Source organism: Callithrix jacchus, chromosome 20 (assembly GCF_049354715.1).
Source record: "Callithrix jacchus isolate 240 chromosome 20, calJac240_pri, whole genome shotgun sequence".
Lineage (NCBI taxonomy): Eukaryota > Metazoa > Chordata > Mammalia > Primates > Cebidae > Callithrix > Callithrix jacchus.
The window spans coordinates 6,652,166-6,724,254 of record NC_133521.1 but is presented as its reverse complement, the minus strand read 5'-3'; the positions used below and the strand labels follow the sequence as shown (position 1 = coordinate 6,724,254).

General features: G+C 45.4%; 1 long non-coding RNA gene across 1 annotated transcript; it reads left to right on the top strand.

Annotated features, from left to right (window-relative positions):
• The first annotated feature begins 26,628 nt into the window (after positions 1 to 26,628).
• Positions 26,629 to 40,181, top strand: LOC118149743 (uncharacterized). Its single transcript, XR_013530227.1, has 2 exons — positions 26,629 to 26,833; positions 39,811 to 40,181. It is a non-coding gene; the product is annotated as an uncharacterized LOC118149743 (long non-coding RNA).
• Positions 40,182 to 72,089: the final 31,908 nt, after the last annotated feature.

Here is a 72,089-nt window from a genome sequence, read left to right as displayed (position 1 = left end):
ACTCCCGGCAGATAGTGCACACTTGGTAAATGCTGTCTGTATCATTTTATCATCATCATCACCATATCAATCGTTAGTACTCTCATTATCACCAATACTACAGTGAGGACTTCAGAATAAGCCATAAAGGAAGCCAGAGTTCTGTGGGAATAAGGAGAAGAGAACATGATTGAGGGGTCCCAAGAGGCATTCTGGAAGAGGTGCCAGGAGCTGGACCTGGAAGTACAGATAGGTGGCAGGGAGGATGCTCTCAGAGCTACAAGGCCAGGAGGCGTTAAGACTAGAGCCAGAGTCATGTCTGCTCTTCTAACCCCCTGGGATTTAGTGTAGACCATCATGTAGAAGCAAGGGAGGTACCCAAACTCCCAAGAACCCAAGGTCTGAACCACATTATTGCATATCGTCTTAGACTTGCTGCTAGGTCTACAACTTGGTCCTCGGTCATGAGAGGATGCATATCTTGTCCCTAAAATCCTGAATTGGTCAGCCTGCCACTGTCTCTCTGGACCAGAACTTCAAGCTTCATGAAGATGTGCTCCTTAAGCCCCTGCTCAGTCCCGTTCTCCAAAAGGCTTCCCTGTCCAGCTTGAATGAGCCCTATCCGGCACAGCCCTCAGCATGGTGCCTGGCATGTGGCAGGCTCTCCACACATGCATGATGAATATATGAAGTTCTCGATCATACTGCAGTCTCACTTAACCCTGAGCTATAGCCTCTGTGAAGTGATAAGACACATGAAATCTTAGCTGGTCCATGCTTCCTCTGACTCATTCCTATCTGTGGGCAGCCAGGTGCCCGAAAATGGACAGCAGGCCCTCTGGGAATGTGATTTCTCCTCTAGATGGTTTCCCTTCTGAGAGCTTCAAGAGTCTCTACTTGGTCACTGACTCTAGAAGTACTTGGAAGGATGTCCTTACCAGAGGAAGTCTTAGGTAATGGCTATCCACCCACACCGTCACCCAAACACACACACAATCTAAGGTAACTCAGTGGATATCTGTTGTTTCTGCCTGCCAAAACTCATTCTTCTCTTGTTCTGGCAATGGCTGCTCAGCTGTCCTCTGAAGAGCATGTTCCTCACTCTTCCTCTGTGTGGTTAGGGTGTGCTGACACCTATCACTACCTATTCCACAGGTGGGCACTTAACCTGGGCTTCCCTAATCTTTATGTTCCATCCCCCTGCCACGGTGATCTGTTCAGGGGTAAATAAGTGATCCCAGCTGGTCCAATGAGGCAAGGACTTGAAACTTTGATGGAACTATTGGGACTAGAAGCTATCTTCACAGACATGGGTCCATGGCTGCCTGTAGCCAATTTGGTACCTCATGAGGACAACCTGTCCCAGGATGAGGCCAACATGGAGGAAAGCAGAACTGGGATATGATCAAGGAGCATTTGAGTGGCTGGAGCTAGCTGTGCCTAAAGCTGACGTAATTTGGTAAGATGATACTCTTTTTTGCTTAACCTAAGTTGGGTTTTCTGTCACTTGTGACTGAACGAGTCCTAATGGCACAAGTAGGGCAGCCAGAAGGCCAGCTCATGTGTCCAAGAAAACCCAGGTTTTGTTCCTGGAAACTTGTGTTTTCTGCTTATTCAACAAATACCTGTTGACCCCCTGTGAAAGACTTGGGAAACTATTTTTTATCTCAAAAATCTCAAGAATGACGGATGCACTGGTTATGGGGTAGTCAGGGATGGAGGAGGAGATGAGTGGTGAGACCTGAGGAAGGAAAGACATGCATAGTGGTTGACTTGGGCAAGAACATGGCATGTGGCTTGGATTTGGCCTTCTGGCACAGTCACTCACCAGCTGAGTGATCTTCTTGAGTAGGTATCTAGAACCCTGAGTTATTCTACTTTTAAAATTGGGATATTAATTGGTCTGGTGCAGTGGCTCACACCTGTAATCATAGCACTTCAGGAGGCCAAGGCAGGCAGATTACTTGAGATCAGGAGTTCAAGACCAGCCTGGCCCACATGGTTAAACCTTATCTCCACTAAAAATGCAAAACTTAGCTTGGCATTATGGCACATGCCTGTAGTCCCAGCTACTCAGGAGGCTGAGGCAGGACAACTATCTGAAGCCAAGAGGCAGAGGTTGCAGCGCATTGACGTTATTCCACCGCACTCCAGCCTGGAACACCGAGTGAGACTCTAACAAAAACAAAAACAAAAAAGTGGATAGTTGACTGCTGTAAAAGCAAGCAAGCAAACAAAAACAAAAAGTGACTTTAACTGTTAAAAGCAATGTATTTTTGAATGAGAGATAATCATTATATAAATTGACATGAGGCACATTAACCTCTGACCAGGATAAAGTAACAGAGACCGGATTCATCTTCCCACCTTAAACAACTAAGAAACAGGACAAATATATGGAACAATGTGTACACCCTTGTTCACAATATCATTATTTACAATAGCTAAAATATGGAAGCAACCCAAGTGTCCATCAGCAGTTGACTAGATAAGCAAAATGTGGTACATATATTCAATGGAATATCACTCATCTCTAAAAAGAAAGGAAATTCTGACGTGCTATAACATGGCTGAAGCTTGAGGACATTATGCTAAGTGAAATAAGCCAGTCACAAAAAGACAAGTACTGTATGAGTCCACTTATACGAGGTAGTTAGAGTAGTCAAATTCATAGAGACAGAAAATAGAACCATGGTTGCCAGGGATTGTGGCAGGGTGGGGGTGAGGGAAATGGTAGAGTAGTTTTCAACAGGTACAGAATTTCAGTTTTCCAAGGTGAAAATCATCATGGACATGGAATGTGGTGATGGTGCACAGCATTATAAATGTATTCAATATCACTGAACTGTATACTGAAGAATGGCTAAGATACTAAATTTTATGCAATTTATGTAAATTTTCTGTATGTGCATATTTGATCACAATAAATAATTTTTAAAATAAGGAACAATAATTTTCAGACATTGGACTACAGGCAATGCATGATTCCTGATAAAGAAACAAATGAAGGGAGCCCTTCAATCGTGTCAGCTTATTGCCTGAAAAGGGTTTCCAGGCTGCAGTGCAGAGGAGGCCATTCCAGGCCGAGCTCAGTGGTCTCTCTGAGTTGAAGAGATAGAAATGGAAGTTTGGAGAAGGCAAGGGAGCTAGAGTTTGCAGGGCAGAGTGACACAGAAGAGAGATCTGCGCAGAAACAGGATCCAGCAATTCTCCCTCCAGTGTTTTGCAGAGTACTGAAGTGCATATGCATGTGAGGGTGCTGTTCAAGGCTGGGGAAAGACCCACTGATAATGAGCAGGCAGAACAATTACTAGAGCCCAAATGGAGTTTGGAATGATTCACATTCCCAACAGCCAGAATGCAGAAGCCTCATACTACATGGTGCATCAGGGAGAGTACTAAGAAAGGTTCTCCTCACTAACAAGACCAAATTAGCTCTAAAGTCTAGTCTGATACAGGCTAACAAAGCTTTGAAGCAAGTCTTAACAGGATCAAACAATTTTCAAGTAACTTAAATAAATTTTAGAACAAAGCTCACAAACACTTAAAAGAATACAAAAAGTTCAGCACTTTTACAACAATGTAAAATTCACAGTGTCATACACTCAGTCAAAAATTACCAGACAAAGAAAGCATCAGAAAAATACAACCCAAAACAAAAAGAAAAATTGACCGTTAGAAACAGACCCAGAAATAACACAGATGAATGTAAATTGTAGACAAGGACATTAATACAATTATTGTAAATGTACTACAGATGTTCAAGAAGGTAGCAAAAGAATACGAATAATAAAAACAAACAGGAAAAATATCAAGACCCAAACTGAACTTCTAGAGATGAAAAGTATAGTGTTTAAGGTGAAAAAACTGCACCTGAAATAATTAAAAATTGACGGGAAGGAGGTAAGAAGCATCCAAGTTGAGGGTACTTTGCAGAGACTGAATGAAAGCAAACTGGATATGAAAGGTGGGATTGTGAGTGAAGCATCAGCAGCATTTCAGTCCCACAGCACATCAACCAGCCGTCTTGTTTCAGGTCATAATCTGCACAGCCATATACAACGGGCCAGTGTAAATCAGTGCAAATGCTGGAGAAGGAATATCACAAGCGTCATGAACCTGTGCTTCCTGAAAGACCCATGGACTGGACCACAATTCCAGCTCTGCCTGAGATTACTTTCACCTGCTTCTAAGAATGAGCAGAAAGCCCAGTGCTAACTGCACCATCTTCCCTCTCTCCCTCCATCAGGATCTCCACTTCCCTCTACCCCTCACTCTGCCACCACTCAGGAGTTAATTTCACATTGGCCAAAGATAATCAAAGGCACCAGGCCTCTGATACACAGAGCTATGAACTGGATCCTACACAGAAGCCACTGCCAAGATTTAAATGCTGAAGAAACATGTCCAGGAATCATATCAATGCAGGTCCCTCCCTAATGAAAAACTGTGGTTAGAAAAAAAAGTAAATAGAAAAAAGCTGTCCTGTTGCTGGGACCTCAGCAACAGCACCAGAAAGTAGCTCAGAATCTACCCAGAGAATCTACTCCACATTTGCCAAGAAGATGCCTTGTTCTAATTCCATTTAGCCTGGAAACCCCAGGGAATACTCAGAACCCTAGAGACAGAAACAATATAAAGACAGTCATTTCTCTCTGAAACAACAATGTGTATTTTCCTGTCTTTGATACACAGTCTAATACTCAAATCAATAGGCCAATGGAGATTCACCTAGTGCAAGTTTAATAAGGAAAATTGCTAAAAAAAAAAATAAGATTTGGAAAGCTAGAAATATTACCTGCAGCTGTGTTAGATTGTGAAGGTGGGGTTAGGTTGGCTCTTTCTTTTTTCCCCGGTGTAATGAAATTGAGAAGCTAAACCTCTGAGTTCATTATAATCATATAGAAATGGAAGCTTCTGGCTGCATTCTGCTCCCTCTTATCCCTCCTACCTTTGCCCCAATCAATACAACAAATTTTATCTTCTCTGATGAAAGCTTAACTTTCTGGCTATTTTTGCAAGTTGGCTTCTTCAAGCCTGGCCCGGCTTCGAGGATCTGCATAGGTAATGGACTGTTAGGGTGGAGGAGTGGCAACAGAGAAGACAATTCGATGGCTATGGCTGTAGTCCAGGTAAAGCAAATTAGAGGCATGCGTTTTGGAAACCCAAAGCAAACGTCCCAGGAGGTGGGTAAGCAGCAGGATGAAAGCAAAATCTGTACGACAGAGAAGCTACAGTGTTGAGAAGAACAAGAGAGCTTGGGCAGCAGGTAGAGGATTGTTCCTGAAGAGCTCTTTCCTTATCCCATCTCTGTGGCTTCCCCTTGAAGGTACCATGACTCCCTGATGCCAAGGTTAAGCTTCGTTCACAAAGACAATGGCCGTGGCTCCTTTAGGAATAAGAAGTGTGGCCATGCAGCCTCCATATTAATGTTTGACTGGAACAACTATATTTTAGGCTCTATCCACTCAATAAGTATTTATTTATTTATGTAGACACAGTAGGTACCCAGTGCCTACTGTGTACCAGGCATTGTTCTAGGCCCCAGGGTTACAACAGTGAACACTGTAGACTAGCTCATGGAGCTTGCATTCTAGTAGGAGGAAATAAAAAGTAAATAGACAAACAAACAAGTGAACAAGAAAATGTCATAGAGTTAGGATGCTATAGGGAAAATTGTAAAAGGGCTACTAAAGCTTGGAATAGCATTTCTGAAAACAAATAAACAAAAAAAGTAGTGGGGAGGAGGTAGTATTTTAGCTGAGACTAAATGAAAGGAAGGAGCCAGTATGTGAGGAGCTGGGGGAAATTCCTTCCAGACAGAGCAAACTGCAAATACAAAGACCCTTAGATGGAAAGAATTTTTGGTTGGAAGAATAAAAATGAATGTTGTCGAGACCATTCTGGTCAACATGGTGAAACCCCGTCTCTACTAAAAATACAAAAGATTAGCTGGGCATGGTGGCTCAGCTCCCAGCTACTCGGGAGGCTGAGGCAGGAGAATTGCCTGAACCCAGGAGGCGGAGGTTGCAGTGAGCCGAGATCGCGCCATTGCACTCCGACCTGGGTAACAAGAGCGAAACTCCATCTCAAAAAAGAAAAAAAAAAAAAAATGAATGTTGGTGTGGCGGGAAAGTGGTGAGTGAAGGGAGTTAAACAGTTAATCAAGATGAGTGTCATGTAGGAATGTGTGGGTTTTTATAGAAAGGAATTGTGTTAGGAAACAATTGTTCTGAGTTAGTTTTTGGAAAGCTTTTTCTGGTTGCTACATGGGGAACAGACTGCTGGAGCGGGATGGCATGGAGGAGTGGAAGCAGGCAGGACAGTTAGAAACCTCTGGCTGGAGAGCTACGGCTATAGTCCAGGCAAAGGGTGATGGACATTTGAATTAGGATGGGAGCAGAGAGAGGGTGAGAAGTGGTTGAATGGGGTATATTCTAGAGGTGGAGGTAATGGATTGGCTGGTGCATGTGGTAGGGGAGAAATTGCAGGAGAGGATTCAGGCATGGCACTTAGGTTTTGGCTTTGAGCAGTTGGTTGATTGGATGTCTTGCCCACTCCTGAGATGAGAAAGACAGAAGAGAAATCAAAAGTCCTGACTTGAATGTCTAAAGCTGAGATCTTTATTTGACAGTCAAGCAGAGATGTCAGGAAGGCACTTGGTTATAGGCATCAAGGGCTGGGTTGTAGGAACCTAAAGTGTCTGGACCAGCCTTCTAACCATCTGGCTCTGAATTCCACTCCCGCTTTCAGCTCGCTGTGCACATACTCAGCAAGCGTACGGTGAGTGTCTGCTGTGCTCTAGGGCCTAGGGGCAGTGCTGACGGAGATACAGTGACGTGAGCAGAGCCTGAGGTCGGAACTGTCCACTCAGCTCTGAATCTATGATGTAATGGGGCTATGTAGATTTTATTTCTCTTGCTGAATGGCCACCCCAGTGAACATCAATGCTCTACTTGTTTATTCCAGGGTTTTTCTTAGTGTGGTGTTATTATGTCACCTTGACATAACTAATTCCATCTCAGAAACAGATTCCATTTTATATGTCATAGAGCACTTTGCCAACAAGGATAAGATGTTTCACTTAAGAAACAAATGAAAAAACAAAAGACTCCATCAACAGGGTAAGGATACACACAAGTGCGTTCTCCACGATCAGTTCTCACCAGAGGACTCCGGGACTGTAAAAGAGCAGGCCTTCTGCAGCTCAAAATGGCCGCCTTCACTGATGCCGTCTGGCAGTCACTTGTGGTAAGAACTCAGCCTCGGCCAGAAGCCTCTGCCACATGCAGGCTCTTCCTCACAGGACAGAGGGACCCACTGACACAGTTCCAGATCAGGACTCCTTTTGTCTACTTCATTCTCCTTGGATTGGCTCATTAACCCTTTCTCCCCTTTTCCCTCTTTGTGTTAAATGTTACTTTGTTTATTGTGAAATGTTCAATCTAGCACATTTGTATATTAAGTATACTGTTTTATGTGGTTTGCAATATTGACTGACTTGAGGAGCAGCTTGACCCTGGGTGCCTGTGGGCTCTGACTCCTGAGTGAACAGGAAGTACTGAAGAGAAGAGACTTGTCTCCCTGGAAACTCCACGGAGCTCATGGCTTTTGTGAGTGCAACAGCGTCAATACAAACCTGACATTGTGGAAAAACACAAACATGCACAGACCTGGTTATCTCCAACCTTGCACCACTCATGACCATGTCCCAGAGGCACCCTTGGGAAAGGATCTCAAAGAGACATTACTCCAGGCTCCTCCAAGTGTTTGCCTAGACCAGCTTGATTACCCCCCAGTGACGGAGCACTTACTATCTGTGTTCTTTAAACAGATTTGAGAGGTCTCTGGAACTGGGATTCTCAGGGGGAAACAGAAGGCCTAGGGTCGAATTGCTAGCATTGGCAGCTAAGTGATAAATCTGGGAATTGTAAGCAGCCAGGTGCCTTTAAGGCCTTCATGGAGGGTGTGCAGAAAGGCTCCTTGCTGCCCCCTGGGGCTTACGTGATGTATCAGCCCTGTGCACCTCTGGCCAGCCTACATCTAGAAACTGTTGGGTTATGACCCCAACTGCAGCGCTTCTTAAAGAGGGTGACAGGGGCAGAATGTATAACTTTATATGGAGATAATTTTTCTCATGTTCTCAGGTGTCTGTAGAGATGGGTCTTGGTTAAGATTTATTACCCTCCTGAGACTGGCAGAGCCACATACAACACCCACAGCTTTATTTATGGACTTTCTTCCCTTTATGGCCAGAAAGAAAACAGTCCAATCCTCCCAGCTCCCTAGATGGAGAGAAGGAAAGCCAATCCTAGGGATGCCCTCATTGGTTCCAGCAGCCCTGCCTAGCCCTGTCGGCATCCCACCCGTGAGGTGTCAGGTGGGCCCTCCTCTCTCCCTCCCTCAGCCCCCTCTGCCATCACGTCTCACCTCTCCTGAGTCACCCAAGCTTTAATTTGGGCTAATCTCCACTCCTGACTCAGGTAGGGGTGGTGGTGAAAAATCAGAATGAGGACACAAGCTGTCAGGAATAAGACAAGAGAGACTTGTCATTCTAATCAACTTTATTAGCAGTGAGTCATAAGAAAGCCTCCAGCAGCCTCCCCCCTTTTCCTTGATGTCTCCCTTTAGTCTCCATGAAGTTGCCAGCAAAGCAGATGCAACCAAGCCCGGGCTCAATTAGCAAGGAGGAGGTGGGAGTCAGGGGAGCTGTATGGCACCCGCAGGGGACAGCACAGACACTGCTGTGACCAGGGCTGGCAGGAGGAAGGCGGTGGCCTGGCTGCTTCAGGTGAGGGGCTGAGGGTCTTCTCCCCCTGGGAAGCGGGAGGTTGTGCTTTAGAGACACGGTTTCTAACCTCTAGAATTCTGGGGCTAGGAAGGACAGAAAAGCCACATCTAAGACAAGCCCTGGCTTTGAGGCAGGGAAGGATCTTTAACAAGCCCTTCCCAGACCAGACGGAGAGCACACATCATAGGATGATGGCCTGGATCCCTGGTAGATTTGCAGTTCCTGGTTCTAAATGTTGCTGAGACCTGACCCTGAGGCCACTTGCCCTGGGGTCTCAGATCTGTGTCCTCATAAGGCATCTTCCCTTTTCTGCTGTACTATGGCTTGAGTGGTTTTGTTTCTTGCAACCAAAGCAGTCTTGATTAAAAGAGCATGATACTATGGCATTTTGCAACATGCACACACTGAATAAGTCTCCAATCTGGATTTTCTCTGAGCCCTAGAATTATATATCTAACTGCCTGGTGGACTTCTCCACTTGGGGTACTATAGGCCCCTCAACTCAATACCAATCATATTGTAAACATCCAGATATTAGAGAGAGTGCTAAAGTCCCCCTGAGTGACATCCCATCCCCAGCCTTTTCCTTGGAGGGAGCCCCATTAGTAATTGGTTTGCGTGACACCAGATCTTTTTAAAGGCATTTCCGTGTGCACACACACAGAGAGATATAGATGCGTGTGTGTCTGTTTTGTTTACTCAAATGACTTTATAGTCTATATATCATTTGACAACTCTTTTCCTATTCAAGTAAATATCAGCCTTTTAAACTGCTGCGTAGTATTTTACAAGCCAAATATACCATCATTAACTTAATTATTCCCTATCACAGGACATTTAGGCTGCATTCCACCTTTATTTTTTTCAGCTACAAAGAGCACTTCAGGGGACTTCCTTGTAAAGACCCTTAAGGACACATGCAGGGCCTCTTGGGGACAGGCATAGATAGCTGAACTTGCAGCTTCCAAGAAATGGAGTCGCTTCTCTCCTCCTCACCCACCAGCCAGCCCGAGAAACCCAGGGGTCTCTCTTCTCCCTTTCAGACAATCACCAGTGCTGGCTGGTGACCTCACCTTGCCTTCTGAATTCACATCTCATCAGTTTCATTGGCCCCGTTCTCCTTCAGACCTCCTCACCCCCTGCCTCAACCATCACCACCGTGGTTTCTCACTGTCCACCCCCCAAGTTCAGCCCTGGCCCTGGCTAATCTGCTTCTACTCTTTGCTAGAGGGACCTGTTGAGAATGTAAACCTTATGGTGTGGTCCACTGCCTACCCACAGGCTCCTCAACATCCCATGGGAAAGCCCAAATTTCTCACTGTGGCATGCAAGGCCTTTTGTTGTCTTGGCCTGTTTTATGCTGCTGTAAGAGAAACCTGAAACTGGCAATTTATAATAAACATAAAGGTATTGACTCATAATTCTGAAGGCTGGGAAGTTCAAGATCAAGGGGCCAGCAACTGGTGAGGGCCCTCGTGTTGTGTTATCCCACAGGAGAAGGGCAAAGGGAAGGCAAGAGAGAGCAGAGATCAAACTTGCATCCCCAAACCCTTTTATAATCAGCATTAATCCATTCATGAGCCTGGAGCCCTCATGACCTAAACACCTCCCAGAGGGCCCGGCTTCCAACACTGTTGCTTTGGGGATTAAGTTTCCAGCACATGCATTCTGGGGTGACCCAAGCCTGGCAGTGGTCCAAGCCTAGCTTCCCAGGCCAGATTGTTTCTCTGTCACTTCTGCTGTAACTCTCTAAAAACAGAGAACAGGTTGTAGTCCTTCACTCACCCCCATTCTGCCATTTCTTGACTCTTGACTTTCGCTCATGCTGTGATTTCTTACACTGATAGACTCAGTTCAGGTGCCATCTCACCCAGAGAGCCATCTCCAAAGTATAATCAGGTGCCTCTCTCATGTCTTCCTGAAGCACACTCTGGCCCCTTTAGCATGACACTCCTCACCCATATGTTAATTATTCATAGATGCATGTATCTGTTCTCCCACCAGACTGTGAGCTCCGTAAGGCTGAGCAATTGGTTTCTGCCATCACAGTGTCTGCAGAGCATGGAGACAGCTCTCTCTCTCTTGATCCATGTGGTTTTGGGAGGTCTGTGGCATGTGACAGGTCCCACTTCCTGTCTCCATGAGATTTCACTGTCCCCCTTGTTTTTTGTTTTTTTTTTTTTTTTCTTTTTTTTTTGAGGCAGAGTCTCTCTCTGTTGCCTTGGCTGGAGCACAATGGTGTGAGCTCAGCTCACTGCTACCTCTACCTCCTGGGTTCAAGCTATTCTCCTGTCTCAGCCTCCTGAGTAGCTGGGATTACAAGTGCCTGCCATCATGCCCAGCTAATTTTTGTATTTTTAGTAGAGGTGGGGTTGCACCATGTTGGCCAGGCTGGTCTTGAGCTCCTGACCTCAAGTGATCCACCCATCTCGGCCTCCCAAAGTGCTAGGATTACAGGTGTGAGCCGCTGCACCCTGCCTCACCCTGGCTTTTAAGTCAGTCGATAGGAATGACCATCAGGCAGGCCTGGGACTTTTTGTTCAAACTCTTGAGAAAGAAAGGCTGTCTTCTCAGCTTGACTTGGCATTGTGAGAATATGAAGCTGGTGAGGCTGCTGCCACCTGGCCATCCTCAGGTATTGGCCCATGTAAGAATGGGAGGCAAGAAAAGAATAAATACTGAGTTCAGATGACACCATTTGAGCTCTGCAAAACAGCCATCTCTCCTCCATTGGACTTCCCTTTTGTGTAAGCCAGTGAATTTCTTTTGATATTAAGCTGGCTTGAACTGTGTTTTCTGTCACTTGCAGCTGAAACAGTTCAGTAGATGTGCAAAGACAGGGCATGGATGCCTCAGGCCCCTGTGTGGTCCCCTCATACATTGAATAGGGCTGACATGTGTGACCAATGGGATATTGCAGGAGTCACTGCGTGTCACTTGCAAGACTAGGCCATAAAGAACCTTGCAGCTTCCACCTTGCTCCCTCTGGGGATGCCAGCCGTCATGTCATAAAGACAATCAGTCCTCCTGGAGGAACTCAGGGAAGACCTGAGCCATCCACCAACTTGCCAGCCATAGGAGAGAAATGCCTTGCAATCAGATTTCCAGTATCCATCAGGCTTTCAGAAGGCTGCAGCCTCATCAGACACTCCGAGCCAGCACCTCAAATCCCTGACCCACAGAAGCCATTAGAGTAATCATTTATTGTGGTTTGAAGTCAGTATGTATTTGGGGTGATTTGTTACACAGCAATAGATAACAAACATACCTCCCAAATCAGCTGCTCCAACATGGAAACCCTACCCTGACCCTTAACGTTCCTCGGTCTTCAAATGGCACCAAAATTCACCCAGCTTTTCAGGCCAAAAAAATAAAAACCTAGGCATCATCCTTGAATTCATTTTTTTTGAACTCCACAGTGAGTTCAAATATTAATCATGTTGGCTTTGCCTCCAAAATATATCCTGAATCCAACCATTTCTTTCCACCTTGACCTCTACAACCAAAGCGCAGCAACCCTAATCTCTCTTGACTGACACAATGGTCTCTGAACTGGTCTCAGCTGTGCTCTTTAAACCCATATAAAAGACTCCTCCTTCAGTGAGAATAATCTTACAAAACTTCACCACAGATCACATCATACCCCTGTTTGAGACCCTCCAATGGCTTCTCAGATCCATTTGAATAAAATCCCAACTCCTTACCTGGGATTAAGGCCCTGCACGCTGGCTCCAGGTCTCTTACCAAACTCCTATCTTCTTATCCGCTATTATCCACTGTGCTGCAAGCTAACTGCCTCTGTCTGCCCTGCAAATATGCAAGGACTGCTGTGGACAGGGTCCCACCTGAACCACTCCTTCAGCAGGGCTTCACATGGCTGCCTCTCATGATTCAGTCCTCGACTCAAATGTCACCATCCCAAAAAGTCACCACTGACCTGCTACAGCAGCCTCAACCTCCTTTCTACCAGTAGCCTTGGTTTACTGTCTAAGCCATTTACCCTTACCTGAAACAATATTATTTTTTCCAAAGGTCTTCCCTTCTCCACCCCCTTACTGAAATATAAGCTTGGTGAGGGCAGAGGCCCTGCCTTGTTATTCATTGTTATATGACCTAGACTGGTGTCTACCATACAGCAGGCATTCAATACATTTTGTTGTCTGAACAGCTGATGAGTATTCCACAGAATAGGCTTTGAGAAATCAGAGCCAAGTCATCTCAAAGGCCTGTTGCAGCTCCTAAAATGATGTTGTTTCTTATTCAACCTGATTCTGCTCTTTCCTTTGCAAAATATGCATCCAATGGAAGGGAGAAAACTCATCTCTTCCCAACTGGAGTTTTCTTATCGTGTAGGCAAGGTGGCTGTGGCTTAGATAGGGCTAGTGGTTTCCTGAAAGCTACACAGCCAGCTTGTGCCAGGGCTGCTAATCAGAATTCCACTCTATCAAACCTGAGAAGATTTGAGGTGGAGGAGAGGAGAACCGAAAGGGTTGGCAGAGCCTGTTTGCTAATGGAAGGGAAGTTACCATGAATCTGATGAAGTCCCAGGGTCCTCACACGCACTGACCCTTTCCAGAGCCCTGGGAGAGGCACTAGCAATGGGCTCATGTGTTCAGATGTTTTTGTACAACTCGCAAAAGCAAGATATTTGAACCATATCAGTTTTCCCCAGCCATGTGCTCCTGCCAGGCAATGTTGGGAAACTGTGGGCATTTGGGAATCTGACTGGGAAGAGGTGGTGTCAGAGTTACATCCAGCATGAACATAAAGGGATATATTTACGCAGTTTCCAAGTGATCTCCTGGAGAGTTTAGCTTTTGCCAGCTGTTCTGGGGTAGGCATGGCTTCCAGGAATATCCCTACTGGCTCCCTTTGTGTCATGACATGAAGATACAAGGCAGAGGTCACATGATGAGATGAACTGGCCCAAATGTGCTCAATGCAGAGAAGAGTGAGAAAGTGTATGTAGGTGCCAGAACCTAATCTGTGGCTTGTGCTCCTAATCCTCAGGTATGTGCAATGGGCAATGAAGAAGCTGGTTATTGCTGATGCCTCATCAAAATGGAAGTCTTCTTCTGCAAAAGGATCTTTCCAATTTCTCTATAGGCACATAATCATTGTCATGAGAAGAGGCAATCGAAGAGTATAAAGGCAAAACATACAGAGAATTTGAAAAATATTTTAGAGGTATGTGAACAGTTAATAAATACAAACTTTATGCTATTTTTCTGGATTTTTGATGTTTGTGGTGCCTGTCTGTGGCGCTATACAGCTTTCAGAAAGCCGCTAGCCCTATCCAAGTCAGCTTTTCAACTGTTCTTATTCATTATTTCTTTTTTTGCTCTAAATCAATATTCACTTTCATAGCTAATTTCATATTCTTTTTTCTTAATGAGGATCCCCCAATTGGACAAGCTTCCCATGGAGCCTATATCTACACCTGATTATCAGCAGAGACTCAGACTATGATGAGTAGCTGGGGTGGTGTCCTGGGCTCAGAGGTCTGTTATGGCCAAAAAGAGAGGAGTCTCTCCCTGCACAGGCCAGAACAGCTGCCATCCCCTCCTCCAGCACTAAAACCCTGGTTCCCTCCAGCCCTCATTTTGGGCTGAAGGCCAAATGATTTCCTGTGTTTTCTGTTTATCAGCTCTCTATTATCATGATGGCAAGAGCCACCCACTCAATAAAGCAAAGCAAACAAACTCCCACAAACCCACAAACAGCTCTGATTTCCTAATTAACAAGCCATTCTCAGCCAATCAGACGATGTGCATGTCATCCTATTTGGATTTGTGGGCAAACCAATCACCCCGGGGTTTCAGGCCATTTCTCTATGGAGGGGAGGGGGTTACTGGGGAGGGACCACTTCATGGCGGTTGCTGCACTCATTCCTGGGCTTCCTCGCCCCTCTGCCCCACCCTCCTCTGTCTGTCTACACAGAGTTCGCGGGCTTGCAGGGTTGTTTCCAGGCTGCTGGGTCTAAGGCACTGGGGTTAAGCCCCAGGGAAGCCCCATCCTCTGTGGTGTCACAGCCCTTGCTTTTCCTCTTGTTCCACCTGCCAGTGCCAAGGCCACTTGCCAGAATGCAGAACTGGTGACAGAAGACAGTTGCGATGGAGAAGAGAGCAAGTAAGTGGTTGGGAGCATCCATGTGCCTTATAGGAAGGTGAGATATCTTTCCTTCGCTTTCAGGGGTCCCTGAATTTTGTCATTCAGCCCCCTTTAAGAAGGCTCTGGAAAGGGGAGCCAGGGCACCAGATCTCACCGCCATGAAGAGGTTGTCCTGCTATCTCATCTCCACTCCTCCCTCCCTCCCTCCTTCCCTTCCTCCCTCTCTTCCTCCCTCCTTCCCTTCCCTCCCTTCCCCTCCCTTCCCTTCCCTTCCCTTCCCTTCCCTTCCCTTCCCTTCCCTTCCCTTCCCCCTCCCTCCCTCCCTCCCTCCCTCCCTCCCTCCTTCCCTCCTTCCCTCCTTCCCTCCTTCCCTCCTTCCCTCCTTCCCTCCTTCCTTCCCTCCCTCCCTCCCTCCCTCCCTCCCTCCCTCCCTCCCTCCCTCCTTCCTTCCTTCCTTCCTTCCTTCCTTCCTTCCTTCCTTCCTTCCCTCCTTTCTTCCTTCCTTTCTCAGTCTTGTTCTGCCAGGCTGGAAAACAGTGGTGTGATCATAGCTCACTGCAGCCTCACACTCCTGGGCTCAAGCGATCCTCTCACTTCAGCCTCTCCAATAGTGGGAACTGCAACTACAGACCCGCAGCACCACACTTGGCCATTTGTTTGTTTGTTTGTTTTTTGTTTTGTAGAGACAAATTCTCCCTTTCTTGCCTAAGCTGGTATCTAGCTCCTGGCTTCAAGCAATCCTCCCGCCTTAGCCTCCCAAAGTGTTGGAATTACAGGTGTGAGCCACTGCCACAGGCCGTGCTTCCCTTCTATCTGCATGCTCCTCACCTCCACTTAGATGCCTGGGATCACCACCACCCCCAAGTGAGCTGCCTTCATCAGCACCCCACACAGCAGATCTTTTCTCTCCATCCCCTCACCCAAACTGATCCATCCTATCTAAGGGACACACATGGACTCATTCCCAGGTGCTAAAACTGAAGCTGACCACAGAGCCTTTAATAACACGAGCCACATGTTTCCAAATTCTTCCTCACCCTTCCGGTATAGTATAGGCCTAGAACTGGCCAGGCTGGGACATTAAAGAGATGGGAAGAGACAAGGTGAGGAAGGGAGGTCTCACCAAGCCAGGGACCACAGTTGGAAATGGAGGATGCTAAGGGCAAAGCAGGTGCCAAGCCCAAGATCTTACCCTGTGTGTGATGCCTGGTAGGTGCTCAATGCATTCTCACTGCATGAACAAATGAATGAATGAATGAATGCCTGAGGCTTAAACTGCAGGAGAAGTTTGGAGGAGACCACCAAATCCAGCAAATGGCACAGTGAGAGCAGGGAGGGCTGAACAATGACAAGCACAGAAAATTAGGGTCAGTGCCCACTTCCATTACTGTCTGGCCTGGAATGTTTAAATTGAATTTATGTCCTTTGGCTCTAAGTCCTTTGGCAATAGGGGTCCCAGAGAGGGAGGGACAGGATGGACCCAGGACAGGTCACGATATGCCACAAAATAAAACTTTGGTCATTGACGGTGCTTCTGGAAGATCTCAGCCAAAAGGGGGAGAATGTAAACTAAAAACAAATACTAAGCCCCTCCACTGATTGAACAGACACCCTCTTGGCCAAGGGGACCCCAGAGAAAACTTGAAAACTGAGTATCAGCCATAATGGGGGGGTTAGGAGATCAGACACACCTCGTTATACCCGCTCCCTCACTAAGATCAGTCTTTCCTCCCTAAGAGCTGAACAGAAACCAGCCCTTTCAAAAGACTCCCCCCTTCACACACAGACACACACACACACACACACACACACACACACACACACTGATATCAACCATCAACCAACTGCCTGATGCTGCCCCACCTTTTTTGCCTAATAGGAGACCATGGAGTGGTTCTGGCCAGTCTACGGAGAACAAGTAGTAAGGGTTTTCTTGTCCTCTGTATCACCTTTTGATGTTAGAGGGCCCAAAACTCCACCCTTGAATTACGCTAACACCGCAATTTATTGTACATGGCGCCCATGAAGGGACATAAAGCTCAACTGTGTGTGCACACATTTCTCCTTCCATAAATATTCAAGACTGCTCCATGGCATATTGAATATGTATATCCGGCCACACCATTCCTGTTTCTCTTGTCCCTCCCTTGAAATATCTATTTCCAGCTTCTGGTTGGAGGCTGTGTTTCGTAGCCTGTCACAATGGCCACCCTGTAGAATGCAACCCTTCATGAGAAATGGAGCTCTCCTTCCCAATTAAAAAAAGGAGAGAGAGAGAAAAGAAAATCAGGATCAGTGTGGAGAGATGATGCCTGTTGCTATCCAGCATCCATGCTCTCTTCCTCTGATAAGACCTTGATTTTCCTTTGGAGAAACCACCCTTCTCCTCATTGTATATAGTTTGGGTGGAAATGCCAGTCAAAGTCATTTCAGCAAAGGGCCAGGCAAGTCACAACCAGCCCCATCAGTCTCTCTTTCATGACAATGTGGATCTTGAGCAGAGGGACACAAGGACCAAAAGCACTGGCTGATGATTCATGCTGCCAGGAGGCCTTAAACAGAGGTTCCATTGCCTCACCCACCAGAACCAACCTGGTCCTGAGGACCCCAGAGAAAACTTGAAAATTGAGTTTCAGCCCTGATGAGGGGTTAGGGGGTCACACATACATCGTTATACCCCCTGCCTCACTAAGATCAGTCTTTCTTCCTTAAGGGCTGAACAAAACCCAGCCCTTTTGAAAGACAACCCCCACCCCCCCCCCCACACACACACACACTGATATCAAACAACTGCCTGATGCTGCCCCTCCTTTTTTGTCTGACAGGAGACCATGCAGTGGTTCTGGCCAGTCTACAGAGAACACGTAGTAAGGGTTTTCTTGTCCTCTGTATCACCTTTTGATGTCAGAGAGGTCTGCCACCAGGCGATGCTTCCATGGAAGCTTGTCCAGGCTAGTTGTAAAGCTCTTCCTATGAGCAATCCCATATTCTTCTTAGAAGTTTTTGTTTTTTTGTTCTTAGCTTACATGAACCAGATTCTTTCCTTTCTTTTTATTTATTTAATTATTTAATTATTTATTTTGAGATGGAGTCTCTCTCTGTTGCCCAGGCTGAAGTGCAGTGACATGATCTTGACTCACTCCAACCTCCACCTCCCGGGATCAAGTGATTTCCAGCTAATTTGTGTATTTTTAGTAGAGACAGGGTTTCACTGTGTTGGCTAAGCTGGTCTCAAACTCCTGACCTCAAGTGATCCGCCCCCCTCAGCCTCCCAAAGTGCTGGGATTACAGAAGTGAGCCACCACAACCCACGGAGCCAGAGTGATTTCTGTCACTGGCAACTAGGTAATCCTAGAGAGTATAAGATCAAAGGTCAAGAAGGTTGGAGGTTACAAGATCTTAGTCAGCTTCCCAGCTATTGCCCTAGAAAGTGTGGCTTGCTGTATGCTCGTTGGTGGCCCAATGTGGATCGGACAGGTTTTTGAGAACTGGAGACTGGACACCATCAGGTCTCTCTGCAGTACTGTTCATAAATGCTGAGTCAGCAGGGTGGGAGCAGTCACTGAGAACTCTGTCCTGGACAGCTGTGCCTCAAGTCTCAGACCTGCTGGGACCTGGTTCTTCTAAAAGGGGGCTTGGGACACACAGGGTGCAGCACTCGTAAAACATAAATTTCTTCAATGAAATGAACACCATTAGACGTTTTCCTTCTGCTCCCACTGAAGACTGACAGCCCATGTCCAGCAGGGCATGCAGATTGGTGTAAGAAGCTACTTGACAGATTTCTCCAGAAACTTCTCTCTCTGGCTCTCACTTTATCAAGTAAAATCCTCCCACACCTTTATCAGATAAGCTTTTTAAAGAGCATCACTATTTCCTTGTCCCACTCCAAGCAGCCCTTAAGTCTCATTTGAGAGAATGAGAAAGACAGGACAGACAGAGAGCAAGGAGGTGGCAGGGATGGAAGAAGTGAGAGAAGCAGGTGACAGGGGAAGGGCTGAGATTCTGAGATCACATCAGATCTCCTTTGATGATGGACAGGGCAGGAAGGGTGCCAGTGAAGTGATTCAGCAGACAGTTCACCTAATGAGCTGAAGTCATTAGCAGAGTCCTGGAGTCACAAGGTGCATTCATTTGGTTTTTTTGGTTTCCAGGCCCAGAGGCATGTTTCAGTCCCTCATCGAGGTTACACTGGATTAGTGTTAGAATACAGGGTATGCTAGGGAAAGCTGGCCAGCCCCTCGCTGGGACCCAAGACAGGCGGGGGCAGGTAGGTGACAACTCCAGCACCTGGACCTCTAATTACCCTCTCCCTGGGACCCTCCCTGACTCCCTAGTCCCAGTGGCTCTCACCTATTGCACCAATTCATCTGCACTCCCTCTTGGCTCCCACCGTTTTCACTGCCACAGCCTCTCACCTTCCATGTGTCCGTTTTCCTCCTGCCTCCACTCTTCTTGATGTGGCTTCTTTATCTCACTCCACCTCCTTCTACTGACTTCTCATTCTCCATAGATCAAGTTCAAAGTACTCAAAAGAGAGGTCATGATGGACTGGCTCATTGCCACGTAATCCAGGAAGCCCTGGGCAGCAGAGCTCACATATCAACTTTGCTGTGGTTTGCTGGCCTGCGTGAGATTGGGCTGCTCTGCTCGGATCCAACCAGCTCCCAGGGGCTGTGCAACTAGATGACAGTTTGTTCTCTAGTTGTTTGTTCCTTCCACTGTTACTGTCGCAGAGAATTCTGAAGGAGGTTCCACCTAGGGAGCATCTGTCAGTGACACCACGGACCAGGAGGGCCACTGTGTGGGAGCAGCAGTCAGTGACTATTCCACAAAAGAGGTTTGAAACCCCAAAGAGAGCTGGTTGTCTGAGACGTCAAAACCTTGAGACCAAGGGGACCAGTCAGGCAAAATCTCTCATGTTAATCCACAGAGCATCTGAGTCCTGTAGGCTAGACAAGAGGGAGTACCTGGCCAGAGCTTCTGCTCTAAGCAGGTCGATGCGGAGAAGAGGCTGAAAACTCAGGCCTCGAGCCAAGGCCTCCCACACCATTGGATTCTGCTTGCTCATCTTTATAATGGGCTAGCGATAGCACAGACTCCCTGGAATTGCAATAAGAGTAGCTAACATCATGCACGGATCCTTCTACTCAGCATCTGACCCACAACAAAGACTCCATGTGACTCGCTTTTTTTAAATGACTTCAGCTATATGAAAATGATTTCATTTAAGATTTGAGATATTTATTATGATGATGATTACTAAGAGACAGTGCCTTCTCCCGGAAGAATTAATCTAAGCAGAATGAGAAGCGGCTGAGAAAGCAACCCTGCCAAGAAAATAAGCCTCACTTTGCCATTCCATCCCTCCTTTTGTTTGCACCAACTAATCCCCCCAGGTTAGGGGCCTATGAAAAACACTATAACAAGACTCACATGGAGGGTTATTAAGCCTTCGATTTCGATTGTTGCCAAGTGGCACTCTCCCTTCTGAGTCGCCTAAAGCCAGGTTGGCTGAGCTCTGGGGTTGGACCTTTTCGCCACAAGGACAACATTCTCCAGAAGAGAAGAAGCTTTGAGCTACAGAAAAGGCTTGGCAGGGGCAGGGGCAGGGGCAGGGGCTTGGGCCCTCCTGCTGGGCGGAGGAGTGACCTCTTCTCTCTTGTGCCCTGGCCAGAACATGACAGCCACTGCTGTGTGCTCGAAGGTGGGACCCGCAGGTGGGCAGGGGGAAGACCAGACGCAAAACTGGAGCTCCTGGGGTGGGGAGCTTCTCAGCAGTCCTGTTGGCAGGACAGACACGGAAGGTGGTCAGCCTGACCCTTTGCCAACACAATCAGAGACACTCATTCAGGAGAATGAGCTTAGATGCTTCATTCCAAATTCGAACCCTCTACAAAGAAAAACATCTTCCTCAAGATGATCTCATAATTCTGATGTTTCTAGAATAACAAAAGACACATATCTAGAGTGGTGGATATCTCAATTACACTGATTTGATCTTTACTAATCATGAATATGTTAAATTTTTACATGTACCTCCAAAATATGTACAGCTAGTATGTGCCAATGTTTAAAAAGCCAACTTTTATTATTTTATTTACTTTTTAGAAAACAACAAACATTGATTTTTTTAAAATTTATTTTATTTCTGTAGGTTTTTGGGAAAGAGGTGGTACTTGGTTACATGAGTAAGTTCTTTAGTGGTGATTTGTGAGATTTTGGTGTACCCATCACCTGAGGAGTATATGCTGAACCCAACTCATAGTCCAAAAAAGCCAATTTCAAACAATGATCTCTTTGTGAAGCCTCCTTAGACCCTTTCTTTCCTCTTTCCTTAAGTCGGTCTCTCCTCTTTCCGTGACCTTTCAGACCCTCTGGCTTTTAACTGAACTGCTGGTCTACAAGCCTGACAGAGTCAGAGAATCTAAGGGAGGACTCCTCTTTGTCCATAAGAGAACTCTGAGGCCCAGAGCAGGCAAGAACTTGCCAAGGTCACACAGTAAGTAGCAGCAGAGAAAGGGAAAACTGGGGTCCCTAGGTAGGTCCCCAAGCCCACATTTTATCTCACTCAGGGGAGTGCCCCAGGTGAATCTCATATAACATGATCTCTGCCCAGTGCTAATCCAGAGAAAATCCAGGAATAGGGGCCTGTGGTCACAGGTAGCACTAGGCTGAACACGGATAAACACGTTTCCTTAATGCAGGACTTCTCAGAGCCTTTGATATGGTATGGTACATAGGAAAACTCCTGGGGCAGGGAGGGGGCACCAGAATAAACAAATAAACAGTATTTTCCACATATTTTAGGTTTTTTTCTTTCCTGGAACCATCTTGCAAGCTAGTGTTCAGCAGAATGCACACTGTAGACACCATTCCACACCATGCTGCTCAGACTCAGACCCAGGAATCATCACGTCTTCCAAAGTGTCTGCCCGGAGAAAGCAGCTCCTTTTCCACGTAAGAGACTGGGCTGTGTGTCTTGGAAACAGGAGCCTTCAGAAGTGAGGCTACAGCATAAAACAAATTGAATCCAACAGAATGCACTTTCTCTCTCCTTCATTTGGCTCCAATGCCCTATGTTTAATGAAATATTTCAGGATGGAAGGAGGTGAGGAAGAGAAGTGTCTGCCCTGATCCTGAGACTCTCCCTGCCACACTCAGCCCAGAGCAAATTAAATCAGGGGCCCCTGCAATGTGCAGCAGAGAGAGCACTAAAGGGCTCCGGCCTGAGCCCCGGCCACTGCAGTCATAAAACACAGCAAGTGGATGTGAAGCTGCAGAACAAAAATACCTTGTAGCCGTTATTTTCATGAGTCTCTGGCCAGACACACACGCCATCTACCACTTTTTTTTACTCTGGAGCTACTGAGAATTGGTATTTCTCACCTTTGTTATATGAGAAACAAGTTAATTAAAATCAATCCCAGCTCCAGTCTCAGAACATCACTGCTTTGGCTGCAGATCTGTCAACAGTGTATTTTGATAGCAGTGCACGAAGGTGGTTATTTGGAGACACTGATAATTGCATTAATTTAGTAGGCATTAGCTAAGCCCAACGATTAATTACACAGACAGCTGACAGAGCTGTAGCCACCAGATAGCTGGAGGAAAAGGTGGATACGCCAGCTCCCTTTTATCGAGATCCAAACATCGAGAACACTCAAGTAACCAGAACTGTGCTCATGGCTCATGGATGTTTACAACAGTGAACACGAAGCACATGTGAACCTTGAAGGTCTTTCTAAATCCTAAAAGAGAGATTAGAGAGCTATTGGTATAATGTTCATTTAAGGGAATTTTGCTGGATTTTAATCCTTGGAAATCTTGTCACTTATAAGGGGTATTTGTATATCTTATGGAATCAGAATATCTACTGATTCTGTTTTGATCCCATTTCCCTATTCATTAACCAGTTTGAAATTAATAGAAATTGTCTCTGCCTCTTTCTTTCTCTTCCTCATTTTTCACAATGCACACACAGATTCATCTATATGCATATATCTTTTCTATGAATATTATGACAACATGCAAGTATATACATGGGTAGTTGTAAAAATTGGCAAACCAAAAAAGAAAAAACCTGAATTTAAAAAATTTAAATACAAAAAAGGCAGAAGACGACCTGAGGAGTTGATAGGGAGGGTTTTCGTTCTTTCTGTCAGAGGCCCACAGCTCCCTGTTCTCACCTGCTGAAATCTTATCCAGTTCTTAAGACTCAACTCAAGAGCCTTGCTTTTTCTTGAGAATTTCACAAATGCCTGATTGGAATATCAGAATCTTGGCCCAGTGCCTGAGAGTGTTTCAGGCAAATTTTAGAAGTACGATCTGGTCCATGCATAAAATGGGAACTAAGATGAATGTGGGTCATGGCTAGGGCATGATTTCAGAAGGGATCCCCTGCAGAGTTAACCCAACTCTGCAGAACTGGAAGCTCAGGGAAGTGAAATAACTTGTGCAGCATTCTCACCTGCCTGATGCCAAAGCCCAGGCCCTTGGCCATTGTGCCACCCACCCTTTGGCACTGAGATTCTTGGTGTCCAGTGGACAACGTATGATTTGGTTCTGTCCAGCCTCCAAGGCCCCCTTCTTCCGTGGACCCCTGGAAACCTTCTAGAGACTGTCTGGTTTGAACTACATTCCTTCAGGTCCAGCCTGACCATTGGGTATGGAAAGAAAACAATCTTTATTTTTTTTTTCAAGTAATATTTTTATTATCCAAGTAATAAAATATGAGTACATTATAAAAGATTAAATTAGTTCAACCATTGTGGAAGACAGTGTGGTGATTCCTCAAGGATCTAGAACCAGAAATATAATATGACCCAGCAATCCCATCACTGGGTATATACCCAAAGGATTATAAATCATTCTACTACAAAGACACATGCACACATATGTTTATTGCAGCACTGTTCACAATAGCAAAGACTTGAAACCAACCCAAATGCTCATCAATCACAGACTGGATAAAGAAAATGTGGCACATATACACCATGAAATACTATGCAGCCACAAAAAATGACGAGTTCATGTCCTTTGCAGGGACATGGATGAAGCTGGAAACGATTATTCTCAGCAAACTAACACAGGAACAGAAAATCAAAAACTGCACGTTCCCACTCATAAGTGGGAGTTGAACAATGAGAACACATGGACACAGGGAAGGGAACATTACACAATGGGGCCTGTTGGAAGGTTGGGGTCTAGGAGAGGGATAGCATTAGGAGAAACACCTAAGTTAGATGATGGCTGCAGCAAACCATCACGGCAGGTGGATACCTGTGTAATAAACTGCACGTTCTGCACGTGTACCCCAGAACTTAAAGTAGAATAATAACAATAAAGATTCAAATCACCGGAATATGGCAGAAAACTTCAAATGGCACTTTTATCGTCTTCTATCCTCTCTCTTCTCTCCAGAACTTCTTGCTGTCAACTCTTCGGTTTGTCTGTTCTTCTGATCATCTCTGTGCACATTTACAAAGGTAGGAGTTTTGTTCTGTTTTAAGATCACATCGACCTTTATGAGATGCTTCTTTATTTAATGATATGCCCTAAAAATGTTTTCGTGGTAGTGCATGTGAATTTACCTTCTTTTTTAATACATAGGCTTCCAATTTTGCTTTTGCCAAATCACCTTATAAAATACCTCTTCGTGAACACATGGAAGTTGATAACCAGGCTAAATTTCTCGGAGTGAAATTCCCAGGTGTTACGGATTAAACTATGTCTACCCAAAGTTAATATGATCAAGTCCTAACCTCTAGTACTTCAGGATATAAATTTATTTGAAAATAGGGTCACTGCAAATGTAATCAGCTAAGATGAAGTCATTAGAGCAGGCCTTATTCTAATATAACTGTTGTCCTTGGAAACAGAGACGACATGTCCACAGAGAGAATGCCATGTGAAAATAAGGGCAGAGATTAGGGTGATAATTTCATAAGCCAAGAAATACCAGCGATGACCAGCAAACCACTGGAAGTCACAGGATAGGCATGGAACAGAGTATCCCCCACACTCTCAGAAAAAATAACCCCACTGACACTTGATCTTGGACTTTTAGCTTCCAGAACTGTGAGACCATTAATTTCTGTTGTTTAAACTACTCATGGCACTTTATTAGGGCAGCCCTAGCACACCAATGTGCCATATATGCACATTTATGCTTGCTGTATAATATCAAATTGTTTCCCCCACCTCCCCAGGAAAGATTTCATCATTTCACAATTCCAGGCATAGTGAGTAAGGAGAGTGGCGGGGTGGGGTCAGGGGTGCTCATGCCCAGCAGGTATCATAGCTTCTCTCCCCAACCAGCAGTAAAAGAAGGCATCTAGATCAATACCTTTGTAATCCCATTTAGGATTGGAACTGAGTCTGTCTTGATTTCATTCCTACCAACATTATCTTCTGAGCAATATTATCACAACCTGTTTGGAGTGAAGATGGGAAGAATTGCCTCTCTGTAAGACAGTATATGCCTTGTAGTGAACCCAAGAAGGGATGCAGACAGGCACAGCTCTGAGGTGCAGAGGACAGAGGATTTCTTCCAAGCCCATGGTAAAGTGAACTTCAGCAGCTGGGGAGGCCCAAATCAATCTTACCCACTGGACACTTAGAGTCTTTCTATGCAGAGAAGTGGGTGGCACAATGGCCTAGGGCCTGGGTTTTGGAGTCAGGCAGCTGTGTATGCGGAACAAGTTATTTCACTTCTTTGAGCTTCAGTTTCTTATCTGTGGAACTGGATTAACACCCATTTAGCCCGTTCGGAAACTTGTTCTGACAAGAAGCCTATGTTAGTTTTAGTTCACACACAAATGTGAACACTTCCCTCCACCTGTCTTTAGGTTCACATTTAGCCATTTAACTGACATGACTTTTGAAAAGAAAGAAGAGCAAAAGATAGACATCAGTGACAATGACTATCACCATCTCTCTATTCTGGTTAAGCATAGAGGGCATTAGGGAGTGGGATGGGGATCTTTCTCATGGGCTTTGAGAGAATAACAAAAATGGTGATTAGCTCTGGAATCATGTAGAATCTGCCGAAGGTAAGAGTTGCCAAGCACATTAAGTTCCGTGATTAATTATTACACAAATGAACAGGATCATTCGATAGACTGGGTTCAGTCAGCCTTTATTTAACCAATAGGATAACTCATCCTTGTAGGACACCTAGGGCCACAGAAAGATCAGTGGAAGCTGATGCATATGATAAATATTGGCCAATATCAAGGGCAAGATGGTATGGGAGTCCATTCAGCAAGTTGTGAGAAGCTGTGTTTTCTGCTAAGCTATTGGAGAGAGAAGCATTGTTAGGAAGCGAATCAGCATTCCCTGGTTCCAAGGGACCAAGATCAACCCACACTGGTCAAGCAATGGAGGGGTTTATAGGCTGTTATCTGGTCTCTGTCCCCTTCTGTCTGTCAGCTCTGCTTTCTGCTCTGTCAACTCTATTCAAGCAGGCTTCTCTTCTATGGTGGGAAAAAGTTCAGTAAATCTTGGTTTATATTCTTCTGAGTTATCCCAGCAGAAATTATAACTTCTTTTCTCAAAATAATACAATAACTCTCAAGGATCGCATCTCACTGAGTCAACCTGGATTGTGTTCCCAAGTATGAACCAATTTCTATAACCAGAGGGATGGAAATCTGCTGATTGGCACGGCCTGGATTATATGACAGACCCAGACTTGTGAAGGTGGGGCCAGCCCCATGTAAATCCTATGGACTGAGAGCTGGGGAGGGAGACAGGGTATGAGGAGCTAAGAAATGGCTTCCTTACTTTCTCTTCCTGAATCGAGAACAATTAAAAGAGGATGGACACAGGATTACGCATAAGGGGTGCAAACTACCACAAGTTTGAAGAATGTAGCTTCATTGTTCAGCTGCAAAGAACTTCTAAGTACTAAAATCTCAGAAACAGACAGCCCATCACAGGCAGAACTGGGTAAGTACAAGTCTCCTCCGTAGGGCCCTGCCCTATAAAATTATAGCTTAGAAGACAAGGGAATGTGTATTCCCCATGAGAGAAGAGGGCGGAGGAAGCAAAGCAGATCATGCCCAGTTCCTTCCCGCAAAAGCACCAAAGAGTTGCATCGTTCCCTCTCCCTGGGGAGGAATGGAGGACAGCAGGTAGGCTGGAGTACTGCTCTGACAGAGGACTAGCCACTGGAAAACAAGAAGAGTAAGAACTGAGAGCCCCACCACTTACCCTGTATGGACATTCCTCAACAGGAAATTCGGGTGATATAGCAAAAGAAGTGAAATGATCTTGAAACTGGTAAAATGGCAGCAGCCCAGTACAAACAGAAAAAATAAAAGATGAAATGCCTGCCGGAAGCGGTGGCTCATGCCTGTAATCCCAACACTTTTGGGAGGCTGAGGGGGGCGGATCACCTGAGATCAGGAGTTTGAGACCAGGCTATCCAACATGGTGAAATCCTGTCTCTACTAAAACTACAAAAATTAGCCAGGTATGGTGGTGGGTGCCTGTAATCCCAGCTACTCTGGGAGGCTAAGACAGCAGAATCACTTGAACCCAGAAGGCAGAGGTTGCAGTGAGCCGAGATTGTGCTGCTGCACTCCTGCCTGAGGGATGGAGCAAGACTCTGTCTCACAAAAAAGAAAAAAAAATGAAATGCTTTTACCTGTCTTTACTCCCAAGGATGCTAAATCACGACTGGTAATACCAAGGTGTATACTTATTTACATATATAAGTGCAGTTACCTATTCCAGGTTGACTTTGAGACTGTCAAAATTTCACACTGTTTATAAAATCCTCTTTTGTAAACAATTAAAAGGGAAAACAATACCAGGCACCAGCATGGTCTGAGGTCAAATGCTAAAAATCACAGGCGCTATAACACAAGAATCCTGGACCTGGAGTCAAAAGAACGTGGCTCCAGCCCAACACAGCCATTCCAGCCTAGCCCTCCCGAACTTGTTTCCTTCTAGAATAAGGGTTCTAACCCTGTAGGGCTAGCTGACCTCATAGTGTTGCGGGGATCAAATAGGACGAGAGAGGAAACACTTGTAATAATAATGGTTAATATTTTCAGCATTTACCGTGCCCCAGGCACTGTTTTGAGAGTTTTACCTGTGTTAACTACCCCAGTCTTTTCTTTTTTTTTTTTTTAAGATGCAATCTCTCTCTATCGCCCAGGCTGGAGTGCAGTGGAGCAATCTCAGCGCACTGCAACCTCTGCCTCCCGGGTTCAAATGATTCTTCTGCTTCAGCCTCCTGAGTAGCTGGAATTATAGGCGTGTGCCACCATGCCCAGCTAATTTTTTGTATTTTTAGTAGAGATGGGGTTTCACTATATTGGCCAGGCTGGTCTCGAACTCCTGGCCTCGTGATCCTCCTGCCTGCTGTGATTGGCCTCCCAAAGTGCTGTGACTACAGGCATGAGCCACTGCACCGGGCCAACTTCTCTAGTCTTTAAAACAACTTTCCAAAGTACGTGCTCTTAGTATAATCACGACTTCTAGATGAAGAAACCGAGCACAGAGAGGTTGAGAAACTTGCCCGAGGTCTAATAGACTATAAAGGACACTCTCTGCAGCTGCCATCATCAACAAGTTTATAACTGTTGACAGGCAGGGCTCAGGGGTTGGCATGGAACAACGACTGTCTGGCCAAGCATGGAGATGGCCTTCTCTGTGGCTTTGCACAGAGAAGAGGTTTCTGAGCAAGAGAACCTTGAGGTTCAAGCATGGGTGCATGGGCCGGGGCAGGGTACAGAGATAAGGCAAGGGCTTAATCTGTGTTTGTTCTAAGTAGCAGAAGAAGGTGGTTATTGAATCTGACATGAGCTCCTGGCTTAGCACAGGCAAGATGCCGAGCAAATGTAATATAAGCAATAATACCTTGCCAAGGACATTTCTAAGCCCTCTCTGTTCATAAGTTAACCCTGACCCAGGTACCTCCTCTTGAAACAAGGAGATAAAGGGGGCTAAGGTGAGGCGGCCTTATTTAGCGCTCTTAGAAGGTGAGCAAGCGTCAGGTCTGGCCTTAGGTCAGTGGATGTCAGCCTTACTGCACGGGCTACACTCACCTTCACGTAGCCTGGCTTCTTTCCTACTGAAAGATCCCTGAATTTTCTCAGCAGATTTACTATTAGGGCTAGAACAATCTTTATGTCGTAGCTTGTGCTTTCTAGAGAGAAGGAAGAACATTCTTCACCAAGGCTGCCCAGCTCCCCAAAGACAGAGGGATATAGATGTTCCCTCTGGCTAGGAGAGAGAGACTAGAAGAAATCATTTTTTAGCACCTGTCCAAATCATGGTATATTGGATTAGACGATTTAACTTTGAATTTCAGCCTGTGTTTGATCTTGTGCTAAGATTTATAGAAAAGCTGTAAAATGATAAGTCACAGTATTTCCTTTGCCCAAATAAGGATGGCAAATGGCTACTACACAGAGCCCTACCTCTCCTCTCATAACGGTGGCAGCCATTCCTAATCAATCATGATGCTCTTTCTCACGGACCCTAGACGTGGTCAGAGAAGCCTCAAAGTAGCCATCTGAGCTGATGCATGAGATGAAAACCATTTGCTCTTCCTGCCAAAGAAGTAGGAGAACCTGGGAAGAACAAAAAACAACAGAGGAGACAGACACAACATCAGATGACGGAGCTGGGAGAAATACAGAGAGAGAGAGAGCGCGCTGAGAGCTTTGCCAAGTGGATGGTTCCCGGAGACAAGTGATAGAAAACAGGCATGGAAAATTTAAGAGAGCTGTTGATAAGCTGTAACTCTGGTAACCAGAAAGCAAGTGTTAATGTGACACTTAAAACGTGGACTGTAACTCTTTCAGAGCTGAAAATAAGTTGGGCAAAGAGAACTCTAAAGGGAGCCAGAGACGGTCTGAAGAGATTTGTTTGATAAACAGTGCAACTGCTTAGCCCTGAGCTTTATAATGTGTCAGTGACTAAAAATAGATAAGGACGATACAGATACAGATACACATATGTGACAACAAACCCTTTCTAAGAATACTGATCAGAGATGACATTCAAGGGTCTATCACGTGTCAGGCACTGTGCCACATGCTTTTTCATGCACTGTGATATAGGAACTACTGTTATCCCATTTTACATATGCAGCAATTGAAGCTCATGCAGATCCAAGAACTTATCAAGATCAAACAGATAGACTATATGGGAATCAGAATTGGACTCCAAGCAGTATTACACTGGCACCTCCCTCAGTAGACAATTACGTATCGATAGCAGAACCCTGCAAAGAATGAGGAAGAGGCTAGCCTGAGTTTTTTCATGTCTGGGGAGTTCCCATTCCTATGCATATATTGTTTGCTCATTCATTCATTTACTCATAACAAGCAAATCTTTGCAGTGTGCTGATATGTGCCAGGCACTGTGTGACTAATGAATAGGGTAAGGGCTCTGACTTCACATGGCTTTCCTGTCCGTTCCCTGACATTAAAGAATTGTACAGCAGCTAGGATAAGTTAGAACAGGTCTTGTACTTTACAGCTAGGGAAATAAAATTGAGGTTTGGGGATGGCAAGGTCTAGGCTGCCTAGGTGAATTCTGACCAGCTTTGAGCTGAAAAGACCCAGTTCAGCCCATCACAAGCCTGGTTCTTGGCTTGGTCAGTGTCAGTAGGAGAAGCGGCCTCTTCTGGGTTGGTTCTGGGAAATGCTTTCATGGTCAGAAGGGTTCTCCTGCTCTCAGATGATTCTGATGCGCTGCAAAATGCAGCTCCCTGGGATGGGGCAAGGTCCAACAAAATGCATGCATCTTAGGTGCAGAAACTGGATTGTCCCACCACCTCTGGCTCTCTACCCATCCCCCCGAATAGAACTCTGACATAAGAAGGAAGATATGACACACGGATGCCCACAGCTCTCTGACCTCTGAAGTTCCCTGGTGAGAACCAGTTTAGGATTGGTGTATGTCAATTTAGCACCTTGCCATACCTCGGGAGGCCTTGCAAAGATGTCCTTTCAAATTTCACAGGATTGCTTCCACAGCAACAGGCCACAGCAGCACCAGTAAACCAGCTTGGATGGCCCAGCAGCAGTGGTTGTTTAGGCTTATTTCAGAGATTATTTTGAGGAGCTGGTTCAAAAGCTGCAGACAATTTTTTAGTTCATTATAAGTTCAAACTGGCTCAGTGGGCATTAGGGTCTTTTGCTGATGTTAGAAAAAAGAAAATTACCTTGGCTTGGTTCATAAATCTATAAAGAGAAAAAAAAATTTGACTTGGTTTGAAAGCAGTTCGGGCTGTTGCAGCTGAATGGATGTTTTTAGTTGATGATTTCACAGGTTCAGGCCCCTGAGGATAGCACTAATAGGCAACATTAGTCCAATTATCCTAACAGGGGTAGGAAGCTACAGCAACTACCTACCTAGATTTCAGAGTGAGGAACATTCTGTGGGAGGTAGTTATGGTTCCCAGGGAAAAGAACACCTCTCCACATGACCGAGCCACTCTCAAGACTCTCCAGATTCCCAGGAATACGAGAGGATAAATGAAATGTCTTACAAACGTATCCTAGCAGAATGTCAATGGAGACAGTTATAAAATGGGGCCTAGAAATGCAAAGGTGAAAACAAGGGAATGGGAAGCCTCGGGTTAACTTGGACAGGTGACAAAAGACAGTTTGAGGCTGACCTTCTGCTCCACTGACAAGTAATCTTGCAGTGACTGAACCACCTCTCCAGGAGCTGGAAAGAACAGCCCCATGGGAAGAGAAGAGTGAACAGACACTCCTTCCAGGGCCTGAACAGGAGTTAAATTCAGTCTTTCCTCCTCTACTAGGTTTTATTAAGTCTGGCTCCTAACTCCCTCCACTCCTAAGAACTCCCAACTGACCTGGAGAAGGAAGAAGTGTCAGCAGGGGAGAGACACCGGAGACCCTACACTAAAGGGTGACAGAGGATTGCTCACCCCCTGCTGGGGTCCCATTGGTGGGTCAATTGGGACCACTTAGCCCACTGGAAGATGCTACCCAGTCATCCCATCTGAGGTCGCCCCTCCCCAGTTCCTCCTCATTTTCTCATACTGAGTATGTCCTTGAAGACACTTGTTACAATCTTGCTTATTTATCTTCTTTATTAATTTGTATTCTTGTCTGTGTCTGTCTCCCAGACTTGAACTTAAGCACCTTGAACTTAAGAAAGCAGGGATCTTCTGTGGTCTATTGGCTGCTATGTCCACAAGACATAGAACACGGCCCCAAATCTATAAAGATACTCAAAATTTATTCAGCTAAATGAATGCATAAGGAAGTGAATGGATGAGTAAAATAAGCCAGAACTCTATGCAGCGGTTATGGAGAAATTGGGAGGGAGAAGTAGAGGAGGGAGAAATGTGGTCAATGATTGGGATAGGAGAGGGCAGATGTGATGAAATAGAGTTGGAGGGTCTGAGCTATCACAACCTGGTCTCTCAACAGGGCATCCTGCAACACAGGGAGTGTGCAGAGACGTGGGAGGCAGGTAGCAGGAAACAGTGAGGATTGCTAGGGGTACAGCCAACAAGGAAGAAGGAAGAAAAGAGCCACAGAGAAAGAGAGATTTGGCAAATGGGGGTGGCTGCGGGGGTGGGGTAGGGTTAGGGGGTGGAAAATGGAGTTGTAAAAACCCCTCCAGAGCAAACACTGGAAGTAGGAGACATCGTGATTAGGTTTCATCTCTCTGAGATCAGACTCCCCACAAGTCCTCGCTCTGTCGCTGGCGCAGTAAACCAGCCTTTCTGAGCTTCAGTTTCCTCCTCCGTCAGATGGGGTAATGACTGTCTATGTCTTTGGCTATAATGAGGAGTTAGAGAGACGATGTGGGTACAAACTTGGCATGGGGCCTGTTTTCTTCCTGTCGGAAGCTGCCATTCCAAGCCAGCCACTTTAGGAGCCTTCCTGAATTCCCCATATCAGTGTACCTTCCTCTCCCTGCATGAGCACCCTCCCTTGAGAAACTCATCTCAGCTACGGGCTGGTGAGAGAAATCGCTCCAGCTCCAGTACTCTTGGGTTGGCTTGGGAAGGCTGAACCTGTTCTAGTCCACTTGAACAGGTCACAGAATTGTCCTTGCAAAAGGTGGCCTCCTGTCTACTTTATTGATCTGTACACTAATAGCCATCTCTGAATGGTACTGAGCATCGCTTAAGCACGTCTCCCGGGTTCCCTGTGTCCTTTTAACCTTGGAAGTAAGAGGGTGATCTTGGAGCCCTTCTGCAAGGGAGTGAGAAATTTGTTTCGTCGGCCTTTCTGTGTCATGGAAGCCATCCTCCTTCCAGCCCCAGAGGATCTTCTGTCACAGGTCAGAGGCTCATGCTGCGAGAGGCTCAGAGCATTTTTTTCTGTTGAACAGAATGTTCTGGAAAGAAGTTGACAGCCATGCTTTCTAACAGCCTGGGATTGGAGAACAGCAGGAACAAACCTGCAGCACCCTAAGGAGGACTTCATGGCTTTCTGGAGAAGGCCTGATCCCCAGAAAACAACCAGGGAGCTTGCTCCATCTGGGTTGAGTGGGGTTCAGCTGGCCATGCTTTTGCTACCAAGAGTGTGGGCTGAAGCAAGCCAAGCTTTGATTTTCTAAAAGCACAATAAGCATGCGTACAATTTCAGCAAGCAAAAATGTCATTCCCAAGCAGGATATTTCAAGAGCTGTTTCAAAGTCAAGAATACTTAAAACGTCCTACAGTCCTCTCCTGAGGAGTGTCCAGGGTTCTGGGGGTGCTGTGCTCCCCACCCTCTGGTTGGGGTGTCTCAACCTTAAGTGGAGAGCAGATTCTGTGAACTGTCCCCAGGAGAAGGTATGCATCACAGAGCAGTCATGGGCAGGAAAACAGAGGTAAAAAGCAGAGGCTCGCTCAAACCAGCCCACATAACAGGGATTTGGAAAAGGTGTGACTGGCCAAGGACAGGAAACCAAGGACACTCAGGCCACATGGTGTCTGGGTCTGGACAGCCAGCATCCAAGACTGCATCTCTGTTTTTTATGGTGCCGCTCATCACTCCTCTCCACTTATTCTGGAACATCTGCTCCATCCCCTGGTTGGAGAAAACGCAATCTGCTGTTTTCTGCTGACACGTGACCTCTCTGCTCTTCCAAAATGTCAGCTATGAGGTGGCTTGACTTGCTTTTTACTTTAGGTCTTGCATCACCATAATCAAGACAATATAAACTTGGAGTTAGAAGAATGAGGTTCAGATTTCCACTTTGTCATTTACTACCTGTGTCACCTTGGACACAGTATACCTCAGTTTCCTTCTTGGTAAAATTGGAATGATAATTGTTTCTGTCTCATAAAGCTAATGTGAGTATCCAATGAGTTGATTCATGAAAAACACTCAAAAGTAGGTCTGGCAAGGAAATTCTTAAAAACACTAGCCATTGTAAACTCCATGAGAGATGCAAACTCAAATGCCCGCAAGGACAAAATGGGTAATATAAATCTCTGAACCAGGCAGTCAGTGATACAATAGGGGTGGGCAGGGACCGTGCCAAACTGGAGAATCCAGCAAATTTATTCAAGTTTAATTTAAAGAGAAATGTCAGCAAGCAAGCACATCCATATACCTATGGGCCACCAGATTGAAATCCTGAATACAGTTTATTTTTCTTCAAATTCGAGAGAAAGAGAAGTTGATTGGCTCAGTGAAGGTGATAGATGGATACCCTGGCTCAGGTCTATCCCAGCCTAATCAGTTGTCACCAAAAGTTGGGCAGGAAAGATCAGGATCCTGACATAATACAAACAGGGCTAGGGAGGGGCCTGTGGCCAAGGACAAACTCACAGACACTCCATGTATGCCCACAAGGCTTTGGTGAGCATCAGAAGTAAAGCAAAACAGAATGCTCTCTGCCTCTTACTATTACTGCCTTTTTAGCATTCATAGACTCCCTGAATCCAAGGGTTTAATAAGACCCTGGAATTCCTCTCTCTCTGCTTCTCCCTTATTCAAGAAATCTCTCCACAGCATCCCAGACAAAATCTCTGCTAGATCTGAGATGTCCGTTTTAGTCACCAGTGTGTTGCCAGCCAGGGAATTCCTGAAGTTGTTTGAAAAGCAAAATGGGGCCCTTATTAGCAAAAGAAGGGGTAAATAAGGGCCATGAAATAAAAATAGCAATTACTCATCCCAGGAATGGCACTGTTTCTAAAGAACACTGCTAGGCTGCTCTATTTAAAAAAAAAAAAAAAAAAAAAAAAAAAAAGTTCTTCATGATGTGAAAAGAAGTCCTTCATGGCTTTTCTACCCATTCTATTCATTTACTCTTAACTCTCTGATTAAGAGTGAACAAGAAAAATGCTGCTCTCAGCATGTGTTTGAGAGTCAAACCAACCTGGGCTTGAACCAGCTTTGCCTCTTGCAGTGTGACCTTGTACAAACTGCTCAATCTTTCTGATTCTCACTTTCCTAATCATTAAAATAGGGATAATAACTCCATCTACCTGACACTGTTGTAAGGAATTAGCAATATATGCAAAGAGCAGCTCTTCAAGAATTTAAAGACCCCGATAGAGGTTTTTACATTTCCAGGCTACAAAGCCTCAACTCCTTTAGCCATTCCTGGGGTGGAACAGTGTCTAGGCTCCTCCCGATTTTAGTGGATTTGTGTTCACCTTTGTCTGCCTGCTTGGATTGTTCTTCCCCTTCTTTGCACAATGGCACTTTGTTTTGTTTAAGGGGGACTACTCTTCCCACTGAACACACACGGTCTGGTGAGATCGTCCATCAAAGTGCCCAGTCTCGTCTACCAGGCTAAGCCAAACGCTGTTCTCCCTTCAAGCTTCCATCCTGGGTTGAGGGATACAGAGAGCAACGATGGTTGGAGTTCATTTGCTTTGACTGGGGAGGTGGTTCAGCTTTCCTGCCACCTTTGTCCCTTCCTTCCTTAGTTTTTTCTGCCTTCCAGTGATTATATGAGCCACTAATCATTTTTTCTGTTTGCTTGACAGAGTGCATTCCCATTGCTCATAACCAAGGAACACCATGGGAGCCCAGTCCAGATGGAAAATTATGGTTTGTGGAGGAGTTGTATTTCTGTCCCAAGTTTAGGATGAATTCTTGGGGTCTCATGGGAGGGGCAGAATTAGGAATAAAAATTAGAATGAGAGCAGCTGGGAGAAAGACCCACTAAAGGGGAAACCCGTGCCTGTGTGGGGTCTGAGGAAGCACCTAGATGGTGGGATTTTAGGGAAGATCTGTACAGAGGAACCAGCTGAGATGCATCGCCAAGGCACCAGCTGACCCTCTCTGCCTGCTACCAACTCAACACCATACCTAGTATTGAGGGCACATGCGAAGGTTTTTCTAACTGGCAGGAGTCCCAGGCTTTGAGGGAGGAATGGAGAAAAAGTGCTAAAATTTGTTTCTTCCAAATGTTCTGGAATGCATCCAGGCACATCCATAAAATAAAGCTGGCACCCACCTAGAAGGGAGGCAATATATTTCTTTAAACTGCAGTCATAATTCCTAATTGAATGTCTCTCTCAAAAATTCATGACACGGAAGACTGAATTGTTAAGTAAATAAAATCATAAATGAGGTTCATAATGGAGCTAATGGCTGCACTAAACAGCTCTCTGTTGTGCAGGAGCTTTCAACCAACTCCCCTTTGGTCCAGTGTAGCCACATTCATGTGTAAACTTCTAGGACTTTCCCTTCACCCAAAGAAAGCATGGTGTGCCCTGCTGTTCAAATCTTACTCTTTGGGGACTGGGTTTTTCTACCAATGAAGATGACTCAATAGTGCAACTTTCTTTTCCACAAGACAAGCAAATTTTGGGGCAGCCCGAGCTTGCCTGTTTCTCACTGAAGTGTCACTCACACTCTCAGGACATCAGCTTCCACGTCCCTGAGTGGAAGCTCTGAGCTTCCGACAGCTCTGAGTCAATGCGCCACTTAGACCCCCAAATCTGATTTTGATTTCCACGTACTTTGATCAATATTTTAGAAAGTTCAGCAGATTTCTTCTGTAACCTTTCTGTTTAAGCCTGAACTTCAAAAACTTGTGGTGGAGATAAAGACTTTTAAGTGAACCTTCTTCTGCTTCTTCTGACTGCCCATTGTTTATTCAACGGACGTCTAGTGAGCCCTGTGCCCAAGGCCGTGCTGGGTCAAGGACATTCTATGGTGAGCAAAGTAGGCACCATCCCACCTCAATGATCTCATAGTCCAACAGAGAAGAGGAGTTATGCAAATAGGCCCGATTAACAAATTGGAACATGTACTATGAAGGAAACAAAATTATGTGGAACAAAAAGGAATAACTGAAGATATCTCATTTGAAGATGAGGTGAGACTTAGAAGAGATTTCTCTGAGCACAAGATATTTAACCTGAAACATGAGGATGAGTAGTGCTGCATTGGCTCAGGGGGACTTCATGGGACACAAGACCATTCCTGAGGGAGAGAACCACACGGGCAAAGGCTCTGAGGAAGAAGACTTGGCCTGTTGGAGGCACTGAAAGCCAGGCAGCACGGCTTGCAGAGGTGGCCAAGCTGAGGCTAAAACGTGCAATGTGCAGCTTCCACTGGTGGCTACAGAACTGGGCTCAGCCAGGCTCCTCTGAGGGGAGAGCGACCCCACGCCCTTGAGCCGTGGCTACTAGGAGACAGAGGTGCCAACTGAATGGTTGTGATCTGGAAGTCAGAACTCCAAGTTCTGTAAAAAAATAACATAGAATAAAATCTCCTAGGGCTGTGGCAGGGGTCAACAGGGATAAAGTAGGCATGGGATGAGGACAGGGCCTTGTATACAGAAAGCACTCAGTACATGTGGGCCCTGGTTCTTTTGGAGTGATACTATGTGCTTTCCTTTTCTTGAGTTACAAGGTCTGTAAAAGACATGGAGCAAATGTCTTGAAAGGCCACTTTCTATGGGATCTTGCAGTTGGCAGGGCTGGGAGGGGTGGGAGGGTCTTGGTTCATCTGGATCCTGGGTAAGGTGAGGATGATACATGCTTTGCCCTCCTCAGCCCCAGATCATAGTCTGTCTGACCCATCTCTGACCCGGGCACTGTAGTCCCAGGTGCCTGGTTGACTTGCTGGCAGAGAGCTGGGCCTTGGCTTGATCCTGGCATTTACTCAACAGCCATCCTGGTATTCGTGAGAGGCCTCTGCAAGCTCAACAAAACTAACCTGGAGCCTTTAACTCTGGTGTCCAAAAAAGTATCCTTAATTGTAGAACAAGTAGCATGGACTTGATTTCTTCTGACCAAGCCCTTTGCTCTCCACCATTGAGTGTCTCCATATTCTTGAGCTATTTGAGGTCTTGACCCCAAATAAGTAAATATGGGGGCTGAGATGGAGTCGGGTTTTGAATCCATCTGTGGTCTTGAGCAAGTTCCCTCTCTGAACCTGTTTCCTCATCTGGAAAATGAAGTTACAATAACATTAGCAGTGTTTCTTCGAGGGTAAATGAGATAGGACATGTAGACTGCTTAGGACAGGGCCTAACTCGGAGCACATCCTCCATAGAGGTTAGTTGCTATGAGCAATGAATTATTCTTTTTAAAATTAGTATTATTATTAGCAAAAGGGTGAATTCCTAATGAAAATAGTGAAGTGTAGAGCACAGCAGGGGTTGAGGTCAGATACACAGCTCATCACAGGTAAGGCCTCGAAGACAGAAGGAAAAGCAGAAAGACCCCTTGAGTCTCAGCTTGGCTGGGCTTGAGGAGGCAGCAAGGCAAAGACTTGTTGAGAGTGACTGAGAAATTTCGCAGATGCTTCCATAGCTCTTGGGGAGTTAAGTCATGCTCCTGCTGGCCTGGGGCATGACTGAATGCTTCAGGGCCCACACTCTGTAAGCCCGGGTTCCAGTAGCCTCCCTCTCTCCACATCTCCAGTCTTCTCCCAAAAAGAAGGACCTTACAGACTCAAGCTGGAGGTTTTCACCAAGCACAAGGAAAAATTTTAAGGCTGTCCAAGAAGTAGAATGCCAAGGATGTCATACATTTCCATAGGATGATTTTGTTCATTAGGATTAATGCTCCTACTGAAGCATTTGTTCTAAATCCTTTCTATGAATTAATTAATTAAATGCTCAACACAACCCTATGAGGTCGGAGTTCTGTTATTACCCCTGTTTTGCAGAGGATCGAGGCTTGGAGACACCTGCCTCAGGTCACTCAGTGGGTCTATGTGAATCCCAACCCCTGCCCAAACAATCACACCAGAGAAACGCCACACCATCAGGCTGCTCCCCTGTCACATTTGGGCTCTGTGCTGCCACTTTCAGACCCAGGACTTAACTTGCAAGTGGTTTGGCCTCAGACCCCACACTTGGTGCCATGCTGCCTCTCAAAGCAGTCCACGTGACTAAAAGCACATCTTCCTCGAGGTTCTTCTAATTCACAGAGTCAGGGAGTCTCAACCAGGACCCAGTTCCCCTATATGCGGTATTTAAGAGCACAGGCTTTGAAGACACACCGCACTGAGTTCCAGTCCTGCCTCTGCCTCCCAAGACAAATCACTCAGCTTGTCTGGCGGAGCTTGAGAACAGTAAGAATGCCTCATACTTCTGGACACAGTGTCTGACACACAGTCAGTTAGGTCCACTCAGCACTGTCCAGCGCCAATAAAGACAGGTCAGAAACAACACGTCTCCACCCAGCACTGGCCACAGACCACTTTACAAACTGATGGCCACACCTGGCTGGACAAATTAAGTGGCTTACACCTGTAATCCCAGCACTTCGGGAGGCCAAGGTGAGAGGATCACTTGAGTCCAGGAGTTCAAAACCAGCCTGGGCAAATTAGCGAGACCCTGTCTCTACAAAAATAAAAATAAAGTGATATCCAACAAGTCCTGGGCAACAAGCCACAGGATTCCAGCTCATTAGCCATCCATGACCTCTTGACTTTCTTGTGGTCATTCTGCTCGCACTTAGGTCCTGAAGACATCCTCTGTTTTGGTTTTGATTGATTTTGCATTTATTGTAGCTACATCCAGCTCCCTCTGTGTGGATCTTGGGACAACCAAAGGAAGCAGAAAGGATTCACTCACAAGCCACATCCCAGGGCAAGCAGCCGGACCTTAATCAAGACACGTGGCCCTCTCCTTCCCTTCTCTCCTCAGCAGGTGATGAAATGGATCAGTAACTGAAAGAAGGTCGGTTCCCTGGCTTCAGGAAGACCAAAGCCTGAGCAAACCCCTGGATTAGCCACACAGCACAGAGCTGCTCACAAAGCTCAGGCTGTGTGTGCCTTTTGTTCCAAGCCCCAAAATATCTGGTGGTGGAGGCAAGCCCTGTCCCTTTATAGCGAATTTACAGCTAGCATTAGCTTAGCCATAAAGACTTCCAAAGTGTTCAGATTGTGAAGTTTTGTCACTCAAGGGAATAGGGGAAGCCTCTTACTGTGGGGATGAAAATGAGAAATTCAGTTCTTAAGATGGTTCCCGCGGAACAGTGTGGGAAGCAGAAGGGAACAGCCATCATGTCCTCTCGGAGCCCCTCAGGCTTTTCTCCCAGACACCAGGGAGGGAAAATGCCTCTGCTGGGGCCAGTTTTAAACAGCTTTGTGAGGGCACAATAGATACACAAAGAACTGCATTCATTTATGTGTAAACCTTGTTAAGTTGCAACATACATATCCAGTACCTCCCAAAGTTTTCTTGTATCTTTTTGTTTTATTTTAGGGTATGTGTATGTGTAGGTGTCTCTGTGTGTAGAACATTTAACATATGCCAGACACAGTGATTCACACCTGTAGCACTCTGGGAGGCCCAGGCAGTCGGGATCACTTGAGGTCAGGAGTTTGAGACCAGCCTGGCCAACATGATGAAACTCCGTCTCTATTAAAAATACAAAGAATTTAGGGGGGCGTGGTGGCGCATGCCTGTAGTCCCAGCTACTCAGGAGGCTGAGGCAGGAAAACCACTTGAACCAGGGAGGCAGAGGTTGCAGTGAGCAGAGATCAAGCCACTGCACTCCAGCCTGGGTGACAGAGTGAGAGTCCGTCTCAAAAAAAAAGAACGTTTAACATGAGACCGCTTAACAAGTTTTAAGGTGCAGAATGCAGCACTGGTAGCTAACCATAGGCACTGTGTCATGCAGCAGATAGCTAGAGTATTTGTTTAGCATAACCGAACCTTAGACCCACTGGACAACTCATTTCCCTCCAGTCTCTGGCAGCCACATTGTATTCTCTGCTTCTGAGTTTAACTCCTACAGATACCTTGCGTAACTGGAATCATGCAGTATTCATCCTTCCGAACTGGTTTATGTTCACAGTCACTTTTGAAAAGTCCAGCAAGATACCAGCAGCCATACCAGTGAAATAATTTGATAGTGTTTTCTGGATGTTTTAGAGTCCTTTACAGAGGAACACTGAGTCTACCTTTTCAGAGTCCTCTCTGGGCTGTTGAAGCGCTCTCTGATCCCCACCAGGCAAACGTCTTGCTTTGTGCTCCCTGGTCCTTTTGTCCAGCAGTTATGGCAGGGATTGCATTGTGTTGTAGCCGGTGCTGTGTCTGTTTTCATCCACTGGAGTGGAATTGAAAGCAGGGACTGTGTTTCCACCCAGGACAGAGCCAGGCTCACAGCAGTTGCTCCATCAATGTTTCTGAGAGGTAAACTGAAACTCTCATTTATATACTGCTTTCATTCTGATGCTCAGAATGAGAACTGGCCTGGCTTTTCTAAAGGAAAACTTGGCGATTTGGCAATTCACGTCAAAGGCCTTGGAAATGTGTGTGCCTTCGACCGTGACTCTCCTCCTAGAAGTGTATCCTGAAGCAGTAATCCATACTGTCACCAGGATTTGTGTTTAAGGACAGTCAAGGTACCATTGTTTACAATAGAAAAGAACTGGACTTACCATGATTGCCCAACAATAGGGGTTTGGGGAGAGCAGTTGTGGTTCATCCCAATAAGGAAATACTATGCCTGCAGCCATCACACACTGTGTGACAGAAGACAAGTTAGGGACATGGGGAAATGCTCATGATGCAAAGTAAAATGTTCTAAGAGTACATAACAGTGCATAATACATACAGTTATTTTAAAAAGCAAATTATATACATGCATATAAAGAAAAAGAGTCAGTTAAAATACACCAACATTTTAGCAATGCTTGTCTCTGCACTGTGGTACTGTGGATGATATGTTTTTTTTCTTTCTGCTTGTTGTATGTTCTAAATTTTCTACAGTAAAATATTTTGGGGTGAGTGGGCAATAACCTTTATTCTACTTTGTTGCCCAACAGGTTTTCCATTGAGAAATTTTCATATGATCATTCTTTTTTTTTTTTTTTGAGACGGAGTTTCGCTCTTGTTAGCCAGGCTGGAGTGCAATGGCGTGATCTCGGCTCACCGCAACCTCCGCCTCCTGGGTTCAGGCAATTCTCCTGCCTCAGCCTCCTGAGTAGCTGGGACTACAGGCACGTGCGACCATGCCCAGCTAATTTTTTGTATTTTAGTAGAGAAGGGGTTTCACCATGTTGACCAGGATGGTCTCGATCTCTTGACCTCATGATCCACCCGCCTCGGCCTCCCAAAGTGCTGGGATTACTATAAAAATATGTAATTGATTCCTTTAACATAATACCAGAAAATACAAAGACAGACACAAAAGTTCCCCTGATCCTCCTGCCCACATAAGCCTTGTTGACTGTAATAAACTTTTATAATAAGAAATCAAAACATTACTTTTAAAGACTCAGTTAAAATTGGAGTTGACTGAAATGACTTGTAAATTTGTGCTAAATAGCCTCAAGTGGACCCCTCAGATATCAGGGCCCCAGAGAGACCATTCTTAGCAAAAATCGTATCCAGTTCCCGGTGTTTCACTGCAGAGCCGCGGAGTTGACTTGTCGAGGAGGATTATGCCTTGGTCCTGTGTTTGCTCAAGGTTTTCTGCCTGGGCTCTGAGTAACTTGAAGCATTTCTCAGATCCAGAAACACTGAGTCTCAATTCCACTCCAGCTGAATGTCAACTTCTTTCCATTGCAGGGTTAGGGTAGGTGAGCCAGGTTCTACATTGACTCTCTTTTCCCAGGGCCACCTGAAAATAACGGCCCCTCCCTCCCTCTTCAAGCAGACTTCTCCTCTAACGCACCCTTGGGAAGATCAGGACAACTGGGGGAAAATAGAACTGAGTGGAAGGAGGCAGCGTGTTGCTGAGGGATTCCTGTGTATGTTGTTCCGTGTCGGTGTGTGGAGATGTGCTCACTATTAAATGCTGCATTCTCCTGCCTGGGTATGCCATAGTTTATTTGGCCACAGTTGTGCTTAGGGCTGCTATGAGTGTCCAGTGCAGGAGACCAAGGTGCATTCACAGGTTATCGCCATTGCGAAGCTTTTCCTTGCATTTAATGTCACCAAGTGCTCAGTCCCCTACACAGGACCAGCCATCCCCATATCTGAAAATCCTGCCTCCAAGTGCTAAGCAGAGCTGGGTAGCAGCTGGTCTGGGTTGCGCTGGAGGTGGTTGGTTACCTATCTGTTAACTCTCCTCCCTGCTTCCTTAGTAACAGACTCCTGTTTTATTCTGGAGTGAATGTGCCCAGCGAAGAGGCCTCAGTTGCTGGCCTTCTTTGAAACTCACAGTGGCCTGTAAGCGGTAAGCAGATAGACATGTTGGGTGGATGCAGAGGCATGCACGTTGAGAAAATGACAGCTGGCATAGCCCTGTGATCACTACCTTCTCTTCTGCTTTTTGGCTGGAACATGGTTGTGATAGCAGGAGTTCCAGATGCTATTCAGGACCTGGAGGCAACTTAGTGATGGAAGCCATGCATCAAAAGGTGGTAGAGCAGGAAGAGTGAAGGAGCCCAGCTCCCTGATGTCTGTACTGGCCCTAGACAGTCACACCCAGACTTCTTCCACATGAGAGAGAAAGAGACTCCTACATTGTTTAAGAAATGTCATTTCTGGCCTCTGTTACACAAATCTCAGTCTCTCTGAGAAGGGCCCCAGGAAACTCCACCTCACAACCTAAACGTTCATGAATGGATGAATGGATAAAGAAAATATGGTATACAGCAGATCTGTGAATAACATCATTTAGTTCAATGTCGTTTTCCTATAAGGTTGATGGGTGAAAAAACAGATTCCCAACCGGGTCCCTGTCTGTGGAGTCTGCACCTTCCCCCATATCTGTGTGTTGTCTCAGGGCACTCTGGTGTCCACCACATCCTCAAGCTGTTCATGTGAGATTCACTGGCATGTGCACACGGCCCCAGGGAGAGTGAGCATGAGTGTGAGAGTGTGTGAGTGTGGGTGTGTGTGAAGGAGCGTGTGTGTGAGTGTGTGTGTGAGTGTAGGAGCATGAAAGTTGGTGTGGGTATGGGTTTGTATGAACAAGTGTGGGAGCATGAGTGTAGGTGTGTGAGAGCAAGTTTGAGTGTGTGTCAGTGTGTGTGGGTGATAGGTATGTGTGCAAGTGTGTGTGTGAGTGTGAGAAAGTATTAGTAAGTTTGGTGTGTGTGCATATGGGTACGTGGGAGCAAGTTCCTGCCTTGCACCCTGAGCTGCGATGACCCTGAACTGGAATAAGCAGGTTAGAAAGTTAATGAATGAGTACAAATTATTGTACAAAATAGTAAAGTCTCTGGTAATCCTACAAATGCATGACAGTAAACGTGTGTGGGTGTGTGAGCCAGTGTAGATGTGTGAGCAAATGTGGCTGTGTGTGTGTGTGTGAGTGGGTGCAAGTATGGGTGGGTGTGGGTGTGTCAGTGTGTGAGCAAGCATAGATGTGTCAGTGAGTGTGAGTGGGGGTGTGTGAGCAAGTATGAGTGTGTGAGTGTGTGGGGATGTGTGAGCGAGTATGGGTGGGTGTAAAAATAGGTGTAAGTGTGGGTGTGTGCCAGTGTGTGAGGGTGAATGAGCTAGTATGGGTATGGGTGTGGGTGTGGGTGCATGTGTGAGTATGGATGAGTGTGGCTGTGTATGGGTGTGTGAATGTGGGTGAGTGTGAGTGTATGGGTGTGTGAGAGCAAGTATAGGTGTGTGAGCGAGTGTGGGTGTGTGTGAGTTTGGGTGTATAAATATGAGTGTGTGTGAGCGAGTGTGGATATGTGTGTGTGAGAAAGTGTGGGTGTATAAATATAGGTGTGTGTGAGCGAGTGTGGATATGTATGTGTGAGAAAGTGTGGGTGTATAAATATGGGTGTGTGTGAGCGAGTGTGGGTGTACAAATATGGATGTGTGAGCGAGTGTGGGTGTGTGAGAGTGTGGGTGTATAAATATGGGTGTGTGTGAGCGAGTGTGGGTGTGTGTGTGAGAAAATGTGGGTGTATAAATATGGGTGTGTGTGAGCGCGTGTGAGTATGTGTGTGAGAGAAAGTGTGGGTGTATAAATATGGGTTGTGTGAGCGAGTGTGGGTATGTGTGTGTGAGAAAGTGTAGGTGTATAAATATGGGTTGTGTGAGCGAGTGGGTGTGTGTGTGAGAAAGTGTGGGTGTATAAATATGGGTGTGTGTGAGCAAGTGTGGGTATGTGTGTGTGAGAAAGTGTGGGTGTATAAATATGGGTGTGTGTGAGTGTGTGTATGTGTGTGTGAGAAAGTGTGGCTGTATAAATATGGGTGTTTGTGAGTTTGGATGTGTACGTAAGAAAGTGGGTGTATAAATATGGGTGTGTGAGCGAGTATGGGTGTGCGTGTGAGAAAGTTTGGTTGTATAATTATGGGTGTGTGAGCGAGTGTAGGTGTGTATGTGAGAAAGTGTGGGTGTATAAATATGGGTGTGTGGGTGTGGGTATGTGTGTGTGAGAAAGTGTGGGTGTATAAATATGGGTGTGTGTGAGCGAGTGTGGGTGTGTGTGTGAGAAAATGTGGGTGTATAAATATGGGTGTGTGTGAGCGCGTGTGAGTATGTGTGTGAGAGAAAGTGTGGGTGTATAAATATGGGTTGTGTGAGCGAGTGTGCGTATGTGTGTGTGAGAAAGTGTAGGTGTATAAATATGGGTTGTGTGAGCGAGTGGGTGTGTGTGTGAGAAAGTGTGGGTGTATAAATATGGGTGTGTGTGAGCAAGTGTGGGTATGTGTGTGTGAGAAAGTGTGGGTGTATAAATATGGGTGTGTGTGAGTGAGTGTATGTGTGTGAGAGAAAGTGTGGGTGTATAAATATGGGTTGTGTGAGCGAGTGTGGGTATGTGTGTGTGAGAAAGTGTGGGTATATAAATATGGGTTGTGTGAGCAAGTGTGGGTGTGTGTGAGAAAGTGTGGGTGTATAAATATGGGTGTGTGTGAGCGAGTGTGGGTGTGTATGTAAGAATGTGGGTGTATAAATATGGGTGTGTTGAGCGAGTGTGGGGGTGTGTGTGAGAAAGTGTGGGTGTATAAATATGGGTTGTGTGAGCAAGTGTGGGTGTGGGTGTGAGAAAGTGTGGGTGTATAAATATGGGTTGTGTGAGCGAGTGTGGGTGTGTTTGTGTGAGAAAGTGTGGGTGTATAAATATGGGTGTGTGTGAGCGAGTGTGGGTGTGTATGTGAGAAAGTGTGGGTGTATAAATATGGGTGTGTGAGTGTGTGTACGTGTGTGTGAGAAAGTGTGGGTGTATAAATATGGGTGTGTTGAGCGAGTGTGGGGGTGTGTGTGAGAAAGTGTGGGTGTATAAATATGGGTTGTGTGAGCAAGTGTGGGTGTGGGTGTGAGAAAGTGTGGGTGTATGAATGAGTATGGGTGTATGTGAGTGAGTGTGGGTGTGAGAGTATGAGCATGTGAGTGAGCAAGAGTGTGTGTGTGAATGTGCCCTGGAATGGATGGCTCCCTAGCCAGGGCAAGTTCCTGCCTTGCACCCTGAACTGGAATAAGCAGGTTAGAAAGTGAATGAATGAGTACAAATTATTGTACAAAATAGTAAAGTCTCCGGTAATCCTATTAATGCATGATAGTAAACAACGGTTCTCAAAAGTGCTGGTGAACATGCTATGCTGGTGATTGTTTTTTAACCATGTGGTGTCAGGAGGTGCGCCTGACAATTTTCACTTTGCCAACATTTATTCCTGATTTAACCCACCACCATGACAAGCACTGTCACTCACTGTTTCAACAGAAGTTAGGCAAATAATGCCCCTACTTGTTTTGATTAATCTTTCTTAAATGTATATATAGCTCACATTTATTTCAGTGTTCAATATTAGAAATGTTTTGGGTCTTTAGAAGTTTGGTGATGTTTTTGTGATCAGAAATATGCCACAGGAACTTAACTTTTGTTTATATCAATTCGCCTGTGGTAAAATTGGTTTTGCTACATGTTGTTTTGCTTAAAGTCAATTTCCAAGAACGTATTGATGACATTAAGTGAAGATTCATTGGATATACACAATGGAATACTAAATGAAGGAAATTCTGTCATTTGTGACAACATGGATGAATCCAGGGGGATTGAGTGAAATAAGCCAGGTGCAGAAGGACAGATGCTGCATGACCTCACTTACATGTGAAATCTGAAAAGTCCAAAAAAGACTCATAGAAGCAGAGTGAGTGGAGGACACCAGAGGCTGGGCCTGGGAAGGGGAGGGGAGAGAAAGGGGAGTGGAAGGAAGAGGGGAGGGGAGGGAAGGGGAGGGAGGAGGGAGAGGGAAGAGGATGGGAGGGGAGGGAAAGGGAAGATACTGGTAAAGGGTACAAAGCTCCACTTAGAAAGAAGGAATACATTTTAGTGATCCGTTAGGCAGCATGGTTAATAATAGTGTTGTATATTTCAAAATTACTAAGATAGTAGATTTTAAATATAACTGTCAAAAATGGTAAGCTTGTGACGTAATGGATACGTTAATTACCTTGATGATCATTCTACAATGTATACATGTACCAGAACATCACACTGCATCCTACAAATATATACAATTATTTGTCAATCAAAAATTTTTCATAAAAGGAAAGAGTTCTGCTTCCAATGCTAACTCAGCTATTAACAACATGAGACTGCACCTTCCTTGTTCCTTGTGTGCATAGCTCTCTTTCTTAGGAACCCCAGAGGGAAGAAGAATGGGCCGTGGGATAAGGGCACCTCCAGGTCTCTTTCAGTATCTACATATCATAGTGATGGCAGGAGAGAGCCTTGTTTAACAGGGGAAAGTGCGTGAGAAGCCAGCCTCAAAGGGGACTCAAAAATACAGACACATCTTCAGGTTCTTTTGTGGTGGTGGTGGTTGCAGTTGTAAAAAAAAAATTCAAATGCTAATTTAGTATGAGTCTTGCTGGCACATGCAGTAAAAATCGTCTTGTCCAGCTCATAGCCACCAACCAATTAATCCAGACAGACAGGAGGCTGAGTACTCAAGAACATGCACAGAGAGAGGACTTGTCAGACCCTATGAGAGCAGCGCCACAGCAACCAGGACGAGCCGGGGCATCCAGCTCCCTCGTCCTGAAAGCCCAGTATAGCTGACAGAGCTGCAATTAGCAGCCCGTGGCCTTTGTAAAGTTCTGCAATGCTGAACAAGGCTGAGAGAGTGGTTTTAGAGAGAAAGGTCCCATGGTGGTGATGAGTGAGTGGCGGGATCATTGCATGGCCTTTCTGAGATGGGACGCCTGGTATGCAGTGACCCAGGGGATTTCAAAACTCCTCTCCCCAAGAGTCCCACCATCCCTTCCAGCTGACTCTGAGTGGATGGGTAAACTGAATCCTGAACACCCAGGGTATGGGAAATGGCCATCCTGTTTGTCTGTGTTTATGAGGTCAGCTGTAACAGAGGACCACAGTATGGAAGCCTTATGTGACACATTTCTGGAGGCTAGAAGTCCCAAATCAAGGAATTGACAGGTTGCTTCCTTCTGAGGCTGAGGTAGGACTTGTTGCATGTCTTTCTCCTTAGTCTGTGGATGGCCACCTTCTCCCTGTGTCTCCTCACATTGTTTTCTCTCTATGCATGTCTGTCTCCAAATTTCCCCGATATGGTTAGGCTGTGTCTCACCCAAATCTCATCTTGGATGGTAGCTCCCATAATCTCTGCATGCTATGAGAGAAACCCTGTGGGAGGTAATTGAATCAAGGAGGCAAGTTTTCCTGTGCTGCTCCTGTGATAACTAGTACCTCTCACGAGATCTGATGGTTTTATAAGGAGCAGTTCCCCTGCTCATGCTCTCTTGCCTGCCATCATGTAAAACATGCCTTTGCTCCTCCTTCACCTTCCGCCATGATTGTGAGTCCATTAAACTGCTTTTTCTTCATTAATTACCCAGTCTCCAGCATTTCTTCCTAGCAGTATGAAAATGGATTAATAAAAGGCACCCTTTTATAAGGACAGGAGTCATACTGAATTACAGACCATCCTAATGACCTCTTATTAACTTGATTGCCTCTGAAACACCCTATCTTCAAATAAGGTCACATTCTGAGACACTAGTTGGTAGGACTTCAGCATATGGATTTGGGAGACACAGTGCAGCCCATAACATTATTCATCAACTGTGAGGGTCCCAACAGGAGCCAGAAAGGTCATATTCATAAGTGACCCTCACCTGGGTGGGAACTGTGGCAAAGCAGCATGTGCTGCATTGTCAGACTCAGCTGCAGCCAGATGTAGCTGTGGGACACCTTTGCTCACCCCTCCAGCCCCACAACTCTGTTCCATGCCTGGGAGGTCAGTTTTTGTGGACTGCATCTAAGGGCGTCGTTAACTTCTGGTTTCAGATAGCTCAGCCTGTGCTGTACAAAATGCAGCCACTAACCACATATAGCTATGTACATTTAATTTTAAATTACTTAAAATTAAATAATATTTATACGTTAATTCCTCTCACACTAACCACATCCCAAGTGCTCAGTAGCCACAATTGGCAAGGCACCGTGGTTTAGATGGTACAGATGTGCACTCCATCATCACAGAAAGTTCTATTGGACAACACTGGCTCAGCTAGGCGAGGCCCTGGCAGGAGATTCAGAGTGTGGGAAGAGAGTGAGTCAAGATGTTTATTCCTCCAGCTTCTTTCCTGCCAGGTTGCCGGGGTTGACTGTGACTCTGTCGAGTGCCCATCTGCTATCAGGGAGCCCTCTCCAAGCACCACTTTCTGGCCTGCTGTAACTGCTCCCTCCTTTGCCCCTTCAGCCCTAGGGTTGGTAATCATTCCCTGCTGTTTCTTTGTAGGGTGCTGCACCATGCCTTGGTCTTAACCCTAAACCCATATCTTTGTAAATATCCAAATCTCCCCATATGACTAATTTGACAAGTTACCTGTTCCTATAACAAGACCCTGCCATGTTGGAGTGCCAGCATACCAGTGCAATGTCACTAAATCTAATTTTGCAATAAAAGATGGAAATCTAAATTTTTATATGAAATCTGCATCCTAAATCATGGCAACTTTCAAACATTGAAAGCAAAGAAAAATTCATCTACAGTGAATGTGTCCTGTAACCAGCTACCTGTGCTCTATCCCAATGACAGGCAACCTGGTAATCATCCACTCTGAACACCTTGCTCAGATCAAAGCCTTCTCCCCAGTGACCATGGGGGTTCTCATCATGTCTTCTGGGTAGCTACCACTTTCCTGTTTCTCCTTTTTCCAGAGATGGAAAGGCTGGAGATCACATTCTGATCTCCAGCTGTGACTTGTTTCCTATGCCTTGACTTGATGCAGCAGTCAGCCAGTGCTGTGTAACAAATTGGCCCAAACATAGTAGCTTTAAACAAAATCATTTCTTATCTCACAGTTTCTGTGGCTTAGGCTTTGATCCTCAAGCAGGCTCATGGTTCTGAGTTGTACAATCCAGCTATATTGCTAAATTATGTGCTGAACACCTTCCAGGTACAGGTGATTATGGGACAGGTTCTCCCAGAGGTGGAAGAGAGAATCAGATGCCTGAGGTTAGGAGTGAAGTCTCAGCACAGCAGGAACACCAATTCTATTCTACCTCAGAATTTCATGCAAGAAAGGTGTCCAGGGGTGGGCGAGGGTGCAGGCAGCAAAGAGTTGAAATGGGCTGGCTGAACTCTGGAAAGGCTGCCTTGGAAGTTGAAGCTGGAGCTGGAGGTGGTGCTAAGTTAAAACAGAAAAGAGGGACCCGATCTTGGGGAGACCTTAGCAGGTCTACAGGGGTCCCTGGAAATGCAGGAGGGCCCTGGGTCCCATGCTGCTGGGTGGTTCACTTCCTTCCATCACTTCTCTCTTTCCTACACCTGAGGACCTCTATAGAGATGAGGGGAGGGCTGGTCCTCTTTAGCAGTTCTTGTTTAAGTAGAGAGCCAGTGCATGACGGGGTCATGCCTCTACCAGCACAGGGCCTGGAATCCCTCAGCTCCCAGCCAAGCACGAGGCTCTGCAGGATCCAACTGGAATCCTTCACTTTCCCACAATTCCATTGCAGGCTCTCCATGGTGCAGACCTATTTTTCCACCCTTTTTCTTTTAGGGACTCTGGTGGGGAGAGGGTGGGAAGCAGGGTCCTGCTGCTTTAGAGTCCAGCATTCGGTGCTGCCCAGGCCTGTGCTGGGTCCTGGAGAGCCTAAGATGATCAAGATCTAGACCCTGATCTCAAGAAGTTCTCAAGATAGTGAAGCCTGGTGGCCCAGAGAAGGTTGGGGTCTGAGTTGAAGCTGGAAAGACCTGAAGTTGCCTTTTGGATGAGTGCCCTTCACGGCATACCTGCCAGTATCTAGCTGCTGCCTCTGCTGTACCCAGACATCTCTCCTCAATTCTTGGGTCCTGTATTAGTTGGTTCTCACAGTGCTGTAAAGAAATGCCTGAAACTTCATAATTTATAAATAAAAAAGGTCTAACTGGCTCACAGTTTGCAGACTGTACAGGAAGCACAATGCTAGCATCTGCTCATCTTCTGGGGAGGCCTCAGGAATCTTACAATCATAGCGAAGGTGAAGGAGGAGTAGACAGGTCACATGGTGAAGGCAGAAGCGAGGGGAGGAGCCACACACTTAAACAACCAGAACTCACCTCAACTCACTCACTGTCACCAGGACAGCACCAAGAGGGATGTTGCTAAATCTGTCATGAGAAATCCACCCCCATGGTCCAATCACCTCTCATCAGGCCCCACCTCCAATACTGGACAATACATGTCAATACAAGATTTGGGTGGGGACACACATCCAAACTATATCAGCTCTGATTATCCAATCCCTGACCACCCTTCAGGGCCAGCTCAGACCACTCCTCCTCGGTGAAGCTTCCTCTAGGGGCTCCAGCCCACAGAGCTCTAGACTTGCAAGTAACTTCAGATCAATAGTTTCCTCCTAACCCAATCTAAGATAACAATAATTACAGATAATCTAGATAAGTATGAAAATGTGGATAACAGTTATAAGCAATACTATTTTTTAAAAATGGAAAGAAACACTATTATTATTGACAATCTAAGTATGATAATACGGATGATAGTTATATTTTTAAAAGGCTAACATTTGTGGAGTGCATACAATTTTCCAGAACTTGTGCTTCTTCCTCACAGCAACCCAAAAGAGAGATTTTGGCCAGACATGGTGCTTCACGCTTGTAATTCCAGCACTTTGGGAGACCCAAGTGGGCAGAGCACCTGAGGTCAGAAGCTCAAGACCAGCCTGGCCAACATGATGAAACCCCATCTCTAATAAGAATACAAAGTTAGCTGGGCGTGATTAGCATGCACCAGCTACTTGGGAGGCTGAGGCAGGAGAATTGCTTGAACCAGAGAGGCAGAGGTTGCAGTGAGCCAAGATTGTGCCACTGCACTCCAGCCTGGGCATCAAGAGTGAAACTCCATCTCAAAAAAGAAGAGAAAGAGAAAAAGAAAAGAAAAAAAAGGAAGGAAGGAAGGAAAAGAAAGAAAGAGGGGAAGGAGGAAGGAAGGGAGGAAGGGAGGGAAGGAGGGAGAGAGGGAGGGAAAGATTTTACAATCGTGCTTGTTTTATAGATGAGAAACTAAAGCAGAAAGGGGAAGTTATTTTGGTTTCCACAGCTCATAAGTAAATGAGGTCTGGAAGGTCTGACGCAGGACTTCCTGGGTCCGGAGCCACACTCTTCACCATCCTGCTGTCACCTAATTGTTCCCTGTACATGCTGCCCTTCCTAATAGGCTGTGAGCTCTTTGAAGACACACATCAGGCCTGTGTCACCAAGCAAGCAGCAGGTGCTCAATAAATGCTGATTGGCTTACTGGGCTGGTTGATTGCTTCAGAGAAGGGCTTTCTGAACATGCTGAAATCAGGCTGTGACTTGCAGGGTCAGTCCTCAGGGACCGTGCGATTCCAGCTGAGGGCTCCCTCTCCCACTCCCAGGATCATTGCTATTTACCTGCAGACATTTAAAGGTCAGGTTACTAATGTTCAGCTATGAACTTATCCTGCCTGCCAGGATCACAGGTATAAAAGAGGCAGGGTGTGTGTGTGTGCGAGCGTGCAGGGCAGACACAGCTCCAGGTGAGGTAGCTGCTGCCACACTGGGTTTACTCTAGAGTGTCTGTTTTCTCCCAGCAGGCTTGGTAGAACTGGACTGGATTTGGGGATCTTCTATCAGGGTCTCTGCTGGAACTCTGAAACCCAAATCAGCTCTGTCATCAAGGCTCTGAACTCCTGTACACTGTAGCCATCCAATCTATTATTGAATTTTGATCTTGCCTTATGCCACTTGCTAATAATTTTAGACAAGTCTTTTTTTTTTTGAGACAAAGTCTGGCTCTGTCACCCAGTTTGGAGTGCAATGGCTCAATCTCACTCACTGCAACCTCCACTTCCCAGGTTCAAGTGATTCTCCTGCCTCAGCCTCCCCAGTAGCTGGGATTATGCACCACCACGCCTGGTTAATTTTTGTATTTTTAGTAGAGACAGGGCTTCATCATGTTTGCCAGGCTGGCCTCCAGCTCCTTACCTCAGGTGATCAGCCCGCTTTGGCCTCCCAAAGTGCTGGGATAACAGGCATGAGCCATCACACTGGGCCAATTTCAGGCAAGTCTTAACTCCGTAACTGGACCAAACTCCCTCTAGGAAGTGGGCAGAGGCCTGAACATCCAGCCTTGTTTGCCCACGGGCTGCACACAGGGGAGATGCTCATTGAATGGCTGGCTGCACACAGGGGAGATGCTCATTGAATGATTCCTGCATCCTCAAAAAAGCTCCCAAGATAGAACTGGCCGTGGCCACTGTGACCCTGCCTCTGGACCATAGCATCAGTGGGAAGGGTAGAAGAGAGGCAAGGAGAAAGGCTGCTCCTGGGAACAGTCTCCATTAGTGCTGCATTTTTAATGATTTCTAAGGTATTGGATTGGCATGGCCAATTGTTAAGAATATAACAAAGAGACATTAGAAGAAGCAATGGAAACTCGACAGTCAGTTTGGTCCATTGGACACATGAGTGTCCTGCCTCATCTCCCTCCAGAGTTCCCATGATAGCACCAGAGACTCTATAACTCCTCCCTCTGGCCTACAAGGGATAGAGTCTCTGGCTGCTCTTCTCTGGTCTCTCTCTCTCCCTCACTGCACTTCAGCCTCGGAGGCTTCCTCCTGCTCCTCCGTCACACAGAACAGCTCCCACCCCAGGACCACCTGTTCTATGAGTGCTGACAAATGCACACACTGTGTGTAGATCTGTACTCCACACTCATCAAGATGTGAAACATTTCCACTGCCTCGAAAGGTTTGCTTTATGATCACAGCAATCAATGCCCGCCATAACTGCCCTAAATGCAGTTGCACCCAGTAACAGAACTTCAAATCTATGAAGCAAAAACTGACAGAAACGAAAGGTGAAAAAGACAAATCCACAATTACAGTTGGAAATTTTAACACTTCTTTCTCAGTAATTGATGGAAGAAGTAGATAGAAAATCTGTAAAGATACAAAACACTTGAAGAACACTCTCAACCAACTTGACTGACTGACACTTACAGAACCCTACAACCAACATTTGCAGAATACACATTATCTTACTAGTTTTTTTTGGCAGAATCTCACTCTGTTGCCCAGGCTGGAGTGCCATAGTGCAATCTTAGCTCACTGCAACCTCCACCTCCACACCTGGCTAATTTTTTGAATTTTAAGTACAGATGGGGTTTCACCATGTTAGCCAGGCTGGTTTCGACCTCCTGACCTCAAGTCATCTGGCTGCCTCAGCGTCTCAAAGTGCCGAAAATTTTATTTTAAACATTTACCAAGATAGAGCATAGTCTGGGCCATTGAAAAGAAGATTCTCCATAAATTAAAGTGGATTAAATCATACAGTGTCTGTATTTTGACTATATTAAATGAAGTTAAAAATCATCAACAAGTAAATATTTGGAAAATGCCCAGATATTTGGAAACTAAACAAAATAGTTTTAAAGCACATACAAATGAATAAAATAAGGGAAGTCCGAAGGTGTATTTAAACTAAATTATGGTACAAAAGCACGACATATCAAAATGTGTGTCATGTAGCTAAAGTAAGACTTAGAGAGAAATTTGTACTTTTAAATGTTGATGTTAGAAAAAAAGAAAGATCTAAAAATCAAGAGAACCAACAGCTAGTTATTCGGAAAGACAAATGCAATTGATAAATCTATAGCCAGACTAATAGGAAGAGAGATTAGGGAGAGCAGGGTGGAGGTGAACATCTAACCAGCCAAGCGTGACAGAAGAGACGCTGCTATAGATCCTACAGAAATTAAAAAGGTAACGAGAAAATATTGTAGACAGCTTTATGCCAATAAATTCAAAAGCATATAGATGAAGTGGACAAATTCCTTCAAAGACAAAAATTATCAAAATTCACAGAAAAAGAAATAGAAAATCAGAATAATCTCATATCTATTAAAGAAATTGCATTTTAATACTTTCCTGCAAAGAAAAATCCAAGCCCTTCACTGGTAAGTTTTATCAAACTTACAAGGAAGAAATTTGACCAATCCTACATAAACTCTCGAAGAAAATAGAGGAGAAATACTATTTCCCAACTCATTTTGTGAGATTGGTATAACTGTGATACCATGACTTAATGAAGGTATTACAAGAACATAAAACTATGGACCAATATTCCTCATAAGCTTATGGAGACATTTTAAAAGATGGTATAATGCGATATTTACTTATATAAAATGTCATTCAGATTTCAGAACAATTTGTAATTGTAAGTCCATTTTATATGTATATATATAAACACACATATACATGTATATATATGTATAGACATGCATGTGTGTAGATATATATCAGTATGTATGTAAATGGAGACAGAGAAAAGGAAAGAAAAGAGAAGAGAGGAGAGGTGAGGAGAAGAAAGGAAAACGAAATTGAAGGCTATATGTTAAAATGTTCCCAGTGGAAAGTGAGATTTAGTTTTTGTTTTGTTTTTTGCTTATCTAATTTTTCCTGAGATAAACACTGTATATTGTATATATCCTTTCAGTTTTTCATAAATGTTAAAGGGAGTATGAATCCAAGATGGAGACGCCCCAGCTCCAGTCCCCAGGCGATGTTGAAGTTGCCGTCATCGGAAGCAGTCACAGAGGACACTCGCCTCGCTGGGGAAGGAGGAACCCACTCAGGAAGGTGAGCTTCCCTTGAGTAGCTCAACAGCTGCTGACTGGACATGCCATTATTTAGAAACCCTCTTTGCACATCCCTTTCCCTAAAAGATTTGCAGATATTGGAGACGTGTTCATATGCACTGTCCCCTCCCTTGTTCATGCCTCTAACACATCTATGCGTCCTCAGGAGTCGGGGGGAGGGAACTCTGTCTGAATAGCACTTCCTAAGAGAGGCTTTTCCCACACTCAAAACCCAAATCCAAACGAGATTCCTCTGTGTGGCGAATATAGTCTTTATCGGTGCGCAGCACTGCCTCTCCCACTTTCCACTGCCGTGTCTCCAAAGACGTCTGTCTTCCCCAGTCCCTGTGGCTGAGGTGGAGATTTCAACCTCAGTTTTCTCTACCCACACCCCTTGGTCATAGATTGGGTGAGTGACTGCTGAATGGTCAAAGTCCTCTCCAGGGATTTTCACAAAGGGATTTTCACAGATCTAAGTTCCCTGCTTCTCCTTGGCTGTCAAGCTGTAAGAACATATCAATAGCCATGATAGAAACCCCGGTGTCTGGGAAATGCCTGAGAGGAGAAGCCTGCCAGAGGAAAGGCAGGAAAATGGAGGGTGGTGTCTCCTTGGACCCACTGCCTGTCTTTCCAATTACCCGAACCAGTTCCTCTCCTCTACTTGGACTATTTTGTGTTGAGTTTCCACTGCCTGCAAACGAAAGAATCCTAACTAGTAAGATTTCATACACCCATAGCACCTTTTTCTTCATAGCACATGAATCAGTCAACAGTATGTTCCATTTGGTTCTGTTTGATGTTTTGTTCCACCAATCTGTAAGCCCATCAGGGCAAAATCCGTGTCTCTTTTATTCACCACTGTGTGTGTGTGTGTGTGTGTGTGTGTGTGTGTGTGTTTTAGAGACAGGGTGTTGCTCTGTCTCCCAGGCTGAAATTCACCACTCTGTGTGTGTGTGTGTGTGTGTGTGTGTGTGTGTGTGTGTGTGTGTGTTTTAGAGACAGAGTGTTGCTCTGTCTCCCAGGCTGAAGTACAGTGGTGCAATCACAGCTCACTGCAGCCTCCAACTCCTGGGCTCAAATGATCCTCCTGCCTCAGCCTCCTGAGTATCTGAAACTATAGGTGCATGCTACCATGCCCAGCTACAGTTTTATATTTTTGTAGAGACAGGGTCTTGCTATGTTGGTCAGACTGTTCTCAGGTTCCTGGGGTAAGCAATCCTGCCATCTCAGCCTCACAAAGCATTAGGGCTACAGGTGTGAGCTACCATGCCTAGCCTTATACACCACAGTTTACCCAGCACCTGACACAGTGATTCCCCAAAAAACATGAAGACTTTATAAATATATGGGAAATGAATGAGCAAATGCATATATGGGCCCAGTTACTAAGCTGTGTCGAATTTTTCTCTGACTCCCTATAAATTTAGACTCAACCTACTAATAGAGTTTAGAAAGAGAGGTGTTCTGCTTCTCACTTTGCCCTGCCAAGCAAGGTAGCTTCTGAGCTTCAAAAAAAAGTGGACACTTCAAACTCAGTTGTGTCTCATACCTCCCTACACTCCCACTTCCATCCCCTCATGCAGCTCCTCGAGCTCCATGCTCAGTGGGATCCCCATGGCTCAACCTTCCAGGATAATTTGAAATGGACAAGCTCATGAATGCTCCACCATCCCCAGCCCTCAGAGCCAATGCCACCGGGACTGGTGAGCCTGTATCTGTGTTTATAGGTGCAAGAGGGGAAGATATATATATAGCAGGAAAACAGGAGGTCACTCAAGAAGAGTGGAATGTAGTATTTCCTGCCCTTTCCTGGTGAACACGATAGCTCAGGCCTCTTCATCCACACTCAGACTGCAAAAAGGGGATATGGAACTCATGGGGCCCTCCATCACCTGAGTGAGAATCACCTGAGCTTGTTAAATCCAGATTCCCGGGCTCCAACCTAGACCAGCTGAATCTCTCTGGTAGTAAATTCTCTTTTCACACAGTCCCAGGTGACACTGATTTATGGAAGAGTTCAGGACAAGGTTTCATTTGTTCTAAGCCTCATCGGTGCGGAATTCCTACCCTAGAGATATGGGCAAGGCTGAACGCACAACACCCAGCGCTAGACAGATGATCCACAGTGGTTTGTTAGTCACATAGACACACAGCCCAGAGGAAGAGGGCACCGCATAGCACACAGGGCTGCACTCAAGAAATGAATGAGTAACTAGGGACTGTGACAGGTAGCCTTTGCAGTGTCAAGAGGGTGAGGTGCCCCTGGTTCTTGTAGGAGAAGGCAAATATCTTGTTTGAATTCCATGGGCTGGCAAGGCACTGAAACCCACTACACCTAAGCAGGAGCTGGTTTTGGTCCCTTGATAAGGAGGTCTGTTGAGCTGTGGGACCTCAGCCGTGGGAACAGAGTTGGTAGGGCAACTGGCACCTCAGCTCTTCAAGACCCTTCCTATTCCATCAACTCTCAAGGCACCGCTAATATCGAGTGTTCAGGCTGGGAATGGTGGCACATGCCTGTCATCCCAGCATTGTGGGAGGCTGAGGCAGGAGGATCGACTGAGCTCAGGAGTTCGAGACCAGCCTGGGCAACACAGGGAGACCCAGTTTCTATCAAAAAAAGTTCAAAAAAAAAAACTTAGCTAGGCATGGTGGCACATGCCTGTAGTCCCAGTTGCTCAGGAGGCTGAGGTGGGAGGATCACTTGAATCCAGGAGGCAGAGGTTGCAGTGAGCCAAGACCATGTCATTGGGCTCCAGCCTGGGCAACACAGCAAGACCCTATCTCAAAAAACCTATAATATATAGGTTATATAATGTATACATATTCATCTATATATTAATTTGCATTATATATAAATACATATATTATATTATATATTAACATATGTAATATAGAGATTAATATGTTTAATATAAATTATGACATTTTATATTATAAATTCCACATATACTATATATTTATATATCATACACAGATATATATTATAATATATGTAATATAAATAACTTTATAATATAAAACTACCCTTATATATCTATATATACATGTATCTATATGCATATATATCTATATATGTACATATTTAGATTGAGTCTTCATTTGAGTTCCTACACCACATGCTTCTGCCACCTCCTGCAGTAAGCACAGCCTCCATCAAGCTGTCTGGATATCTATGATTGCTTTAAAGTGGGCACATAATAATTGCAGGCTCGGGTGAGGATTAAACTTGGGAGACTCTAAGAGGGAAACTGACAGCGCACATGGATTACCCTAAACCATTAGCTTTAGCACTGAGAGAAAGTGGGAGAAGGGAGCTCCATTTCCAGGAGCTGCATGCACCTGGAACACCTACAGGGGACCCTGAGTGTGAGGCCTGTTGAAATACCCCACACCGTTTTCCAGGGAGCCCAGCCTCATGTTGAACCTGACAGCTGCACAGAGCTAGCGGTCAGCCAGGGACGAGAGCCAAAGAGGACTGTCACATTGCCCCCAGCCCCAAAATACAGAAAGAAGGAACAAATCCAGGCCCCATACTTCAAAAGGCCATCCCTTTTAAAGAATGAACAGTATCCACAGAACACCAGCTGAGAGGCCACCTGCCATCAAATAAATAAATACAAATAAAAGTCCCAGAAAGCTTGGCTCTTATGTCCAGTTCCATTTATGGCCCTTTTGATCTTTCTTCACTTTCCCTAGCAGTTCCACTGGTATTCCTTCCCACCACCCTGGCCAAATAACATATATATCTCACTTTTGGGGGGGGAAAATGTTTCTCACACAGTTGGTCTTTCCATATTTCTGATGCTGTAAATAAAATCTCTATAGGCATGGAGAATTTTCATGCATTAATTTATTTGATAAAGTTTTATTGATCATCTAGTATACTCTAGGCTCTGTACTGGGGGCCTTTGGAAACCCAGGATGGAAAAAGAGGGAGACCCATGCAGTAGAATCCTATGCTACAGTTTTAAAAGATGAGACAGTTTTATACCTACTGATATAAAAAAGATTTTCAACATAGATTAATTTTGTTAAAAGTAATGCGAAAATAAGGTGTCATATTGTATCATTTGTGTTACAGAAAGAGGGAAGAAAGAAGATAGAGGCTGAAGGAAGAGTAGGACGGGGAGCAGAAAAATGACTAATTTCTGCATTAACCCTTTAGAAAAATGCATTAGAAGTTGAAACGTGGTTGCCCCTGGGCAGGGGGTGGAAGACAGGGAATGAGGGTCTCCAGATTGAAAAGTCTTTTCATTGTATACTCCTTGCTATTGATCTAATTGTATTTTTTTCTTTTTAGAGAATTCCTAAGTCTCAATGATCTGATTATTTTAAACCACATTTATGCATTATCTCTTTTTCCAAAAATAAAACACTTTGAAGTAAAAGTCATAAAAATGAGAAAACTTCTAAATCAGGTGGAGGAAATAGACTAGTGATAATCTAATTAGTAAACAATGTAGTAAATGATGAAACATTCATGGAGCTCTTTGAGTTCTTCAGGAAGGTGCCTAACTTGAGTGGAGAAGTCAGGACAAACTTATGGGGGAAACAACATCATGATTAACCCTTTTAAATGAGTGGAATTGAAGGCTGCTGTCTTTAACATCATTTAGTTGTCAAACAAATAAAAAAACAATGACAAAAACCCACAAAACACCCAAAGGATCCCTGGAGAGATTTCATAGGTCTCATGTGGCTTCTGGGGAAAGTTCAAGGCTGATGCCAGATGCTCACAGCAGAAATGGCATGTCCTCCACAACCATACAGTACCCAAGGATGCTTACTTATCAGGGGAAAGTAGCAGGCCAGAGTTACTGAGCTAATCCAAGCTAGGAGCCATTTGCAGAAGAAGTGAGCATTTACAGAAATCATTTCTTAATTAGCATATCGGTCGTTCTGCCCATTCTAAATCTCCAGCAATGTGCAAAGCTGGTTAGGGCCTCCCAGGCTTTGATTTCTCAGAGTTGTCTTTTAAGTGCTTCATTTCTGTCAAGTGAGATGATGAAATTTCTAAATTCCAACTTCATAGGGAACTGCCCCATTCTCTCCCCACCTCCATTCTTGAGCAACCTCTCAGAATGTATGTTCTTTAAAAAGAGACAAGGTCCTTGCTGACATCTCTCTTTAGAGAGCTCCATCAAAATCCTGCACTTACCCAGTGTCCTTTCCTTGGCCGCTGGTAACCAAGGAAACGGGATGCTATGGTAACACAGGGAGGAGAGGAAAGGAGGCATCCTGAGCCCTTCTGCATTCTTTCTCCTCTCTCCTGGAATCAAGGCAGCTACAGGACAGGAAGAATTAATGCTGGGGGAGAGTCTACTCTCAGTTCCTCAGGGAAGAGGGACCAGGATACCTGCATGGGTGACTTCCTGGCTGACACCCAGAGTTTTGCACCCCACAGCTTGAAGACTGGTGCCTCAGGATCCTCCAAAATGATGCCCTTTTCTAAGACAAGGATACAGCCCACTCTAGGATGCATAATATAATGCTCCAAATGCCCAGGTGTAAATGTTGGTGCATAAATGTTTACTGAAATGTGTGAACAAGATACAGATTACAGGCATGAAGAAGGAAAGCCCTAAACATAACTGAAATGGGAATGTATGACCAAGTGACCGATCGTTGCACAGACTTCGGCAGCGTTGAACTTGTCTTTTGGTTTTGCTCTGCCTTCCCATTTCCATGGTCAGCACCCTCTGATCATCTCTAGCTCTGCCTCTTCAACCCCCTCCTCCCGCACTGTTCTGTTTATGTACCTCTCCCGCTGCATTCTGCCTTCCTGCTTCTCTCTTGCTCTCTCCCTTTTTGCCTCCCCTGACCAGCAGTTCTCCTGTGACTCTCAGGATGGAGTGGCTGGAAGAGAAAGAGTCTTTATGTTCTGGGTCCAGAGCTCAGGCCCCACTGAGGCCAAATGTAGCTCCCTTCAGATAGGGCCTCGTTGTTCACTTCCTGTGGGGGGAACTCCAGGAGAGACAATCAGGGCCTCTCCCTGAAGGAGGTCAGGACATGACAAATTTGATAAGTGTGATGACATCTTAAGTCACCCCAGGGCTGTCTGCTGCAGTGTGAGGGGAGGCCTGCCACCTGCTCGCCAACCTTTTGTTCGTTGAATCTTTATTTATATTCCTGAGATTTCTCACCTGAGTTTTAAAATCCCTTCTCCGGTTTTTACCTGCAATCTGCCTTACCAGGAGTCATTTGTTCTAATTTCCAGCACGGACTCACTCTGTTGGAACCGTGGTCTCCCACCTGTTTGATCACACACCTCTATCAGTCAAAAGTTGCTGAGTGCTGAGTAGCCAGGTGTGCTGGTGCACTGTGGTCCCAGCCACTCTAGAGGCCAAGGCTGGAAAATTGCTTCAGCCCGGAAATTTGAAGCTGAATTTAGCTATGATCATGCCTCTGAACTCCAACCTGGGCAACAGAGTAAGGCTCCATCTCTAAAATAAACAACTAAATCAAATGAAATAAAACAAAATAGTTATTGAGCATGGGCCTCCCCTTAATATGAGTACAGGTTTATAAGTCACATACATGTACTGCAATGCTAATGTTTTGCACATGATGTAATATGCACAGAAATGGGAATTAATAAGGAAGTGATAATATATTATGAGACCTTCTTCTGTAACACAAATCAATTGCCAAATCAACAACACTAACCCATGTCAGTCTACCCAGTCCCTCTAAATGGCCAAGTTCTTTTTTTTGCTCCTCACGTCCGCAGGTGATGGTTCCCCAAAAACTCGGGGAGGATCAGCAGGAGGAGCAGAGTGTGAGGCTTATTTGAGGCTGGCTTTTAACAAAGCTGTGAGGGAGAACCTCTTTCCTTCCTGCCTCTTTCAAATCAGTTTTAAAATTCAAATCATAACGGGGCAAATGGAAAATGGAATAGCAAGCAGCGTCTTTAGACTGAGGTGTGGGCATGAAGTTCCTTCAGGTGGGCACAGAGGGGCAGCCCGGAGAGGCAGGAGCCCCTTTGCCAGAGCAGCCTGCTTCCAGTGGGTGGGCGCTCCTCTCTGAGAGTGGAGACCGCCAGACCACAAGTCTACTTCCAGGAGTGGGTCTCCAGTCAGCTACTAGTTCTGGAAAAGTCTCCACTCACCAAAGCAGTTTGACATCATCTTTTCTTCTGAAGTGCCCAAAACACTTTGTAGCTATTATTTCCAGAAAAAACTGCTGCTCTGGAAAACACGAAATGTCTGTGTTTGAAATAGCAACACAGCCAGGCTATTCCCAGAACGACAAGGACACGCCCTCCCAACTCCTGATTATAAGGAAGCCACATCATGGTGTTTGATTCCTAAACAAGAATTGAACATTTGTCACTTGTACTATTTAATTATGACCCATGAGATTTGCTAACATCTCACACTCTGTCTACAGTGCCAGTTTAATTTGGATATTAAAGAGACACGGTCACTATATAGTTACCTAGTAACAAGTGTTAAACTTCAATAAACAACATTTTTAATAACAAGGTTCTGAAATGCATAGATCACACCTCCCTGTTCATTCTCTAAGAAAAACATTTTAATTATCTATTGACACATATTGCACATGGAACAACCATCTTTTTAAAAGATAAATGGGTTTATAGAGAAGTCGGGTTAATTAAAAGCCGGCGGAGTATTACAAGTTTATTTACGGGGAAATAGTCACTGCAGAAGAATGGTTCTTACACAGCTGTCAGAATTCTGCAAATGTATTGTTTAATAAGCACTTGGCACTTAATTATGGTGAGAGCTTAAATCTAAACTGAGAGCGCATTCCAGCTATCTCTTCTAAATGGCTTCTCCTTGGTAACATAGATTTTCCAGGTCAGACCATGGCAAGGCAGGATCTGACTATGTGTGAAATTGCAACCAAGAGTTCCCCAGGACCACAGGCCTGTCCTGAGCAGGAACCTGTTCTAGTCCTAAACACCAAGAGGGAAAGTTCAGGTTCAGCACTAGAGGTGAGGCCAGCTCTCAGGAAGGTCTGTCTACAAGATGAAGTCCAACTCCTACCATTAACTCCTCGTGGGGGCATTCAAGGGTCTTCATCATCAAGCCTCCACCCACTTTTCCAGGCCTGTCACTCCCCACTTCACTCACCTCTACCCCTGAAACCCAGCATGTGCCTCACCAGCTCTACTCTCCCACCACAAAGAGCCTAATATTCCAGGCTGTTCTATGAGCTCAATCCCATAGGAAGAGTGAACGATAAATCCTCAGCCAACTTATGGTGATTTCACAGCATAAGCAAGGAATAGATCTTTGTTCTAGTAGTCTTGCAGATTTGGGTGAGAGGGTGCTTGTTATGCCAGCACGATGTAGCCTGCTGACTCATGTACTTTCCATATCAACCCCAGAGCCTGACAAGAAGATGCTTGGGAGTGCTTGACAGTGAATGAACCCATTGGTCAGTCAATGATGTGCCCTTTCGTCCCCCTGGAATATCATCAGGTCCTGAAAAGCCATACTCCAGAATTCTGCAGGATGTTAAGCATCGCTCCCAGGGTGATGTGAAGAAGCCCCACTACTGAGCTGAGAAGCAGGAGTTCCAGTTTCTTCTCGGAACCTCCAACAATACACTGACCCACGGTTATTACTGTGAATAACTTGGCTTTTGTGAGGGATGTGGCAAGAGTCAGAGGGAGGATTGAGTCACTGAACAAGCGTCCCTCTGGGTGTGTGTTTGTGTGTGTGTGTCAGCGTATGTGTGTGTGTGTGCGCGTCAATGTGTGTGTGTATGAGGGCCTTCCCACCACCCATTCTCCTGCCTCTGGAAATGACACCCATTTTTTTTGGTTGGGGGAGACAGAGTCTTGCTGTGTCACCCAGGCTGGAGTGCAGTGTCATGATTTCCACTCACTGCAAGCTCTACCTCCTGGGCTCACGCAATCCTCCAACCTCAGCCTCCCAAGTAGCTGGAACTACAGGCACACATCACCATGCCTGATTACTTTTTCAAATTTTTTGTAGAGATGGGGTCTCACTATGTCGACCAGGCTGGTCTCCAACTCCTGGCCTCAAGCAGTCCTCCCACCTCGGCCTTCAAAGGACTGGGATTACAGTCTTGAGCCACTACACCAGTCTGACCCCCAGTTTTCCTTCGGGGGACCTACCATCATCCCCACTCTCAGGTCATGTGGTTTGTGCCGCATTGTCCACACCCCAAGTTCTAAAAATGAATACAAATTGCCAAGGCCACAAATCAAGATAATGATACAGCTAAAACTAGTACCCAAACCTCCAACCCTGGCCGTAATTCAGTCATGTTGGGACTCTGGTGTGCTCCTGCTCTGACCTCGTGCTAGTTCTGTGAATGCAGTGAGGAAACTAGACAGAGAGGATTCTGTCAGAGTGTTCAGAGCTCAGCCCGACGCTCCCTCCACTGCAGCACCTGTCCCTCCCTCCCTCTCTATCCAGAAAACCTCCCTCTATCCTCCTCACCACCATCTTCCCCAAAGTCTCCCCTAACTTCCTCAAACCTTGCTGAATCTCTCTTTTCTCTGAACTTTTTCTGCCATAGTCCTCAGCATGTGAACAGACACAGTTCAGGCAAGTCGCCCAAAGACATGACCAGCTAGGGCTGAGAGCACCAAGGCCTGAAAGAAGAGGGACCAGCGGATACTATGGGGTGATGCCTCTTCTCAGTGCCCACAGACTCAATGAAGCTGGAGCTGCTTGGCTCACAGAGGATGCACGGGGATCCACCAGCTGTCTCCTTCTCACCCAGCTCGGGAGTCCCTGGCTGACCCCTCCATCCACCTTGCCTCTGACCAGGTCATAGCATCTGGCTCTCCACCTCCAGGGAAGGAAAACAGAAAGTAGTGGGAAGTGACAGGGCCCTAAACCACTTGGATGGAAATAGAGTCATTGGGAGCCATGGGGAGAAGGACTGGGCCAAGAAGCTGATTGCATTGCTCTTGGCAACCACACGTCCCAGCAGGTCAGTCAATACGGCAGTGCCCACTGGGATGCGGTTTCCTGAAGCTAACAAAAGAAATCTATATTTTTCTCAGGAGCACCAACCCTTCTCCAGGCAGCACGCGTTCGTCCCCTCCTATCTGCTGGCAGCAGAAAGGGACAAAGAAACCAAGGCCAGAAGGTGGCTGAGGCTGTCTCTAGACTAAGAGCCCTGAAAGGGAATGTGGCATTTTACCTACACGCTTCCCTTTCCTTCACTCTCCATGGCAGTACTTCTCAGCCCCACAATTGCAAAGGACTCCAAACTGAGATGTGATTTTTCAGTTTCTCTCCTTTCCAATCCAGCCTAATAATAATAGCTAATATTGATTGGGCTCTTACTACGTGCTAGACTGTCTATAAAACTCTTTACATGTATTAACTTGTTTAATCCTTGGAAAACCCCGCCCTGTGGGGTAGATATTAACTAGTATCCCCATTTTGTGGCTGAGGAATCTGAAGCACAGAGCAGTTAATTAACTTGCTCAATGTCACATAGCTTGTTGGCAGTAGAGGCGGACAGCCCAGACCCTGCTATCACACCCCTCCAAGGGCAAGGTATTTGGAACTGGACCAGTGAATCTCGAAACTGCAGCACTAACCCTTGCTAGCTCTGTGATTTGGACAAGCTGCCCAACCTCTCTGAACTTCGTTTCTTCATCTGTAATGCGAACATGATAATGACAATCTTGTAAGATTACCAGGGAATTCCAAGGGTATTATAGGGTAATTCCAAGGATTTGTTAGATGACTCACCACACTTTCCACCCCCACCACCCATCCTATTCTGAGCTCCAGCAATACCAAATTGTCTTCGTTTTGCTCACGTGTGCCTTTACATATATCTCTGCTCCCTTTGAGAGCGTTCTCTTACCTACCTGGTTTCTTTGTCCCTTTCTGCTGCCAGCAGATAAGAGGATCTTGTCTGGTCAGCTCCTCTCCTGTCGGATCTCAGCTGGATGCTGCCGCCTCTGAGAAGCCTCCCTGACTTCCCAACTCTGCACTGCCTTTTCAGTGTTCTCACAAACCCCTGCATATCCCTACTACAGCACTCATCACACTCGACTTGAACTGTCCAAGCACAGGTCCATCTCCCCTACTGGCCATGAGCTCTGCAAGGGCAACGTCACTGAGCCCATCCCATCCTGAATGCACAGTGTCTAGCAAGTGCCTGGAATAAAGATCAGTAAATATTCGTTGCACAAATAACTAAATTGAAATTTCTTGTTATTTATACTAATATGCCTGCTTAGTCCCTCCTAGCACATGACAAGTATCCCAGAGGCGACAACTGTATCTTACTGTTTGTCACTGAATTACCCACCATTCCTAGCACAGAAAAGCAGAGCTGAGGCTAGGGTGATCTTACTGTTTGTCACTGAATTACCCACCATTCCTAGCAGAGAAAAGCAGAGCTGAGGCTAGGGTGAGGTAAGTGAAGTACCTGGGGTAAAAATTCTAAGGAGGCACGACTCTCAGCTTTATGCAAGTGCAGGCTAGACACAGAAGGCCTCTGTTTGTAATATCTAATTTAAATTAATGGTGACCCAGCAGCTGGGTTGTAAATCTCTACCTCTTCCCTGGAGTTCTCATATTTATGATTCTTATTCCTCAGCAAAGACTGACAGAGACACTCCTCCCAGCTTCCTTTGGGCCCCTGTTTGGAGGCATTCCCAGCACCAATGCAATGCAACCACGAATGTAGTGATTGCCACTGTGCTCAGAGTTACCATGGCGAGTTACCTGTAGGAGGCAAACATATTGGGATATTAAAGGCTGAACAAGGTCTTCTTCCATGAAGACCAAGGAAATGCTAAGGACAATCCACGAGCATCGGATGGAAATCAGGCAAGGAGGGTAACAAGAACATTCCAGGAAAAGAGCTGAATAAACAAAGCCAGAAAATGCCAAATTCATCAGGGGCCCCAAGGAAATTCATCTGATTGACCCTCAGCCTATATGCCAATGAATATGACCAAAGAGGTAGGTAACACCAACCCCTCACCTTTTAATAAAGTCTGCAAAGCATTGCCCCGTCTATTGTTTCATGGGGTCCCTACAATGGAATTGTAATTATTCACGTTTAAATGATGAAGAAATCGAGGTTTAGAAATGAAGTGGCTTCCACACAGCTAGTAAGGCTGGTTTCCTAGCCTTGCTGGGCAACTTTGACATCCACCACCCCCAGCCCTTGAGAATGATACCCATTGATTGCCAAAGTCCCTTATGCCTAGTGTCCACCTCCCATGGAGAGTTCCAAGGTCCAGAGCTTCCTGCAATCTGGATTCCATTACTTTTTATTTTATTGTATTATACTTTAAGTTCTGGGATACATGTGCAGAGCAGGCAGGTTTGTTACATAGGTATACACATGCCATGGTGGTTGTCTGCATCCATCACCCTGTCATCTACATTAGTTATTTCTCCTAACGCTATCTCTCCCCTATCCCTCCATCCCCTGACAAGCCCAGTGTGTGATGGTCCCCTCTCTGTGTCCATGTGTTCTCATTGTTCAACACCCACCTATGAGCGAGAACACGCAGTGTTTGGTTTTCTGTTCTTGTGTTAGTTTGCTGAGGATGATGATTTCCAGCTTCATCCATGTCCCTGCAAAGGACATGAACTCATCCTTTTTTATGGCTGCATAGTATTCCATGGTGTATGTGCCACATCTTCTTTATCCTGTCTATCAGTGATGGGCATTTGGGTTGGTTTCAAGTCTTTGCTATTGTGAACAGTGCCACAATAAACATACATGTGTATGTGTCTTTATAATAGAATGATTTATAAGTCTCTGGGTATATACCTAGTAATGGGATTGCTGGGTCAAATGGAATTTCTATTTCTAGGTCCTTGAGGAATCGCCACACTGTCTTCCACAATGGTTGAACTAATTTACACTCCCACCAACAGTGAAAAAGTGTTTCCATTTCTCCACATCCTCTCCAGCATCTGTTGCCATGACTTTTTTTTTTTTAAGATGGAGTCTCACTCTGTCACCCAGGCTGGACTGCAGTGGCACCATCTCTGCTCACTACAGGCTCCGCCACCAGTGCTCAAGCAGTTCTCCCACCTCAGCCTCCAGAGTAGCCGGGACTACAGATGTGTGCCACCACACCCAGCTAATTTTTATATTTTTTGTAAAGATGGGGTTTCATCATGTTGCCAAGGTTGGTCTCAAACTCCTGGGCTCAAGAAATCCACCTGCTTTGGCCTCCCAACGTACTGGGATTACAGGCGTAGGCCACCATGCTCGGCCCCATGACTTATTTTGAAAGGGGTTATGAAGCACTTGGGATTTTAACCATTCTCTCAAGCAGTGGACAGATGTCTGGGGGAACTCGGAGAAAAGTGTCTTGCTCCATTGTTCTGACATGCCTAGCTCGGCAAAACAGAAATGGAATAACTGAGGCCTCAAAGGCAGTGCTGTGGCTTCAGTGAAAACAGTGATTCAAAGACTCTCAGGCAGACAATGTGGACAGCATGTCACTGCTCTCTGATGTGTCATCCAGACCTTGCTTCATTCAGCGAGTGAGGATTGTGCCTGCCGCCTTTGTCGATGTGGACGAGAAGAACAAAACAGGATGGATTAGCTAATACCCCGCTGGTGGTGAGATAGCAGCCTGAAATTTCAGCTCCAAGGACTCCTTGGCTCCAGGGGTCAAGAAGTTAGCAGTGTCCAGAGCCAGCCCTGCATGGCTCCCATGGCTGACAGCTAGCTAGATGACCTCAATGGGCTGGGGGGGAGGTCACAGCAGGGGCGTTTCCATTTTAGCCCCATTGTTTAGCCAAATGAAGCCAAGATGTTTCTGCTCCCCACTGGAGAGGTCTGCACGGCTTCAATAATTTCTGAGTGCTGACAGATAATTCAGAGATATTGGATATTTCACCACCTGGGGACTGCCCTTCACAACCACAGCAATCAGTTACTGCCCGCCAACCAGGGGCCATGCAGAGGCCCCGGGCCCCCTCACGCCTTTACGATCAGGCTCCAGCGTCTTGGAAAATATTGCTTGAATTTATTTATATAATCACGTTAGGAAGGCGGTGAGTTATTGTGAAGTCAGCATTCTTCCATCTTCCTTCCCGCTAATCCTTTGTTTGAGATTCTGCTCAAAGGACTCCGATTACTAATACAATTACACGCTACCTGGTAAAGGGCAATCCAAAAAAAATTAAACCACTTCACACACTGTGTTTTTCACTCGGAGCCGCCCTTCTCCTAAAACTGAGCACTGACATAAATCAGTTAGCTCCTGATTTTATGACTACCTGCAATTAAGAACACATAGACTTTTGACATTGTCCGCCCAAGAATTTAAGTTATCCTAAATGTTGCCTCTCATTTGAGCACCAGCCCTTCAGAAATCTTGGCTTAAAAACAAACACGCCAATCAGGATTGATTCTAATCAAAACAGAACACAAGACTGCCATGAATCTGGACAAAAGATGTGAGTTTTAGCCTGGTATTGCTAAAACCAGAGGCTTCAGGCCATTTCCTTGACACTCATGAGTCCCTCTCTCTTGCAGTCACTACAGAAAGAATGTGCAAATAGGCACAATGGTGCTGCAGACCCTAAGAATAGTTAGTGGCACAAGAGGCATGACATTGAAATCACAGAGACGAACCTATAACCCCAGGATGCTAATTGATTCTGCAATTAACAACATTATAAAAATCTCCTAAATGCTATTTTTTGTGTTCAATATTTTAGATCAACCTATAGATAAACCCCACAGAGTTACCGATAGTTACAGAACAAAATGCAAATGTTATCCAATTTAACAAAACAAAAGGCACAGAGCACTTGGAAGAGTTGTGGGGACCGAGAGAGAACGGGGAGGCAAATGCTGTTGCCAATGGAGCATGAAAGAAAGTTTTAGAATGAGGCTGAAGCTGCATAGATGACTAATGGGGAACTGAAACCCATGATTTAATTCTATTTGGAGAAAAGAAGCTGGAATGTGAGGGCTGCTATGGGGAAACTAAATGTTTTATTATGGGAGAAAGTCAGAAGACTGAGTCTAAGAACTGATCAATCGAGAACAACTGCGTAATTACATCATTTAGACATGTGGAAGTAACCATCAGAGGAACTAAAGACAGAAAGCTTTAAATCGGCTTCTTAGTTACTCTATGGTGTAAGAAGTCAAAATAGTGGCTGACTTTGGAAGGAGGGAGGTGGCTTCTGGGGTGCAGCATTCCTCCACTTCTTGATCTGGGTGCTGGTTAAAGACTGTTCTCTTTGAGAAAATCATCTGCGCATACCCATGATATACATGCATTTTTCTGTTTGAAGTTTATATTTCAATTAAAATTTTCCTTAAATAAAAGGGACTGCCTCTGGGGAGCAGAACTTGGAAAAATGAAGGGAGATTGGGCATTATTGTTTTTCATGATCAACCCAGTTGATGGGTCAATTATTTTTAGCCAAGTGCATGTATTGCTTGGGTGAAGATTAATTATTTTCATGCTGCTTTGTACTGGACTCTTGGATGGTTTCTCACATATAAAAAGGTCCATGGGCCCCTAAATGCAGAACTCCATAGGATGTGTTTAAGCTCCAGAGAGATGGATATCAGCTGATTTGAGGAAGTCACTTTCTAAACATCACAACCTCCAACAATTGGATCATGAGTTCTCTGGCACTGCGGTGCTCAAATGAAAGAGGTCAAAAAGAGGCAGGTTGGTCATTGCTGCGACACTTTGGTCAAAGGCATGTGAAAGTAACCACCCAAGGAACTGAGGACAAAATGGTCCTCCCTCAACTCATCAAATTACTGATTCACTAAATTCACTGAGGTTTTGTTAAGAAAAATTATGATTTTCCCTTAATCCTGTCGCTGTTTTTAAATG